General features: G+C 41.7%; 1 protein-coding gene across 3 annotated transcripts; it reads left to right on the forward strand.

The window, feature by feature from the left end:
- Positions 1 to 7,833: 7,833 nt before the first annotated feature.
- Positions 7,834 to 39,052, forward strand: PPM1A (protein phosphatase, Mg2+/Mn2+ dependent 1A). 3 transcript variants are annotated; one of them, XR_013922146.1, is made up of 7 exons: positions 7,834 to 8,255; positions 22,654 to 23,505; positions 25,276 to 25,393; positions 30,394 to 30,502; positions 33,064 to 33,121; positions 35,253 to 35,403; positions 36,415 to 39,052. XR_013922146.1 is itself a non-coding variant. In XM_080344726.1 (6 exons), the coding sequence occupies exons 2-6, from the start codon at positions 22,672 to 22,674 to the stop codon at positions 35,280 to 35,282; spliced, it is 1,149 nt and encodes a 382-aa protein (XP_080200852.1). In that variant the 5' UTR covers positions 7,834 to 8,255; positions 22,654 to 22,671; the 3' UTR covers positions 35,283 to 39,052. The 3 variants fall into 3 exon arrangements, 2 of the variants coding, with proteins under 2 accessions (XP_080200852.1, XP_080200853.1); XM_080344726.1 differs by having other exon boundaries at positions 35,253 to 39,052; XM_080344727.1 differs by lacking the exon at positions 30,394 to 30,502 and having other exon boundaries at positions 35,253 to 39,052.
- The last annotated feature ends 33,037 nt before the right edge of the window (positions 39,053 to 72,089 follow it).

The following is a 72,089-nucleotide window of genomic DNA, read 5'->3' on the forward strand; positions in this document are numbered from 1 at the left end:
CATCAGCACCTACGTAATGAAACTAAATTTAAACTTCAGTTATGTTGTCAACTAAAAAAAGGTGTAAGTGGCAAAATGGACTGGACTCTTCAGAATCCTTAGTACTGTGTAAAACCTGTTTTGCAAAATAATAAGCAATGTTCAGATTTCAAACATCTCCCCTTGGCTATTTGACTGTGACATGTGGCTTTTAGTTTAATTTAACTATTTAATTGCACTATTTTGGGCTTGTGTGGCAAGGTTTTGGAGGCAGAGGGGCTACAGGGGTGGCTTCTATGGCTACTAGAAGCTTCCCATATGTCTGATAGAGCCAGTGCCACCAGCTCCAAGACTAATGGCCAAGGATGAACCCATCAGCGATGGTGGTAGCACCTCTGGGATAACATAGTTAGAGAGGGGGGAAAAAAACTGCGCAACTGCAGCCGAGAAGAGGAATGAGAATATGTGAGAGAAACAACTCTGCAGACACCATGGCCAGTGAAGAAGGAGGGAGAGGAGATGCTCCAGGTGCCAGAGCAAAGGTTCCCCTGCAGCCCATGGTGAGGCCAGCTGTGCCCCTGCACCCATGGAGGTTCATGGTGGAGCAGAGATCCACCTGCTGCCCAGGGAGGACCCCATGCTGGAGCAGGTGGATGCCTGAAGGAGGTTGTGACCCCGTAGGAAGCCCAAGCTGGAACAGGCTCCTGGCAGGACCTGTGGTCCCGTGGACAGGGGGGTTTGCTGGCAGGACTTGCGATCTTGTGGGGACCCAGGCTGGAGCAGTCTGCTCCTGAAGGACTGAACCCTGTGGAAGGGACCCACATTGGAGCATTCATGAAGAACTGCAGCCCATGGGAAGGACACACATTGGAGAAGGTCATGGAGGACTGTGTCCTGTGGAAGGGACTCCATGCTGAAGCAAAAGAAGAGGGTGAAGCATCCTCCCTGTGAGGAGGAAGGAGCAGCAGAGACAACGTGTGATGAACTGACCACAAGCCCCATTCCCCATCCCCCTGCACTGCTCAGCGGGAGGAGTTTGAAAATTCCAGAGTAAAGTTAAGCCTGGGAAGAAGGGAAAGGTGTTTTAACATTTAGTTTTCACTTCTCATTACCCTACTCTGTTACGACTAGCAATAAATTAAACTAATTTCCCCAAGTTAAGTGTGTTTTGCTTGTGATGGCAATTGCTGATTGACCTCTCTCTGTCCTTATCTTGACCCATGAGACTTTCATCCTATTTTCTCTCCCCTGTCCAGTTGATGAGGGGAGGAATAGAGTGGCTTGGTGGGCACCTGGTGTCCATCCTGGGTCAACCCACCACAGTTACACAAAAAATTATCTCCTCAGCTGTGTCCCAGCTAACGGGCTTGTTAAAAGAGCCAACTGATTGAACAGATTTCTGTGAATGAATGTAGCAAAAAGTAAATTGTGTTTGATTGTACAAATAAGGCAACTAGATATGGCTATTTAAAGAAGAAAAGGACTAGGACCACAAAAAACAGAGTTTACAGAATATAACTCTTATACTCTCAGCAGAACTAATCTCCTTCACATCTGAAGATTCCAATCCTTATTGAATTTCAGAATCTCTTGCTTGAATGTTAATAATTATAAAATTATAAGAGCATCATAAGACTCTTGATGACTCAGTATTAAGTATTCTTATGCATCAACAGCCTGACATGTAATTTCAGCTGTGATTGCTAGGCTAATTTTTAGGTTAAACAACTGACAACTGTAGGCAGGCCCATTAAAACTGGCTGGGATAACAGATGTTTTTAAACCATGCTGAAGACGAAGGGTTTGATCCTGCAATGCTGAGATCAATGGAAGCTTTGTCACTGACCGCAGTGAAGATACAGGCCCTCATGCATGGACTACTAATAGCAAGTGAAAAAGCAACTTACGTATACCCTCACATTTTTAAAACACAAGAACCATCTAGTGAATGGAATAGGCTAAAGCCTTCCTGATAAAATATTTTGGTTGTTTTCTACTGCACAGCTTGTCTTATAGCAAAAGATCTGGTCAAGAAAATTAAACTTCCAGCAATGGAACACAAAGACTTTGTAAGTATTCACCACTGACAGAGAAAGAGTCAATAATAAGTGTATCTGCTTTGGGCTGGAAAGAACCATAGAAAGGTGCTGCAGCCCTGTCCTGTGTGAATTCAACCCAGCCATTGGAATATTTCAAATCAAATTGCCTTTTCTACTAATGATGCTTTAAGCTGTTTCATGGTTTCTGTGCTGAAGAGTAATACAGGTGGTCCCAGTGAGACCATTTACATGGTACCATCACAAACCTGGTGGACAGCACAAGGGCCAAAGGGAACTGGCAGATCGTGGTACGCCATGCCAGCACTTCTTCAGACACCAAAAATGGCTGGTTTGTCCTTTTTTTATATAACAAGTTCAGGACACACTGTCTTTCTAGCAAGATTTTCCATTTCAACCACTGAGGCAGCTGAGATTCTAAAGGAAGAAGAGAAAAAAATATATAAGAACAATAGTTAAATAGTTCTCTTTTTTTTTTTCCCCTCACTGTTAATTTTCTTTAAAATGCTTAAAGACTATATTGACATTATTTTTTAATGTCCCCATCTTACATAAAAGGCAAATTTTTCTGGCCAGTAGGTCTTTGATGACATTTTGCTACAGATAGAAGGAACCATGTGAAATAAAGGTGATTTGCAGGTGAGCTCTGAAAACCTTGACAAACTGCATTTATCTTCCCCAGCTGCCTGAATTTTTACCATCTTTTGTGTAAACTTTGGACTTTTGGAGAAATTGGGAGGTGCCATGCTTTTCCCATCTTCCACATGCAAAAAAAGTAAAATAAAAATGGCAGGACAAAAATAATAACAATATTATATAACAAAGCTTTATCTTGATTCCCAGAATAAAAATGATTTTTTTCCCTTTATTGATATTTAGGTCTTTATTGTACTTTGCTTTTGTTGATTTTCCTGAATTGCAGTTTTCTTCCATCAGCAAATTCTCACAGGAAAAATAAAACTCACGACTGAACATTGCTGTTTCTTACGGCTATAATAAGAAAACCACATTGTGATGCCCTAATAATTTTGTAGATTGAAAGTTACTAGCATTTGTTTTTAATAAATGTCCTAACTGTTTGAATGTTGTTTTAAAAAGCTATCAGGAGAGAATAAATCTCATCTCAGAGGAGCTGAAGTGTGGCAGTTTGCGTAGCGCTTTTCAAGACTTGAGCAGAAAGCAAATATTATCAGAGCTGCTGCATTTCCAGAATGAGGGATGTTGGCATAACATGTTCTTCAAAAGTCCAGAGTCTTTGTGACATCTTTCAGATAAATTCAGTTTGGAGACAAGATCCACCCTAGGTGTGCGCTTTTGATGATTTAAACACCATGTGATTATTATTCACAGCTACAGTCCTGGCATTTTGTAGAGTTCCTGATGGCACAGCTGCCTGAGCGGATCCCCACAGACGTCATCGCACCAGGGTGTTGCAGGAATAGGACCGAGAAGACGTGAAGCCTGCAGCACAGTCATCCAGCCGGCTTTTAGATGCCAAAAATAGGCACAGCCCACTGGAGGAGACAGGGCAGGGCATCAGCACTTCACAAGCCACAGATAAAGTCCTTGACAAGTTCAAGATCACACTATTACAGGCCACAGGTGTGATTAATCCAAATATTTCTATTAGATAACCTCTAAGCACCACAGGGAATTATTTCATTTTAGCCACGCTAAAATTAAGGGTCTAGTCTAGGTGGTCATCTGGGCTTCTTCTATAGCCACAGAAACTACAGGAGGGAAGACTTCACCTTCAGATGGCATGTCACCCAACCTGCTTGGGACACCAACATGGGAGTAACCATCATCTGAAGATGCCGGTCTCTCTCCACTCAACCAAGACAGCCTGGACAGAGCTTGATTATACATTAAACATTTAAATGAGTATTATCAGGTGATACAAATCCTATTCCAAACAAAACAAAACCCCATAGTCTGCCAGCTTTTTAGGCTGCAGGGAAACTCCAAATACATTATTTCCCACCTAGATCAAATGTTTGTGGTAGACAGTAAGAGAAATGGGGACAGTAAGTAAGGGAAGCTGAAACCAAAATGATCTGCTTTTTCTGACCTTTTGAATAAACCACACGTGAGACACTGAAAGAAGGATGGCTTTTTCCCTTGGGGATCAAGAAATCCAAATGATGCAACACAACAGCTGATATTTGTCTCTTTAAAGAATACACAGCCAAAATTCCCTTGCTTCATGACATACCTGGTAATAAAAGAAGTTTAACCACCTGGTCTTAAAACTGAAAGAGCTAAAAGGAGCACTAGGCGACAAGAACACAGATTATAGCAGATTCACACAGAATGCGGCCCTTACAATGGAAACTGGTTCCAAAGTACAGTTAAATTGCCATGTGATCCCTGTAGCAACTCTTTTTATGGGAAATGATGTCACTGGGAACACTGGACAAAGTGTGGAATTTTCTAAATTGATGGTTTCAATGAATACATTGGACAAAATCATCCTCCTGCCTGCAATAACCAAGTGCGCATAAGCGGTAAACATCTATTTAAATACATAGATTTTTTTTTTAGAAATACTCTTGGCAAATACCATCCATCTAAAGACTTTCTATTTTAAGTTTTAACAGGAAGCAGAAAAAAATCCCCTAAAAAATAATATTATCTAAAAATATCCTGTGGAACAGCACATCATTCTAAATATGCTTTATTATGCTAGTAGGAACTTCTTTTTCCAAACAGTGAAAGATGATTCTCGTCAATAATTCAGTCATGGTTTATGATGCAGTGTTGAAAGAGTTTTGCAATGGTTCTTGTTCATGTCTCCTTGACTGTCCCCATCAGCTATACCCCATGTTGATCTACAGCTAAAGGGAAAATAAAGAGTTGTATGCCGGGAGATGTAGTCACATCAGCTACAAATATCCATAGCAGAGACATATGTTCCACACAGCTGTTTCATCCTAATTAGATGTGATGTTTGAATTTCTTGTAAGTTTTTATCACCATTGTCAGTACAACAGGCCAGGCAACACTAGGAAACTAAGTAAAAGTTACACTTTAAGAAAACACTGTGGTAATTTGACTCCATCCAATCTCCCAAGAAAAACATATAAATAGAAAATGACAGCAGCAAACTCTCTGCTGTCATTACATTCCTGCAGCTTAAAACTAGGGCATCACAAAAAAAAAAAATAGAAATAAAAAAAAAAGGCAAAAAGCTGGGCCATGTTTTCATTCACATTTATTAAAAAGAAAACACACACAAAACTACAGCTGTAGGTGACATACAATCTAAATGAAATCTACAGCTGTATATAATTCGAAGTGTTAGGAGAGATTTATTGAAGCGGAAAAGGAGGGTGAAAAATTAAATTTATGTATGTATAGAGGTTAAAGCAGCATGACACATACAGGAACAATTCCGTGTAATCTCTACCTTGCCTGTACATTGCGGATGCTTTTTTGGGGAAAAAAAAAATGCAGTTTTAAAAATCTGAACTGCATCAAGATTGTAACTAATTGTCTTTGGATACCAAGGGGAAATTCTAAATTGCATTGAGGAAGATTATGGGAATTACTCCAATTACTTCCAAAACCTCCCTTTCATTGTGGAACATGCTGCATATCGAATCATTTTGGTTGGAAGAGCCCCTCAAGATCATCAAGTCAAATCATATATTCAGCTTCCCCCCACCCCCCAACATATTTTCTGAACATTTTACATTTAAATCCCCTAAAAGTTTATTTCCACGAACAGATTTGGCTGTATCTAAATACAGTTCAAAGGCCTGAAACAGTTAATACACACCCAGCACCACTGATGGTGTTCAGTGTCATGCTAACAAACACGATTAGGGTGAACACAGCGAGATCGGCTCCAAACATACCATTCAAACACAGTCAGCACTGAAACTGGAGATTTTGTAATCACAGTGAAACACAGCCGAGTTTATCTATGATGGGAAAGCCCTACAACAAGGGTTTTGTTGTATTTTTTACAGCTCTTTTAGCTATCTCTGGATAGGGCTTTTCTGGTTTTGTAGGTCTTATCTGTGCAAGAGTCCTCAATTAAGTGCCCTGGGTCGTTGGCACCCTTGGGTTGGGGCTGCACCAATTGTTTTCTGCAATGGCTGGGGGAACACAACCAGCAATTTGAGCACCTGATGAACATTGACTTTAGGGAAACCTTAACATATGGGTGCTTGCTCTGATTGCTGTTTAAGATGGAAACTGTCTAAAGTCGACAACCTTCCCGATTCTTTAGCTAAGTACCCACTTCACCTCTCCCCAGCTCTCTTCAGTATATCTCCCTCTGTGGTCAATTCTTCACCCAGAGGGTGCTGGACACTGGAACAGGCTCCCCAGGGAGGTGTCACAGCCCCAAGCCTGACAGTGTTCAAGAAGAGATTGGACAACACCCATAGACACAGAGTGTAAACTTTGGGGTTGTCCTGTGCAGGGACAGGAGTTGGACTCAATGATCCTTGTGGGTCCCTTCCAACTCAGGACATTCTATGGTTCTATGAATTCCTTCTTCACAGCCTCTCAACTACCATGCATCCCCCAAGCCTCTAAAAGCACTCCTTATCGCATCCACCCCACCTTCAAAAAAATCCCAAAGCTCCACTGATGTAACCGTGGTTTGCTGGAATTGGCCGCACAGTGTGTCCACCCTCCCAGCCCCAGGTCACCTTCTCCCAGCCAGGCCCCGCTCTCACCACGGCCTCCTTCAGCATCTTGTTAGAATCATAGAACGGTTTGGGTTGGAAGGGACCTTCAAAGCCCATCCAGTCCAATCTCTGCCATGAGCAGGGACATCTTCACCAGCTCACGTTGCTCAGAGCCCCGTCCAGCCTGGCCTGGGATGTCTCCAGGGATGGGGCATCCACCACCTCTGGGCAAACAAAGCTTGCGCCCTAAATTTGTTCCCTGAAGACTGGGGGGGAGTCACTCCCCAAACATGCTCCCATTCCTTTTGTCGACAGACCATCCTTCATCAAAGGGCAGCTGAAAATCATGGGATTACTAAACCTATTACGCGCTCATTGCCTCAACTCGCAGCGGATTTTGCCAGCAGTTGTGCTTTCAGCAGGGAAGCCCGCGGGGCTCAGGCCGAGGCGGCTCGGGGGTGATCCCAGCGCGTCCCTTGGGCCCTGCCCGCCGCTTTGGGGACGGGACACGAGCGGGGCGGCTCCTCCTCAGCCTGTCCCCGCCGAGGCGGCCTCCGGAGGGACACGGGACCCGCTGCTGAACCCCCTGCGCTGGGACAGCTCCCCGCCCCCCCGCTTCTCCCCTCAGCGAAGGGGGCGGGGCCGATGACGTCTTCGCTCCCCGCCCGAGCTCGTGCTTCTCCCACGCGCTCTGCTCATGCTCAGTGCGGTCCGGGGTGGTGGTGGGGTGTGTGTGACGACAGAACGGAGGATGATGTAATACCTGTAACGGCCTCGTGCCGGGCCTCCCCGCTCCCGTCTTTAGAGCCCCCCCCCCCCCCCCCCCCAACATCCGGGTACCCCGCCCGTTACGCCAGGGGCGGGTTTTTGTCCTAAAAAGCGGCGTTTGGTGTTGTGATTCCTTTTTAACCGGGGGGGGGGAAGGGTGGCCGGCGCGTGCGCACGCGCTGCCGGCGCGGGCGGGGGAGGGAACGGGCGAGGGAGCGCGCGCCGCGCTCGCTCCCGCCTCTCCTCCTGCGGCGCGCGCGCGGTGGCCCCGGCGGAGGGAGAGGGAGGGGGAGGGGGAGGGTAGCGGCGGCGGCAGCAGCAGCAGCGGCAGCAGCAGCAGCAGGCGCGCGCGGCGGCGCCTCACGTGCGCCTGCGCAGAGGGGAGGAGGCGGCGGCGCAGTGCGCGCGTGTGTGACTGCGCGAGCGGCGGGGGCGCGGACGACGCTCCGCGGGGCTGCGCGAGTGGGCGCGGAGCTCGGGCGGGCGGGAGGGGGCCGGGGAGGGGGGGACCGGCGGCGGCCGAGCGGCGAGCGAGGAGGGGGGGAGAGCGGCGGGGGCGAGATGAGCGCTGGGCTCCCCCTGGGCAGAGAGCCGCCCTCCGCAGCCGCCGCCTGTGAATGAACTGAGGCGAGGCCGCCAGCCGGGTGCCCCCCTCCTCCTTCCCCTTGTCCCCGGGCCGGCCTGCCCGCCGCCAGTCCCACCGCGGACGTCCTCGCCTGCCCCCGGCCTCCCTGCCCCCACGCACCTTCGGCAGCGCGGAGCGCGGCCCTGCCCGCCACAACCGGCTCCGTCCGCCGCGGCCGGGGCGGTAAGTGGCGCAGCGCGGTGCGGGGCCTCCGGCGGGCCGGGCCCGGGCGGGTGAGGGGGCGGCGGTGGCGGGCCCAGGCTGCGCTGGAGCGCCGCGTCCGCAACGCCTGGGCCCCGGGGCCTGTAAACAAGCGGGGGCGGCCTGCGCGGGGGCCGCTCTCCCTGTGGGCTCCGCGAGAGGGTGGCGGGGAGGCCGTTCCTCCCTCCCGGCTGAGGAGCGAGGCGCCATCCCCAGCGGCAGCAGCTGGTGCCGGGGCGGCGGGAGGGAGGGAAATGGGAAAGGGGGTGCGATCTCGCCTGGGATGCTGCTCCTGGGAGCCCCTTCCCCTCCCCGGGGCTGGGGGTGGCCCCGCTGCGCAGCCCCTGCATTGCGGGGTGGGGGTGGCATGGCAGCCCCCGGGCTGGGCATGGGGGCAGAAGGGGAGGAGGAGGAGGGTGAGTTGAGGGTTTGGGGCCTGGCTCAGGTAACAGCAGCTTTCCCTTTCCCTCTTCGCCCTCACCCCCCCCTTCCTTGGCCTATTCAGAGTTCATTTAATAATGGCTATAAACAGCCTCCTCTCCCATCGCCACCCAAACGCTTGGGGCACGGCACTGAGAAAAAAAAATATCTATTTATATCTGTTTATAAAGCACCCCACCCTGGCGAGGGTCGGAGCATCAAGCACTCCCCACATAGTGACATTATTATGCAGCGGGTGATTTTCCCTTGCCAACGCCTTTCGGGTGTTTAAAGTTTTGAGGGAGATCTCGCTGCCTTTGAAAACAATGTCGTGAGCAAAGGTTACGCCAGTGATCTGTCATAGCATGCGTGTTAGAAGTAGGCAGAAGAAAATGCTCTCCCCGATTACAGAGGTAGCCAGTGATGTACTGGATAATCGATTTGGACTTGCATGTTAAATGCCAGAGGTTCTGAGCATAAATCTAACCTTTTTATTACATTAGCTTGTATTATAGGAGATGTAATACAGCTTTAAGACTGGCTGCACATTAATAGTTTCAGAAGAAGTGATTTTGTGTGAATGTGTATATATTTATTTAGCACAATTAAAATATTTTAGTGTTGCCATGTATATGGCAAAATTTTGTTGGTTGCAAAACTAATGTTTAAGTTTACAGTAGTACTTGAGAAGAACTAATTTTCTTGGAGTGGTACTTTTTGTCAAATGAGAAAGTGCTGGTCACTCTGATGGCCTGTGTTGTAACCTTAACATTTGGGGTCCTTTATGTCCTACAAAGGAATTTATTTTTATTTAAGTAGAAGGCAGTTTTAGATCCTGAGAGCAGTAGGTTTGAAGATAGGTTATATGTTTTCCTGAGGTTGTGATGTTTAGCATCACAGCAAGTAGAATCATTTTATAAAGTAGAAGTTCTAACTCTTGTGATTTGAAGAAATTACTTTCCCAATGTGAGCCACTGTAGCATTTTCCTGAGCCTGTACGTGTGCTGTTTCAGAGGCTTGGTGGCTGAAGCAGGATTTGTGAAGGACTAGTGAAACTGAAGCGAGACGGCTGCTGTTACTCAGAACCCTGTGTGAATTGCCAAATGACCAAGAATTGTGCAAGTTCTACCCGCGTTTCTTCTCTGATAGCTTCCCTTCTGTTACTTTTCATAGTTTTTCTATGAATAACGTAAGAGGTGGGGGGTGGAAAAGCACGTGTTAGGACAGTTTCACATTTTACCTATCGAATCAGAGTAAGAGTCAAAGGGAAGGTGTTGAAGGAGAGCACTTTGATGGGGGCATCAGCATTTTCCCTGGGGAAGGGACAGCTGTTCCAAAGCTTTCTCTTCCAGGCATTTCTGGGTCTACCTTTTGTATGAGGGACTGGGCTAAGAGTAAGAGACTTGCTGATGCATCATGCCACTTATTAATGTTTTCCTCGCAGACATAGATACCTGATAAAACCCTCTGATAAATGTAGCTTGTACTGGAGAGACCTGGTCTGTACTCTCACGCGTTTCTGGCATATTCATGTTTTTCTTCTATAGAGACAAGGCCTAATTCTGGTTTATAGGTTTACTCCTTTGGTTGGCGATTGTCTGGTAAATCTCTCCCCTTGAGGTACAGTAGAAAACGATACCAGTTTTCCAAGTATTTATTTAACTGTCTATGGGTGAGCTTGAGATACTTTTGTTGAAACTGAGGAAGAGAGATGGAAATGCCAAATGACTGGTGAAGCTTGCAGGTCTAAACAAGCAGAACTCACTTAGTGCAATTTGAATTAAAGCAGAATACAAAAAAAGGTTTTTTTCTGTAAAATCAAGCTAGTTGCTTCTTATCTGGAGTGCAGCTTATGCAGTGAAGTTGAGTCACTCTTGCTGAGATAGCATTTTAAGAACCGTCGTTAAAATGCTTAGATATTTAACTCTGACACAGTATAATTTGCAAACTTATGTAACTGGTATGTTTTTGAATGCAGCTGTCAATAAGAGATCTTACTGCACTTTTCCTTTCTAGTTAAAGTAGGAAATACAAAGCAGCTGCTTTCACAAGATGACCTAAAGTCTTTTAACAGTCATGTATTTCTTACTAAAATATTGACATTACTATTGACCTAATTTTTACGTGTTCAGGTGTATTCTGATGTAAATATACTTTTTTTACCCAATTGGCTAAGCAGAACTGCATTGCAATTAAGTGATTGAATAATGCAGATTGTGCTATTAAATAAGCAAGTTTTGGAATGGGAAGTACTGTAAAATAATTGTGTTCATTTCATCTCTGAAAACCTGCAACTCATTTTAAAGGCCAGAATAGTAACAGTGTTTGAAGTTAATAATGGCTTAGCATAGTTATACCTAAGCCAGACAACATTTATTCTTACTATTGCATGTGGCCTTTCTTAATTTTTGCTCTTTTCTCAGAAATCATACATCACTTTTACTTTTTTGAAACATTGATGCATCATCTGTAACTGTTTTTAGATGATGCAACCTGTAGTCTCATTTGTTCTTTCAAAAATTAAGCCCTGTTTGGATACTACTTTGTTGCTGAATGCTTCGTGATCTCTCTAGTTTTTGTCAGGTGATCCAAATTTCAGTTAAAAATACTAGGATAAGAAATAAACTTATGTAAAATTTAAACATGCTTAACTACAATGATCTTCATTGAAAGAATGGCAAATTGCAAAGTATGAAGTCCCTGTAAATGATACATAATCCCTGAAAAAATGCTGTTATTCTTAGGCTATTTAAAAGATCAAGGGGATATACAGAATATGTGATTTTTATGTCATTTTATGTATATTCCATTAGCCAATGTGTGTGAGCCATGATGTGGTGTGGATCACAGTGAAGATAGCTTCTTTAGATTTCTTCTGTTCTCTGTCTGTGAAGGAACAATTCAGGATTTATTAAGATTTAATATTGCTAGAGTAAATAATTTAAATCTTAAGACTAGGGAGAACGTTTAGACCAAGGAGATTGTAATCAGGGCAGGGGAAGCAAGCCAGTGTGATACCATGGGAGTGAGTAAACTTTTTTGGTGGTTGTTGGTGTTTTTGTTTTTTCCTTGATAGGGGTATTAAACTATCCAGCTGACTGTTACTGGTGTTAAACCAAGGCTGTAAAGTCTGTTTATCTATATTTCTATCTGCTAGACTCTGCTCTGTGTTAAACCATATACTAAGTTACACGTCTGTTATGTCTACATATTTTTCTTTTTTTCTTTCTTTATTTTTCTTTAATTTCTCTGTGTTTATACTGAACAGGCCTTTGTTTTACTGTGTGTTTGTTTGATTTTTTCTTTGCTTTCATGTACCCATAAAAGTAACTAATGGATATTTCAGCTTGCTACTGAAGTCTGAAAAATAGTGTATTTATAAATATGTGAAACAGTTGCTCAGATTTTTTTTAACATCTCATCTGAAAAGGTGTTTCTGTGTGACTAAAACAACAGAATAAAACTTTCTTCACCTACAGATATTTCCAATGAAGTACACTTCTGCTGTTTGGAGTGTAAATCTCCTGGCAGTATACTGGCAAAAGAGCATCTAAGAGCGATACAAAGGAAAAAACACAACTTGCTAATCATGTTTCAAATTGAAATGTAGAGAAATGCTAGGAGTTTACCCATAGAAGATAAAGTACAGTAGCCTCTTTATTGCTAACATCTTAGTTCTCAGTTCAGGTAAGAATATTTTAATAGATAAAATGGTCTCTGAAGTCTTCTAAGAAGACAGTTTACAAACCCAATAAGCTCAGGTGTAGCATGACTTGTGTTCTGATAGCTGGAGTTTCAATAAAGCAAAGCACCTAAATGTACCTATACTGATAGGCCACGTGCAGCTGAGTTGTGTGGGGCTGCTGTGGGGTGATGTTGCTCTCCTGTTTAAACCTCTTGCTGGATTGTGACCTAGAGGATGAAACATGCTTTTGTGTTTGGGTCTCAGCTGTAACTTGAAGGGATTTGCTCTATCTATACATACAATTAATTTTAATTGCCAACTCTACTTTTGTTCTGGAATTTGGATAGTAGCCTGTGTTCTTCTTGACCATATATCATTGCTATTTGTGCATAAAATTGCGCTGGTTTTTTTTGCTTGTGAACTACTCTAAAATGCAATAGCCACAAGAACTGTGTAAACTGCCTAAGGAATTCTCCAGCTGTGCGCTAAGTTAAGTAAAACCCAGTTTTTGGAAAGGTGTGCAGAATGTGGAAAAATGTGGGCAGGTAGAGGGTTAGTACCAAATTGTACTAACTAATTTGATGAAGAAGGAATCAGTTTCTATCAGTAAATAATTTTCTGGTTGCTCCAATCAATTATATTAAGTATTTGGACAGACGCTACATAAAAATCTTGTGCTGTTTCTCTCTGTAAAGAACCATTCTGAGGCTGCACATTGAGGCCTTGTGAGTTTAGGAGATGCTGGCATTAGCACTGCCTGGATTTTGAAGAACAGGTGAACACGATGGTGTCCTCAAGTTTGGACTCAGCACCGTCCTGCCTCGTTCCTCATAGGCAAACCTGTCAGCTCTGCACTGATAGTGAACTTGGTAACCAGCGTGACCCTTAGAAGAAAGCCTTCTGTCCTCAAAGTTATTGTCTGCATAAAAGTCTAAAACAATAGGGGCTTTCCTTTAGTTTCTTTTTTTTTAATTTATTTTCTATTTTTATGTAGTCTTGGGGGAAGAATCTGCTTTATAGCAGCAGTCATTCTCTATCCTTGTTCTTTTAATAAGATAGGAATGCCGAGGATGTGAGGGCAAAATAGCTTTGTAAATTAAAGCTCTGTGTGTGTACCAATGACCGAACTTGGGCTTTTCCTAAGCTTTGAGGATTTGACTTCCAGGTCTTAATGTGCTTCTGGCATAGTTTTGATGTCATTTCCTTGCAAGCAAAGCCAGGTTATAGCTGTACACTTCAGGACATTTCCTATTTTATTCCAAATTTATTCCCATGTGTAGTCATGAGGTTTGAAGTCTCCTCTATTCTGCTTTTCCTATATCCTCACCAGAATAGTGGTAATGTTGCTGAGGTTAGAACCCACAAATATTTTCATGTAAAATGAAGGGTCTGGAAAATTGCTTATGTACTTACATGGAATTATTTCATAATATTGAGTACTTGACTAAACAGGAAATTTTGGGGTCTTCGTGCAAATATCATGTAATCATTGGGCACATGCATACTGGCTGTGTTTTCTCTAAACAGTTTATTTTATTCTCAGACACTATCTATATAAACTTTATTTTCACTTGGATTTTTTAATTTCCATATTGATAAATAAATTGCTCATGAGACAAATCAGAAATAGGTAGGTGATGCTTATTGTTGAAGTTAGGAAGATGTGAAGTTTGAAAGCTTTAAATAATTACTTTAAAAAAAGAGCAGTGTCCTTGGTGAGCACTTGGAGAAACGATGACTAAAAATTGAAGAGGGTATAGTGTGATGATTCCTGTGTTCAGTTTTCTTTAAGGTATGAGAGACTGCGTTAACTTGGATTTCAAGATGTTTGTGGTGAGGTTATCGGTGAAACAGTATGACAGAAGGATAGTGGGATTCTACAGGAATTTGTACACACTACCACAGGCGACAATACCAAATTATGTTAACTGTAAAAATGTAGCAGTTTCCTGAGCTTCATAACCGCAGATGAGAGTGTGTGTGTGTGTGAGTGTAATTTTTTTGCTATATTTCAGGAATGGTTCAATTATTGCACTTGGTGTTCTGTTGTTTTTTAAATTATTGTTATTCAGGCCTCCCTTTGTTTTTGGAGTCTCAGTGAATAATCCCATTGGGACCTCTTTCCATTTAACATCTTTTTCCTCGTTTAACTAGGAAACAGTTTAACACTGACAAAGCTGAGTTGGCAGTAGCTTCACTTCAGTCTAGTGGCTTTTGAACCACCTGAACAGTCCTGGTCATTCCAATAAGTCATTCTGGTCTAGAAGCTTTTTACCCAATAACTTCTCTTTCCTCTTCTGAGTAGTGGCAGGACAGGCTAGGACTCCAATTCTGTCTTGATTTTTCTGAATAGGTTTAGCTGAACTTGGAAAAAAGGCAAATGCTTTTTGTTTTTTGGTCATGTAGTTGGTTGGTTGGTTTGTTTTTCTTACACAGAAATAGCAGTGGAATAGTGTGGTTCTTTGACTAAAGAAAACATCCATCTAGGAGTCTTCATCTCTCTTTTTATGGCAGGTATTGTTTGATTGATAATACTAGCAGTGAACAAAGATGTTGAGGCTTCAAGCTGCAAATAAGAGATAAAAAAAATTAAAGAACAGGATTTTTAAGCTATTACTTGAAGCATTTGATATGTTCAGATCTGTTCAATTCTTGGACTTTCAGTGGCTTCTACTCAAGTAAGAATTGTGAATTGGGGTCATGATGTCTAGGAGCAGGGTGATATTCTGTTAGATGGTAGATGAAAGTGGCAGGGCACTCTTGGTATTACAAATACTGGAGAAAATGGTAATTCAGCTTTATGACTTACTCTAGTCTTCTGTGTTGTCTTTTTTCAGTTTCTTTTTTTCCCATATTTTCTTTTTGGTGATACTATTGCTGTGCGTAGTTCGGCTGGAATAGCTGCATAGCACTGTGTACTCTTTCTGACATGAGCACTTTGGATGGAATTCTTATTTTCACTTGTTTGCCTTGCTCTTTCAAAAAAATTGGATCTCACTGCATCTCATTGATATAGAAAATGAAGCAAGGCCTTTCTTTCTCCGACTTCTGTCTGCATAGACTGCAGCTTCCTTGGATCTTCCAGCTCCTTTTTACAGAGCTTGCTTCAATGGGGCTTTGAATTTTGGCTGGAGTCGGCAGGAATTTGTGTGCTGTTAACAAAGCAGTTGTCTAATCTCTTTGTCTAAAATGGGTGTCTTTTTGTTTCTCTTCCAACACTTTTAAGTAAGAAATCTTTGGAAAATGAAGTATAACCAGAAAGGTGCTGAACTGAACACCAGCATGGGCATGTTTTCTGCTTATTAATGCTTACAAGCAAGGACCTTGGCTTTTTCATTCTCATACTGTTCAGACAGCAACATATGAATTTATGCAGAGCTACCTCATTGATTTTCATAGTACTTGTTAATCCCATCTTGGTTGTCTACACAGTTTTATGTGGTGATTGGGCTGCTTGTACTTTGATATTCCTGCCTGGTGTGTTGTTTTTTTTTTTTTTCTTATTCTTTCCCATCTCTAATTTGTAGTACAAATATTTAGAAAGAAGCAAGAATTCTCTTTGGGCCAAGAAGTATTACCTTAATTGTGTTCTGAGAGTGCCAGTCATGTTAGGATCCTGATGAGTGACTGCTGATTGTGGATGCCGGTCGTATCTCCTGTTAAAATCAATGTAGTGATTTTTTCTATTTGCAGCAGTGGTCCTAGCGATTCTGGAAAGAAGTTACTTCTTCAGTAACTGACCATAGAACAAAATGAAAACAACTCCATAAAGAAATCTTGAAACTATATCACCACCTTTCAAATTTCTGCAGGAGCAATTTGTTACAGAGATGAATTATCTTTCTTCAATGTCCAGGGCTTTTTCAAAAATCAGATTACATACATCTCCTTTGGAGGGAGTTTGAACCTCAGCCAGCATATATTCAGATCGAGAATAGCAGCTCCTAGTTTAACCTTGGAACAGGTTTTCTTGTCTGCAGCAAAGGTAGGCAGGAGCAGAAAAAGGTGTTTTAAGAAAAAGATGAAACATGTTGTTGGAGGGAGGGTGTTAACTTAGAACTGGTTACCTTCTGTGTTCCAGGAGACTTTTGGAGGCTTTAGCAATCCTCACCTGAATCCTCTCCACCCCACCATACACACACATGAAAAAGAAATTGACATAGGAAGACAAGTAGGATAAAATATTTTGCTGCTTATTACAGAAAGACATTCAGAAAGGCTGTTAGCTCCTGAGAATGAGAAAGAATTTTAAGCAGATGTTTTAAAAAACCAACCAAACAAACAAAAACCCCTTGCAAAACAATCTAACTCAGTGAAATGGCAGTGCCTGTGGCCCAGCGATCAACAGGTCAGAGCTCATGGGTGTCTGTATCAGGGGTGCAGTGGTTTAGGGCTTTCTGCTGTGCTATGAAGTTGTAATCACTGTTACGTATTACAGGGAGAGTGGGAGGGTGTGTGGGGAAAGGTTAAACAATTCATACTTTCCCTTGTACATACAGAGTCATTAACTTGCTTACGTTTGGGGTTCCTTTGCCCCTTGTCTCACTTGCGCCGATGTGTAGATATTCTTGCCTGTCTGAAGGCCTGTTTCTTAGGACTTTGATATTTCTCTCTTTATTCTCTTTAAACTAACCCTTCCAACTGTCTGCCTATTCCCTTTATCTGCCACAGGCCATAGCTCCTACATCTGTCCTAAAACAACTGGTTAATGTTATAATAAAATTTCTTACCCTTATGGGTGGTTTCTTCTTATGTTCTTCTATTTGCAATTGTTGTAATGAAATATAACACAGATTACAGTAACATGTCTGAGAAGTGAAGTGTTCTGGTGGGGAAATTGGGTATTAGTCCATGCTTATTAAAATAGCCCCATTTCTGTATTTTATTTCTTTTACTTATTTTTTGTGGGCAATTTGCGTTTCCTAGTTGGCCATGTAATCCTGTGTCTACATCAACTGTAATTTTCAATACTTCATTGATGTCATTGAACCGTGAGTGCCAGAACTCAATCCTATAGCCTCCAATAGTTTCAAAATAGTTTCATTGGCAAGGAGCTTTTTCATGACTTCATTCAGCCCATGACTGTGGTGTAATTATGTCTCCTCGTCTGCATGTTCTGTTTTATTTTAGTCATTCTTCCGATCCCTGGGATGATCTCTGACATGTTGTTTGTTTACGTTAATTGATTTGGGGCATCCAGTATGTACTGTCAGTTTTTCATTCAACAGGCACTAACTTCTGAAAATGTTTCCACGTTTGCACCGTTGCATGTAGACTGGTTACTTAAAGCTGGGGAAAAGTACCATGGATCAGATTGAAGTGATCAAATGTCCTTTTTCTATTCAGTAGCAGTCTGTATAATTTGGTGAGTTACTCTGTGTCCTGTAGTTCAAGTAAAGGTTGTAATCTCTCTTTATGGTGCTCATTACAACACACAGGGCATAATGTCACTTGGAGAATTGTTCCAGGAAATTAGAATATGGGGACATTTCTCGGCTTAGTTTGAATAAGTGCCTGTGACTTCAGTGTGGTTCATATAAGCAGCTTATCCTAGTGTAAGGAATACAACCCGAACATTGTTTGAAAAAGAATTATTAAATTACGTATTGCTGAAGTACGAGTTTCAGATGGGGATGGTTGGTTTTTTTGGAAAATGCAACCAAATCCTTGTCTGAATTCCCTGGAAAAATAAATTGTCTTTTTACACGGATATGTGGAGTTACATTAGCTGTCCTTTGTGAACCTTCATTTGAACCTTCAAGCAAATGAATAGGCAAATAGCAAAACAGTAAAATTTATTTTCCTGTGTATCAGAAGGCAATATAGTTGTACTGTCTGGATAGCACAATTTGAGGGCCAAATGAAGGGGCAAAGTGATTTCATGCATTCCAGTGATGTATCTGTGGTTGTCCATGGTTGTCCATGGTCCGGGATACTAATTAACCTCCTTTTCTTTGCCCCTCTGTTCTCTAGTTGCGTCTATTTTCAAGGAGTTCAGCTACTGACTCTTTGGCATGCCCCATTCATTATTTCAGTTTTGTTTCTAATGCTGCAGTCCTTTGAATTTTGGTCTCTTGTGTTTTATCCAAGATCTTGTTACTTGTGTTGTGTTTAATTTTATTTTTTTTTTTAATAGGCTTTGTACAGTATTCTTGCTTTTCTGTCTGCAAACTGCAACTTGAGTTTTTTGTGCACTTGCTGTAGAGGCTGTCCTTCAGTTTGACCTGCGCTAAATCCACATTTCAGAAGTAATGGTTTAGATGCACTCGTAGATGCATAGTTGTGTCCCCTGCATATTCATTTTTGTGCATAGGGATCCATTTTCACTTTTAGTTTTGTTCAGAAGCCTCTCTATTCTCCAGAGCCAAAACCCGGAAACTTTGGCTGCAGAAAATTCTTCTCTTTTAGGAGAAACTAATGGAAGTCATGGATATGGAGATGGTGAATCCAGAATCATCTTAGGCTAAAATGGAAGTTTGCTTGACTAATCACGGCAGTTGCAGTGTCAAATGATATTTTAGAGTTACCGTTTCTGAAGAAAATGTTCCACCTCTGATCTTTTTTACAGGGCACCGCTGCTATAGAACTGTTCAGAATTTGTCCTTCATTAAGAAAAAAATAGGGAGTGGTGTACATTTGCCACTAAATTTCAAAGTGTGTTTTCTCTTACTTTGGCTTTAATAGGAATAATGTCTGTATCCTTCAGTACACATGTGCATTGTTGAAGCATCCTGAAAGTGGAGGCTTCCAGAGTAGAGGGGCTAGTTCTGTCTGCTGCTATGAGACTCCAGTTTTCTAACATGATTGCAGAAATGTGTGGCTGGTTTGAGAAGGGCAAGGGGAAGGGTAGTAAAATTACTTCGAGAATGAGGGTTCTGAGGTGAGGACTGCTGTTTAGGAAGATGACTCAAAAATATAAGAGAGGATTAAGTTAAACTGTATTTAGAATCTGTTGCTTTATTGCAGATCATGCACACAGACTGTTGTGGGTCTGACTTATCTCTGTAGTGTTATTACATAACAAAGTCATGCTGTAACTTGGATGTTTGCACTGCTATAGGTTAATCTGATTTGCATACAGAGTTATATGCTTAACTAAAGGTGTCATTCCAACTTAGTACAGTGCACAAACCACCTCCTGAAAGAATGAATACTCAGCAATACTCGTGATTGAGGTAGACACTGATGTGTGAAAGGTGTTTCTGTTGTTACGGACTCAAAAACAGGTTTAGAAGATCTTTTTAGTAGGAAGTAGGCACATGCTTATGTCAGCCTTTTTGTGTGTGTATCCCTTCTTTTAAAACCAAGACTGTTATTCTTTTTTTTATAACTAAGACTCTTTAAATTTCTCAGGTATTTCTCAGGTTTTAGCCACACATAAAGGTGTGGGGGGAGAAGTAGCAGGTAGCCTCTGATTCATAAGAATTCACAGATTAGTAATATGCACATTTTTTTTTAAGCAAGAATTGAAATTCTGGAAAGACTAAAGGCTTGGCATATTCATCCTATCCCCAAGTAAACTATGCCTTCCGTTCAGCTACAGCGAGGATTTGGAAAACCTAGCCTACTCTTCTGCAGGTTTAGGCTGGCGTTCTGGTGGAAGAATCATTAGCTGGAGTGTTGCAAGGAAGGCAACTGCTGTCTGTTGTTGCAGTTTTCAGGAGGTGACTACTTTGTGCTATGGGCTGTGAGTAATTTCCTAAGCAGAAGTTACGTGACCGCATTGTGGTTTTCCTTCTGCCTGGTTGTATTCGCATCTACGGTGGGGTAACTCGCACCCTTGAAGAATGTGTCAACATCTCACCTACAAGGCTTAATTTAGAATAGCAGCAGCTTTCGGTTTACCTTCTGGGGAGGGATGAGGCAACTCAGTTTTAAATGGAGAGTGGATTTGTTAATTTTTGAAGTATGCTATCAGTTGGTTATGAGTTGCTAGAACTGCACATGACCTGTCTGTATGTATTTTTAATCATGGTTTACATAGCAAGCTACTGAGAAGGAAGAACCGCTTACAAAGCACAACTCTGCATATTGTGTACCTCATAATGTGAGAGGTTAGAAGGAAAACGGCCTTTTTCAGTCCAAAATGACGGTGCTTGTGGTCAGTTTAACTGTGTCTTGTTCTTAATGGTTTTTTTTTGACCACAGTAATACTGTAAAATACTTCACAAAAATGTGGTATTTGCCAGGGCAGTTTCTGCTTTTTGAGCTCTAAATTAAGGTGAAATAACTGAATATCTGCATTCTATTTTGTGATCTCTTCCACAATAAAAAAGTGTTAGGCATTAGCTTAAATTCTACTGCTATAATGGAATGAATAAAAAGCCTGTTCTGCAAAATAATTCCCTGTTTGATTTATGGCAGCATTCTGTAATTATTTTGATCACTCTGACTTCACTAGAGTTGCATGTGAAGATAAAAAAGTCTAAGTCGTATTTTTTTCCTAGCAACTGCAGTAATGTGAACCTCATGCATGTACTTATGATACAAGACCAAGTGTATACTATACTTTGTTGACTAGTTACAGTTTGTGTGGGCATCAATATTTTGGTTTTGCTTGAGAGGAGACAGAACTGGAGAGCAGGGGTTGGGGTGAGAGGAAGCAGAGGTGTGCGCGCTGCCGCTGGTATCTCTCTCCATACAGCTGAAGTATGTGTGGCTTTTGGTTTTGTTAACAAAGCATGTGAGCCAAGGAGTGTATATCCAGTCCCCGTGCCTCACATTGAATCACTGTTGTGGTGGAGATCAAATATAAACATTTCTTGACTGTTTATTCTAACACATACAGATGTTTTAGAAAGGTTGATAGTGGCTGGAAGAGACAGTGTGAAATGTTTTGTTGTCACTTATAGCTAGAGCTGTATTGCAATAAATGCCTGTTATCAAAAAGTGATATCATCACTTAGAAAACTGCTAAAATATATTCCACATATAAGTTTAAATCTTCAAAAATCCCTAGTATACTAACTTTTCTTTTAGTGCAGCTGCTTAGTTGGGGCCACAGGTAAAATCTGTTTCAGTGACTCATCTCACAGTTAATTTTTACCCACTTTCTTCAAATAAAAAAGCTTGTAGTCTTGTTCCATTACCTTGTATAACAGTGATTTGCACACTCTTTGATGATTCCCAGGGAGAATTTGCAAGTATGTAAAATGTGTGACCTATTTTGTATGAATTTTTAATAATGAATGCACAAATAAACTGATGTGGATTAGAAGGGTGGGTTGGGTGGTTAGGGTGTGAAAGCCATGAAGATAAACCAGTCAGTTTACACTGCCCGCCAATATCATTCTTATTCTCTTAAGCATTAATATTTGCTGCATCACGTCCCAATGGTGGGGGGTGGAGAAGAGTAGGATGTGCAGTGTATTGTCTGGCTTGAATAAGGAAGCATGAATTTACAGTACTTGTGATTTTATTTCCAAAGAGATTTCCTTAGACTTGTCATGGACAGTTGCCTTTCAGTGAAGCATGAATACATTAAGGTTTTAAGTAAATCTGCAGCGCAGACATATGAAGGAGCTTGCTGCGTAATTTAACTGAAAATCAAAGGATGAGCTTTCACAAGATGGCTGAGCCAAACTAATGGCTTGTGCTGCCTAAAGGGACAGCTGCTCCGTTCCGAGTCCTGCTCCTACTTACCCAGCGTTATGTCTTCCTTTACACAGCCTCTGGCATTCATCTTGCTCATTCAGACCGCTTTATCTGTTGTTTTTTAGTTTGTTGTTGTTTTTTTTGTTTGTTTTTTTAAGAAAAAAAGCCAACCAAACAAAAATCCTCCTCCCCACAAAGGAAACTTAATCAGTTTGCTTTCATTTCTCCACCACTGTCCGAAAAGCAGAATGTGAGCAGGACTTTGTGGCCAGCAGGTAGGGATGCCACTGTCCTGGAAACACTGAACTGTTTCATTGGCCCAGGAATCACAGGGAGCGTCGCTATTCAAATGTGTGTCAGTTAACAAGTCCTCTTTCAAACTAATATTATACATGCTTGTACTAGAGGCTTTTGTCAGAATCATGAATGATAGTGGCATGTAAGTTCTTCAAGTAAAGCAGCTGAAAATACAGGCATGTGAAAAGTGCAGTTCAGCTAGTAGCAACGTCCTTGTTTAAATGAGATGAAAGCAATGCAAATCTCACTTGAGAGAGTCACAGAAGAGTCAGCTTCGTATCTTTGTCATCTTACCATTATTTTGGCAGTTATTTAATGGTTTCCAATATGATGTTTAAACGAGATGTTGAAGAAATACCTTAATAATCCTTTCTTTCTTTTTAGAACTGAAGGAAAGTCATCATGGGAGCATTTTTAGACAAGCCAAAGATGGAGAAGCATAATGCCCAGGGGCAAGGGAATGGGCTTCGTTATGGTCTGAGTAGTATGCAAGGCTGGCGAGTTGAAATGGAGGATGCACATACGGCTGTGATCGGTTTGCCAAATGGACTTGACGGATGGTCGTTTTTTGCTGTATATGATGGGCACGCTGGATCACAGGTTGCCAAGTACTGCTGTGAGCATTTATTAGATCACATCACGAGCAACCAGGATTTTAAAGGGCCAGATGGGCCACCATCTGTGGAAAGTGTAAAGAGCGGCATCAGAACAGGTTTTCTGCAAATTGATGAACACATGAGAGTCATCTCCGAGAAGAAACATGGTGCAGACAGAAGTGGGTCAACAGCTGTGGGTGTAATGATTTCTCCCCAACATACATACTTCATCAACTGTGGAGACTCGAGAGGTTTACTTTGTAGAAACAGGAAGGTTCACTTCTTCACGCAGGATCACAAACCAAGTAATCCACTGGAGAAAGAGCGTATACAGAACGCCGGTGGCTCTGTAATGATTCAGCGTGTGAATGGCTCTCTTGCTGTTTCAAGGGCACTTGGGGACTTTGATTACAAATGTGTCCATGGGAAGGGTCCTACAGAACAGCTAGTCTCACCCGAGCCTGAAGTTTATGAAATTGAGAGATCAGAAGAAGATGATCAGTTCATCATACTGGCTTGTGATGGTATCTGGGATGTTATGGGAAACGAAGAGCTGTGTGACTTTGTAAGATCCAGACTTGAAGTCACTGATGACCTTGAGAAAGTTTGCAATGAGATAGTTGACACCTGCTTGTACAAGGTAGCCAGATTTGAGAGAAGAAGTTTATTGTTTTTTCACTGTTAGAAGGTTATGAACAAGTTAAGAATAAGTTTTGATTCCAGTCTATAAGTACCTATTGGTTTCCATTAACGAGACTTTGACAGTAATTACCATGATTCTCACAAAAATGGTGATGGAGGGGGAATGAACATGCAACAGAAACAGTATGGCTTTCTGGGTGGTTTTGGTTAATGAGGAGTTTAAAATCGCATACAGATGCATTGTGATCCCTGGGAAAGTAGAAGCTGATGGCAATTTATAGGCAAGCGAAGGACAGAAACTTATCTCTTCTGTTACACAATATACCTTACAAAACTTCAACTCCTAAGACTTAAATCAGGCTAGAGAATATTCTTTACCTTCCTAATCTTTCTCTCCTTTCCTGGGCATATAATACTGACATTACTGTTATAATTGCACCAAGATATATGCAGAATGATTGAACCTTGACTTCGTATTTTGCAGTTTAAATTTTCTTCTTGACTGTATGAAGATCTGACTTCCTAAGTTCGTTTTTATTCTTGTCTAATCACTATATTTCTTATTCAGCGTTTTGCAATATAGCTCTGAAACTAGCTCAAGTAAAAGATGGGACTGTTTTGTATAACAGATCTGTGTAATTTTGTCTGCAGTAACTTCTACTTTGTATTAGTAAGTTGCAGGATGATACAGTTATGGAAGAGATTTGAAATATTTAGTTTGATAACTTGACACTTCCTTTTCCAGAAGCAAGCTGTAAGTCATAATTTAAAAAAGCCAACTTTTTTGGTACGAAAGAGACAAGACAACATGACTAACAAGGTCGTTGTTTCCCTTTCGGAAAAATGGAATTGTTTTCAAACACTTTGGCAGATTCATAATGCGTATATTTTTGTTTACGATTTTTGTCCGGTAATCCCAAAAACAAATGCCAGGGAAAGAACAGTGGCTGTTGGATGCTGGAAGCTTTGCAGTAGCTGACTGTCAGCACCTCCCCATACGCCCATACTCTCGTTTTAAACACTGGCTTGTTCTTGATCTTGCTGACTTCAGTGGATTTAATTGGTGTTAAAAATCGAGTGTATGGATGCGTGTTTGCAGACCAAAGCAAAGAGTGTTGAAAGTAAACTAAGCAGTTACTTTTCATAAGCAAAGTGTTTGTATTTTTACCTGTTCAAGTATTAGAGTTCTGTTTAGTTTTTAAATGTTTCCATTTCAAATAATACTTCTGTAAAGGCCTGGGACCCTTCCAGCTCATCTTTTAAGATTCTCGCGCTTGTAACTTTCCTTGTTTTAAAAGAAAAGAGGAAAAATACCCTAATAGCTGTGATTTTAGGTGCAAGCAGTGTCTGAATTCAGTACCTCCCTACTTAGTGCTTTCAGGCAGTAATGGTTTTGTTTACCCATCTAATACCTGTTTTCCCAAAACGCTTGGGTAGTATTTAAAATAAGATGGAACGCTGCTTTGTAATTACACGTCACTCATTAGTTATGTTGGTTTCTGGAAGACAATGGGCTGTCTGTAAATGCCTCCATGTAGTCTTCAGACCAGAAAAGAGTAAAGAACAAAATTGCTTAAAAGGTTGTACTGCAGACTTCTGGAATTCTGTAAGGGGGCGGGGGAACATTAAGACTAATGATAATATTAATCCATAGTAGAAGTTATGTTCTAATATTGTATGATTTGTGAATTTCTGTGTGTAAAATGCTTTGATGTGTATTTAGCCTGGTGTAGTATACATTCTCAAATAATTTTTTCTTTTCCACCAGGGAAGTCGAGACAACATGAGTGTGATATTGATCTGTTTTCCGAATGCACCAAAGGTATCGCCAGAGGCGGTGAAAAGAGAGGCAGAGTTGGACAAGTACCTGGAAAGCAGAGTAGAAGGTGGATCATTTAAAAAAAAATAAGTAACTTTGTTTCTAAACAGACCCCCCTGGCCCCTTTCCCCTTCCAACAACTAAACTGTTAACACATACTGGCTTTTTAATAGACCTTCAAGTGCCATTGGCCATCTAGTGTACATCTTTGAAAAAGGCACTCGTATAGTCCTGCTGCATGTCCTGAAAACATTCTGCTATGAAAGTGCAGCAGCCTATAGCCTTGAAAATCAGTCAGGATGGCAGAGAAAGAGTTCATTTGTGCTCAGTGTTCTTCATGAGTCCATTGCCACTGCTGACTTCCAACCAGTAAATCCTGGTTCCTGTGTTATGGCGTTAAATGAAGTGAGCACAGTATCTCACAGAGTGTCTTGAAGATGGTAATTTGAGTGCCATTTCTCCATATAGTTATGTACAAATTAGCCATAATATTTTATTATTGAATTATTATAGGGTTACAGCTTGATTACTGTCCTCTTAAAGGCACCTGCTAACATATTTACTTGAAAGAACTTCAGAAATTTGTCAAAGATAATCTTTAAGCATTCATGATGAACAAAAGCTGGGGGTTCATCTTACTCTGATAGTAACTTCAAAATTTTGTGTTAAATTTGTATTTCGGGAGTTCTTAAACTTTAAACCGAAACTGCATGTCTTAGGGGTTTTGGATCACCTAACTAAAAATGATATTTGAAGTCGATTTGATTTAAAAGATTTCTCATTAAAACTAAATTTACAGTGCCTTTTGGTATTTAAATACAAATGCAGCTTGGAGTTTGTTTCTGAAATATAAGACATGCTGTATGCATTATTTGCATAGGTTAAGTCTATTTTTGAAGTGGACTCCTCTAGACCTATATGTTACAAGCCTAGTTACGTGCATGTACTCCAGGGATCCTTAATAGTACACAGGGCACGATACACAGAGTTCTTCACAACTGTGGTGTCAGTGATTAGTAAGTCAGAGGAACATATTGTGCACTTTTTTCTTCCTTAACTTGCACAAATATAACAGTGCAGCTTGAGAAGCTTCACAGAGTACTTGCCTACGTGGGAATTCTGGGTTCAGACAAATAAATGTGCCATTTCAAAGCACTTACTGCCTCTGTAGGTGCTCCTTCAGAAAATACCATCTTTTTCAAAGGCCTCATTTGCAGGGTCTTGGCAAACTGCATCTGTTCTGTCCCCAAACAAACATTCAGACGGGCATTTCTGTGTTTTAATCTAACACTTGCCTAATAGGAGAAGTTGGTGCATAGTAAGCAGTAGTGTGAATCTTTTTGACAGCGTAGCAGGAATATCCAAGTGCACGAGTTAAGTGTCAGATGGCTTCTCCATTTCAGAGCAGCGAGCAGTTTTGCACCAGGCATTTGAAGAGCTTACTACATATGCCCACTCACAGTGGCATTGGTGAAGAACAAGTATGCTGTAAATTCACACATTAATTCGCAGCATGCTAACTCTCCTAATTTGGGCAAGTATTGCCTTGTATCTTTTTGTCTGAGTTCAGACAAGCCCATGACCTAGAATATGAAAATATGTTCAAGTTAAGGCTGCATCTTCAGCTGGCCTCATCGTACCCTGGGAATATTACCATGAGGAAAGCTGACACTTTTGTACGAACGTTTTGTAAATGAAGAACCTAAACACTGGAACTGCATGTGATTATGGTACATACAGTGAATTTGGCTGCCAGTTCTTTGCGTTTATACAAACGCAAAATTTCAGGAATGAGCAAAGTGTGACAGTTGTGTAGAGGCAGAAGGATTCTGTATGTAGTTACAAAGCACTTTAATACTAACTTAATGGGATGATGTCTGAACAACTTGAGGAAATACATTGTACTTCCCCTCAAGAGTCTTTCCGTCTTTTTTAGAGTTGTCTTCAATATTTTTGTCTACTGTTGCACAAAGATATTATTTAACTTATTAATATGTAGTAAACACTATTCAACCCAGCAGTGATTTGTATCAGCTGTGTGCAGAATTTGGCCTTTTAGGTCTTACATATGGGGGAAGTTGAGAGGCTGAACTAAAGCAGAACGTCAAGAACAGGTGCCAATTAACTTTGTTAAATTTAACTTCATAATTTTTGTGCAGTTAAGTTGTTTCCTGGTATAAATGGATAAAGCAGTGTTGGCTAGTAAGGTAGGACTGCTACAGCATCTAAAACTTTCAACACTACAGTGAATAATCTTGCTGTTATCCTAGCATACCTTAAGAATGGCAGTGCTTAACTTTAAAAGCCTAATCTTCAGCTGAAAGAACTAGAAAATATAAGGAGTACTTTTAGAATTATTTTACTAATATGTAATACCAACTAAAAGTTAAAATTCAGTAAAATGGGAACTTGGTCAAAATGCATATTATGTGTTTTTATGCACTTCAGTACTCAGTGTAACAAGTAATGAGATTTGATGCTGACTAATGTGCATTTTTGATGGTTGAACTTTTATTCCCATAGCCCACAATATATCTTTACAGTGTTAAGAAGTAGCGCAGATTTTAAGACCAAATAGGGTTTAGTACAATGGTCATCTGGAATAAGGAGAGGCGATTCCAATTTTTAAAAACTTAGAAAGTTTTCTACTTACCATTCCATCTAGAACTCTCCTTTTACTAATATTTATGTGCTTGTGGTCCAGATTCACAGCTACAATAAATAGTAATGGAAGAAGCAGCAAGTGTGGAGAATCACCTTTGTGCCATTACTTGCAATAGATCAGTGTTACTCCCAAAATACTTTGTGAACTTCATGGTAGAAGTAATCAGTCATTCCAAAATGTGTTGCTATTATTTGCACTAATATGTGTTATTGATGTGTTGACTCTCAAAAGAAACTTGTCTAAGCTTTTTTCCTGTTCTCAATTTTTTTACATAAAAACATTCCGTAATAGATAATCTTTGCAATATTCATACCTATCTAGAGATAAATCATTTTAAGTTAGCTGTTATATGTTCTTTCCCATATTTTCACAAAATCAAAGCTCTGGCTTTTTCTTAAACTTTGTGTGGAATTCTCATTCAGAATCTGAAAAAGCAGATATGTTTTGAATCCTTTATTTTAGGGTTGTAAGTACATTTTTCCAGTACTTGATGCCATGAAAATGTGTAGAAGGTTTAAAAGTAAATGAAAGGTTGGGGGGAGGATTGTAAGATGTATCGAAAGAAGAGAATTCCAATAAATTAAACACAGATAGCAGACCGACTCCATTTGTTATGTCTTCAGTGTTCATTCAGTCTGTATCTATAGTTTGATCAAAATACAAATGTATTCATTTAGTGGAGACTGTATGTTAAATGTACTGCAGTTACAGGTTGTGAAACTGTGTAGCATAGGTAAACTATAAATTCCTTATTTTTGTACAGCAGAACTTTAGCACTAGCACAATGTAGAATAAACTAGCTGTTCAAAATTGCACAATAAAGGAACTTGGCAAACCAAATCCGAGATCTTTGCTTCTTATTCAGATTTAAGAGTGGTAGCTTTGCTATTTACTAAACACTAGATGGTAACATGAATTTTTGGCTATAGATTTTGAGGAAATGGCAAGCTTTTGAGGTGTCTGTGGTGTGTGGTGTCATGCATTTAAAACGTAGGTTTGGAAGTAAACAGCTTAAAGCTTTTGTGTTGCAGAGTTTGGCACTGGTTGAGGGTTAGACTGTTTCCACCATCCCTTGCAAATAATTTACACAGCCTGACTGCAAGATACAGCTGATGCTTTCTGTAAACACACACAGCCCTGAAAAACTGTTACACACACCAAAAGTAATTCACAATTGATGTTTTTAATATTTTTAACTGAAAAGGACTGGATACTTGTTCGTTTTAAAAGCTTTTATTGTGCCTTATTTCACTAATTAATTATAAAATGGAAACTTGGTATGCGTTTCTGGAATTATCACGTAGGGCAAAAACGGAATGCTAGAGTGTTTTCCAAAAGTGATGCTGGTGAATTCCAACTACTCTTCAAGCTGTGTAAATGCTTTATTACGTGAAGAATAGTGTGTGTGTACATACGTGCATGTATATATATGTATGTACACATTGTGTGTGCTGCAGTATTCACTTGAAGACCAACAGCAACGAGATTTAATAATTCGTATCTCTTATAATTTCTAAGAGCTCATGCTTACAGAGAAACTGCTGAGATGCATGTTAACAATGTGCTTGTTCTTTAAATTTCATAAAATCCCTAATTAAAGGGCAACTCTTCAGGGGTGGTATGGTCTGAAATCTCTACAGTTCAAATAAAATTGTGTGCTTCTGACTTGCAAAAAAACCCAACCCAAACCAAACAAAAAACAGGCCTAAGAATAAAGTTAAAGAATTAATTTCTTAGGAAACGTGACACACCATACAAATTCTCTTCATCCAGAAGTTGGAGTGGATCAGCTTTAAATAACTGCCCAATATTCACATATCCCCTAAGTGAGTTGAGGATGGACCTGTGTCTTAGATGTGATGTCCCTGGCTTTTAATTTGTATGGAATAGTTCTGAAAATTTGCATGGTGCTGTGATGCAGTGAGGTAAAAGTGTTGCTTAATATACATACATCCATGGGAGTTTTTTATGTGTTTAACCTTTTATTTCTTGAAATTATTATGTTTTCCGTGATGATTATAATATTTTATCTTCTGTTGCAGCGATAAGGCTGGTGTTAATATCTGCCTCATGCCCAGGGCATTTTGTTGGAAAGATATTGCATCTTCTATCATATTTAATGTATAGCAGGAAAGCCATTAAAGATTTTTTTCCCACTTTTATTAGATAGCTGTGCATTTCTAAAACCAGTGTGCATGTTAACAGTTTGTCAAATCTGTTACAGGTTCTTTTCCGTATGGAACCAAAGTTAACAATTACCATGTTGAATATGGTCGGTCGTATTTTATATATGTATATAAATGTTAACAGAAGTTAAGCTGCCTTTTTATAAAACTGAGTGTTTCAATCTTTTGAAGTTAAATTTGGACTGCACTTACAAAAAAAGTACTTCTGATTCCCAGAGATCATAAAGAAGCAGGGTGAAGGAGTCCCAGACTTAGTCCACGTGATGCGCACGTTAGCAACTGAGAGCATCCCAAACCTCCCGCCGGGGGGTGAATTGGCGAGCAAGTGAGTGCACATCGATGTCAATGTGGTTTTTGCTTTAAATCAAAATTTAACTGTAAGGCCACTCTTAAAAGGGGGTTGAGGGGAAAGAAGGGTCCAGGACAAAAGGTGATGATCTGTTCTCCAGTATTTATTACTCAGTTGTTCTGAGCAAAAAGCTCAAGCAGAAGACCATAGTTAACTATGAATCACTACTAAAATTAATGTCAAATGCAGCTTTTGGGGAAGGGCTGAGGGGTTTTTTTTTAAGGGTGGCCTGAGTGTATCTGTTTCTTGTAATTAACTGTGTTTTCTTGGTGGGAGAGTCCATCTGAAGATGCAAAAATAATGCACTGACTTTAATAGTTACTTGGATGTCTAGTTCTACACCTTGACAAGAAGTGATATTGTATGTTTGCTTGGCAGCTTTCTTTCCTTGTCTGCAGCTAAAGCAATATTGTAGTTGCTTACAAATCTGCTTTTGTATCTCTCTGCTTGTGACAAATTTGAAAACTAGTTAGAAATCTATCAGAAAAGTGGGAAGTTGAATTTACAGCTTTCTATACAGGCTGGATTTGTCCTTGAAGAGTTCAGTGTTGTCGCTCTGCAGCTTTTCAAATTGATGTTGAGTCTTCAAGGGAGCAATGGGTTTAGCTCATTTGGACCCCAAACTAAGTGCTTTTAGCTTTGAAAGATTGTTCATGAACCTGCACTAGCTTAAAATGGACTGGGCACATATGGTCCAGGCTATATTTTTAACCCTTCAGACTATGATTTTTGTATTGTTACACCAAAAGGTGAAGACGCTAGGTATGTAATTGAATAAATGCTAACTGAACTGTAGAGATGACTTCTACAAAATAAAATTGCTCTTATATGAACTGTTTGAATAGGAAGAGCAGAGATGGCATTTTTATATATAACAGCGTATATTTAGGATGTGTTGCTGTAGTCTCGAGTATCAATGAGTCAGTTTACACATGAAATATGGCACATACATTGATTTTTTGCAGTCTCCTTTGGCTCGCAGTAGCATCATGTTAGTGAGGAAGTGCTGAAGTGACCGACTTCTGTGGGATTTTGTGTCTTAGTGATGATTGTGGTTTGATTAGGGAGTGGTAGAGGGATGGATTTAATTGGACGTTAGCATAACTCAAAGCACTGTTGCCAATTGTAACGGAAGAATAATGGTTTTCAAGAAACCTCCCTTTATTTGGAATCAAATATACCAATTTCTTGAACGATCAGGGAAGCTTTACCATTCATACATGCAGTGTACTTCGGGTGTAATTGCGTGTTTTTATCACTTTAAATTCAGCCTCTTCTTCCATGCCCTGTAATCATTCACTAGATTCACTGTGACATTTATACTGCTGCATGGTAGTTCTGACTTTTCGGTGTGATGAGATGATTATAAAGCCCATCGTCTGCTATTTTTTCTTCTAATACACTCCTTTGTGATTGCTCTGCATGCATCCATCAGCAGCTAAAAGGTTGTTCTTTGAAGTTTGTTCTGTTTCACTGTTGTAGTCTGATACTCTGTCATACTGAGTTCTGCAGCAAAGGGGTCTGGAAGAAAGTTGCTTCTTTAAGTCTGATCTATAATTCTTGTCTTGAACTCACCTCTTTCCTTCCTACTCCCCATCCAAAGTTGTTTCCTTACTTGTTGGGTAAGGCAAAGGCTTCCTCTTCCTTCAGCCTCACTTGATTTTTTGAGTATCACTATTGGAGCAAACCTTTTCACACAAAAAAAAGCAGTTTGCTCGTTTACATGTTGTTTGCAATTTTTCTTATAATATTTTATCAACACATTTCCTATCAATAGCAGAAAAAGACAAGAATCACATAGATGAAAGTTACTTACAAGCTATCTTAAATATGCTAAGCAAATATTTTTCTTCTTTAAAGGAGGAAACTGTCAAGATGCTTGGATTAATTTTTTAATACTTTTTGCCAACAAAATTTGTAGTCTGAAGATACTATACATAGAACTTCGTTTTGCAGTTATATTTTTTTTGAGAAAGGTTGATGGAGAGTATTGGACATATTATTGTTAAAGAGTATTTTACAAAGTAAAAGAAGTAATTTACAAAAGAGTAGAAATTTTTCCAGGCTTGCACATGACAAGTCCATTTCAGGATGCAACACAAACAAAAATGTACTTCAGAATACAGTTCTTGTGCATCTGTAAAATAAAAGAACACTATTCCCTTACTAAAGTGCCATAGAACTGCGGAGCCTCATCAGACACACAAATGACCAGGGTGTTAAACGTCCATCGAGTTTTCTGATGCATTTTTCCAAAATCAAGAGACTTTTCACCAAACCAAACAGCGTCACAGCCTCATCTGTGTGTCAGGTTGAGCTCTGAGCGGTATCCTGCTTTTTCCTTGACCCTAAAGATGTTAAAGAAAACAGTAACTGCGTTCAGTGTTTAATGACATTGCTAACTTAATCTTGGCTCTGCGAATTTAAAACTTTTTAATTTTAAAATTAAATTTAAATTTTAATTTAAAATTGTACTTAGGGAATTTGACTTAAAAAAAAGGCACAGCCTTAAAATCTTGTTTCTTTTTTTGCTCTAGACGGAGTGTGATTGAAGCCGTTTATAACAGACTGAACCCCTACAGGAATGATGATACTGTAAGTATCCTTTCTCTTACGTTATCTTTCCCCCTACCTGATTAATTTTAGCTGTTTTGTAAAGAAACATATTGCCAGTACTTGTTAAGTCTCCTTCCCAAAAAAAGCAATAGCAGTGTTGTGCTCTTTGGGCTATGTTTTGTAATAGTTTTCTGCCATCTTCTGCTGATTGTGTTGTCAAAACTCTGGTATGTTTCGTTATTTGTCCTCCATAATTTCATCATTTGAATTCTGCCTGGGCTTCCAAATGCATTCCTGCCAAATGATGCAGAGAGTCAGGTATATATATCTTTTTTTCCCCTCTTATGGGAGACATTTTTCCCTAAATATAAAGAAGAAAAAAGCTATACTTGTAGGTTAAACAGATTTGTGACTCTCAGCTTTAAGGATATATTAATGGTCCAAATGGACTGTAAGCACTTCCATTCTTAAGCATAGAGCATCTTACAGCAAACATGCTCTTTAAGTTCATATATGTCTCTGATCAGGGTGACAAGAATCCACTGAAAAACACCCAAACAAACAAACCCACCACCAACAAAATAAACCACAACAAAGTCTAAAATATGAACAGGGATCCCAGTTGCACTTAGATCACTGGAAACAACGTTCTGTCACCAAAAGTGCTGTATTTCCTGAAGTAGTTACATTGATCCTTACTAGCACAAATTATTTACATGCTTAGATGTCACACAGGTGGAATGCATCCAGACATAAAGAATGGTGTGTTGGCTTTAAAACTGGATGCTAGTTTATTTGGCAGTTCTCATTATATCTTTAGCATAAAATTTCCTATATAGTGGCTGAAAGAGAATTCTTTACCTTTAGAATACATCCTATAGTATGTTACTGTTCTACAGACAAGCAGTACGCGAACTCCTCTTCATGAATGTGTTGACAACTTGTATACAGACGTTTACATGCTGGATAGCTGGTGTGCAGCTCCTGTGGTTTTACTCGCTATGTTTCTATTCTTCATCCTTGCACTTGGAACAAATACAACCATTTTGGTCTTTCATAGAAAATTGTTCTCCTTTGCTACTTCTGGTCTTCGAGAAAAAACTGGAGGTGGTACTTTTGCAAAGGGTAATTTTAGTGATTTTGATCTTTTTCTTTTTTTATACTACACCTCCGTGCCAACTGTTCTTCATGGTTTGTAATGAATTCCGTGTGCAAGTTTGAATGAAGGGTGCAGAACTTTAGTGCTAAGAAATTGTCGTATGTGGCATTGCTGGAGACTTAATTAGCCTCTGTTCTTGAAGGAATAATTAAGGCAGGGCTTCTACAGAGGAGTAACATTTCTACCTCCTGCAGCCCTAGTAATGGTAGGGAAGTGTAGCTGTGGAAGCACCAGCATAGACTTTTATTAAAGCTCACTGTAGCCCCTCATTACATAGGGCAGGGTAGCAGGTAGTTCTGAAACAGCCTGAGTTGTCAGTTACACAAAATCCGCTGTTGCGTGTGGGTCTAAAGGATCAAATTTTGGGGTTACTCGGGCACTGGATGTGTGGTTGTAATGCCATGTACTGTGGCCATACGGTTATGATTTACAGCATGACACGTCTCTGGTTCCAGTTTTTTCATATATACGTTTTTGGTTGTTTTTCCTTGTGGTTTTATTACCATTCAAAATTAGGGTTTCTTGCAGTTGCCCAAACTAGATTTCTGTAACCTTAAATTATAAGTGTTAAAATTGATCTGGATTATAACAAGGTGTCCATTGACGAGCGTATCAACCTGTGCAGTGAGGGAGGGCTGAGAACACTAAAGATGGTGATGATGATGACAAATCCTGTTCTTTTTAACACACCTGTGTAGTAAGTGTATCCATTTTGTATTACTTCTAACTCCTCTGGGAATGCTTTAGAATAACGTTCCTAGGATGATATTTGTAGGAGTGATAAGGCTGTTATAAAACACTTGGTCAGATTTTGAAATGTCTTGGTACTAATGCTTCATTACTTAAGCATATGTGGTTTTTAGATGCTTTTAAAATGCTGTTTCTGAAAGGGGAGAGAAAACAGACTCCTAAAATGATTCAAGTCTTTACCCTTTTCAGTCTGGATTATCCAGAAACTGCTGTAACGATGGGCACTCCAGACTTTAAAGGGCTCCTTCTTTTTTCTTTAAGGATTCTGCCTCAACCGATGACATGTGGTAAAACTGCTCATCTGGCTGTGGAGTTCACGTTTCGTCCTTCAAATGAAAGTGCAGCCCAACCTCAGTGACCCTTCTTAAGATCCATCCTCGACCTTAATTAAAGAAGGGAGTACGATGAGTTGGTGAGAGTGACTACAGCAGTATGACATCTAGCCCAGGAACTGATCTTTTTTTGTAAAACAGACTTCTGTAAACGTGATTTCAAACCATAATTCATGTTGTAAATCAGACTCCAGCAATTTATGTTGTATGATTTTTGTTTTTGTAAAGTGCAATTGTCTTTGTACAAAATGCTCATATTTAATTATGAACCGCTTTAAATCACTATAAAGGTTAGAAGAAATGTTTGGCTTGTTTGATGCAACAATATATATCCCTTTAAATTCATGTTGTGGTTTTGGATTGCAAGGAGCAGCAGCCTAGCCAGCTAGGTGCTCAAGAGGTGCACAAAACTGTAGAGACAACTTGGTTTTATATGAAAGCTGAACTTGTGGGCGACTTCCCAGAAACTACAATGTGTAAATTTGCTTGGCAATGGAAAAATAACTTAAAGAGTAGTGCACATTCTTCAAACGTGTATATTGGTTCCTTGGACGTACTCCTGCTCTCACATTGAGTTAAAGGGAGTTCTGATTTTGACTTCAGTGGGAGTTAAATCACCCCCTATTAATAGTAAAGTGTTCATAGGCAGATGAACCCTGGGATTAGAATGCCTTGATTCTTTGCACCTCTTTTTTTCATTAACCCTTACCTGCAACTACTAATCACTGAGCACGAACAGGCAGCTTTCTACGTACGGTAGGAGTCTGCAGCATTTTTACAATCCTGACGGGCTGGGTCTGCTGCTGTTCCAAGTAAAATACTTTGAATTCCATTTTATCAATAAAGCTTGATTTAACAAACAAGACATTTATCCATAAATGTGTAATTCCTTTTTTTCCTGCCTTTTTTAAATGTCAGTGCCATTGTAAATGATATTTTACTTGTGGAAGAATATTTTTATTAATTGGTAGCCCATTTTTAAAATGGGTAGGATTTTGATTACTGCCCAAGACATAGCCATATGGTAGAGGATGATGTGGGATTAATCTGTTACCCTCTTTTTTTCTTACAAGTGTGTTTTTTTCTTTCAGGCTTTTTGTTTTGTTGGTTTCTTTCCCTCCCCACTGAAGATGTGCATTGGTTTGAATTTGCCTACTGTTTGATGAAAATACAATTGTCAAAGCCTGACAATCTTTAACATTTTATGGTGTGTGTTTTTAATTGACCCACTTACTTAGAATGAGAGACTAGTGGTTAAACAGTACTTGTGATTTGAGATATAGCATGTTGACAATATTTAACTGTTCGTTGTTTAAAAATTCTAATTTAAAATTTTATAAGATAATAAACTAATTTCATTTAAGCTTAGCTTTCTCCCATTGAGCATACAAAAATTAAGTTTTCAAGTCAGTCGTGTTTGCAAAACTGTTGTTTTGTGCACCTTGTATTGTCTTTTTGGTTGAGAATATTGTATTTATTATGTAGTTTACTCATTTAGTAGGCAGATTCCCCAAAAGGAAAATCAGTAAAACAAGTAGATTGTAACATTTATTGCAGTTAAACAGAATCAAAACTTGGTGTATAATTACTTTTTGATAGGAAAATGTAGTACAATGCATTTTGCTATATTTGTCTTTCCCTAACTTTGAAATATACATATTTGTATATATAGCCTTAAAACTAATGCAGAGTTAGGGAACACTGAACAGTGAAAAAGTAACTTATAGTGTCTTGGAACTAAGTATAGTATATACCAGCAAACTTTTCTTTTATCCCTCTTGTCTCTGTGGGGTGCTTAAACGTAACTTCATTGTATTCAGTTTGTAATCTGTTCAAGCATGAATGAAGAAAACATAAGCACTATTTGTATTTATAAATTTATAGCAATTTTTGCTTAAAGAACCAGTTCCTTACCTACCTATGAATAAATGCTTAAAATGTCTAATTTTGTTGTAGAGTGCAAAACTATCATGATGTTAAGTTATAGCTTCACAGGCACCTAATTAACGAGCATATTTAACAATACATGGCGTATTAGTGCAAAAAGCTAAACCTAATTTAGGGCGAGGCAGATGGATTGCTGTCCTTTCTCATAGAGACTGAAGTTTAGGTTTGGAAACCACAAAACCTTGGACTGGACTATGGAACCTTTGAGTTTTTTAAACGTTAAAAACCAGAAGTAAAACTGTGGTGTGCAAAGCCATACTTCCTAATCACTTAAAACTGTCTCAGCGACAAATGATGCATTTGAAGCCTCTTCTTCCGAGGTCTCCTAAAGGTTAGAAGGAAGTTAGTTCTGCTGTTGCTACAGGCGATGTCAGTAGGTTTGAGGGCAGTGCAAGAAAGTCCGTTTCAGACCTTTCTTCTCCCCCGCCTGTGTTCAGCGTTTTGATGAGGTCCGAGCACTGAGTGTATTACGTCTGCGTTAACACTGCCATTTTAGATACTGATTTTGATTACAAAATAGATGAATTAAGTATATAAAGCATCTTAGAAAAGGGGCAAGCTGTACTTTTCACTGCTCTGAAAAGAAAAAGGCACTTTTGCACCTTTGTGCATCTCCTTCTTGCACCAGAAACTTTTTTTTTTTAAATGCTAAAAACATTAGCACCTCAGGGGCAAGGCAGCAATTGTGTTAATTTTTAAGTATTGTGTCCTATTTATTTCCCTCTTAGGAAAACAAAAATCCTGTGTGACAAAACTGAAAATTGTGTGATGTTTAAAGATGTATTTTTAAATACATGTTCAAATAGGACAGTCCCAATTTGCTTGTTTTTAAAAGGAAATGACGTTTGTAAAGCTTCTGTGCTTCGTATGCCATGCAACTTTGTTTTCCTTCTTTTGACTGCTTCACTGGCTTCGGTTTCTGTGAGTTTTGTTACAGTCAGATTAAATGTTTCACTGGTTGTTCTGGGAAAATACCTGTACTGCTCTATAGACAAAACTGTTTCCAAAAAAATTCTCACTAATTCAGCATTGAAATATGTTCAAGACAGAGGCTTCTAAAATGTGCTTTAAAACCAATGTTGGATTAGCTAAATGCAGTTACGTTAAGCAGGGTCCTAGATTTGCAAGGCTTTGTAAATGTGTTGTATCCATAGAAATCTGCAGGTCCTGTGTGAATTACGAAGCTCGTACCAAGCCAGGAGTCTGCACCGCAAAAACCTCCGTGTGGGGCCGTCGTTCGTTTTAATTGTCCAGCAGGATGAATTGGAGAGAGAATTTTCCTCCATTTGTCGTTAAACTGTGCTGAGTTGCGGTAATCCTGGGTTGTGTCATTAGCGAGGTGCCTGATGAATATGAAGCGGCAAATGAGTAACGGTAGCACTTGCCATGGCAGCTCATGTGGGTGCCCAGGCCAGTAATTTTAACATGTACTTACAATAAACTGACTTCAGAGCCCGTTAAATGGTTTGTTGCAAAGCTGGTGCTGTCTCTACGTAGGTTAAAGTCTGAGCCGTTTTACTCGGTTCAAGAATTGGAAACTTCAAAAGGAGGTTTATAATAACAGGATTAGGGCAGATTAGGTAATATTTCTTCACAGAAAGGGTTGTGAAGCACTGGAACAGGCTGCCCAGGGCAGTGGTGGAGTCACCATCCCTGGAGGGGTTTAAAAGATGTATAGATGAGGTTCTTATGGACGTGGTGTAGTGCTAGTGCTGGGTTATGATTATACTTGATGATCTTGAGGGTCTCTTCCAACCAAAATAATTCTATGATTTTATAATAATTTAGGAACTAATGATTCAGATCCATGATCAACTTACATCAAGACTAAACGGTTGCCATAGCCCTACTGCCCTCTTTGTGCCAGCACTCGTGCTTGTGTGGCCGTGCAGTCAGGAGAAAGGAAAGCGATGTGTGCTCTTCAGCTGGGTAAGTCCATGTACCCACATCCCACAGCTGGATTTAGGGCAAGATGGGAGCAAAGGGATGGGTGCACCAGCCCTTCTGCCTCAATTTGGGAAATAACGCCCTAAAAGCAGATAAATGATCAACCTGTGTAGGGAGTATCAAAGCCTTTGCAGATCTTTCTCCACTCTAAAAGGCAAACGTTTTGCTTTGGTAAACACACTTCTCTTTCTTAAAACTGGAATTGTGAGGCTGGTTTTAATGTTGTCTTGTGGCTGCGTTCCACGCTGACAAACTTATTTTCTGTTCTTTCTCTAGTAGGTGTCTCTGTCCTGTGGGACAGACAGCGTGGCTGCCACAATTAGGTTAACGATACAGTTGTTACCATTCACCTTATTTTGGTGTACATCAGGATTTCATCATGCCAAGATGTTCACGTTCGTCCCTACCTGCACCTTCTTGAATTGCTTTTATGCTCAAATGGCTTGATGTATTTAAATTTCTCGATGTTTAAACTTGGCCACATCTGTACCGCACCGACCTTTAGTAAAATGTTACCCTTTTCCTCATCATTTGGCAAATAGTGTTTTAGTACTAACCTGATGGACCTCACCATAGGTTCAGAAACAGCAAAACTGTGTAGAGCTATTGAGCTGTACCTGACAATTTTCCATGGAAAATGGAGTTGTTACTTTGTGCCAAGCTTCACGAGGTGTGAAAATAATGCCTCCCAGATAACTAGTGTAGCTCCTTGTTCCTACAGCTCCCGGTGTCCGAGAGGATCGCACCCTCAGCCTTTCTATACCAGTACAGGCTCTAAAGTCTCTACTTGGCTGGAGAGATTTTTTGTAACTCTTTAAGTGGTAAAAAGAGGCTCTGTATGTGAATTTCTAGGACGCTGTAGTGCATGGAATGAACACGATTCCTGCTACAAGCTGTAAAAACTAAGATATAAAAGTCACAATCTGGTGCTGAGTACTTTTGACTGACCTGTCTGTGAAATATTGATCAGAGAATCTGATGTTTTGAGATGTCTCTGGAGCGTTTGCGTGGTCTGCAGGTCTGTACAGACCCAGGTGTGCACCTTCTGAAATACTCTGGAGCCTTATTTTGCTTAATTATTTTAATGAGGTAGCAGGCAGCTGGGCCGTGGCATTTGTTCACAGAAGTTCAAGAAACTGTAGGAGAACATAAAGCTTTTATTTATTCTCATGGACCACTAAATCCTTTCCATTAAAAAGTAAATATACAGGGTGCTACGTGTTGAGTTTACATCATCTCCCACTGAACACTTGATTCCAGAAAAATCTACAAATATTTCTACTGTTAATACATGAAAAAAAAAATGTCTGGAGCTGTTATCTTCTGATTGTGCTTAAGTTATTGATCTATAGAGACTTAGGTCCTATGCATATTCCTTGCTTTATCTGTGTTTTCATTGGATGTTCCTTTTGAGTAGCAGTAAAACAAAACTGGTTTTATTATTTTATGGGTTTTTTCCCTTCATGTAGATACTCCTGTACAGTCACTGTGCTTCCAAGCTAAGAGAACAGGAGCGATAATGGTGTCTTAGGAGGGGGCTTTGGGGGAGACTTGCTTTAAATGCAACAACAACACCCCTATCCTTTGCAACCACAAAATTTGGGAAAGTGGGCCTAACGTTACAAATGCCTTTTCTAGAGTTAATGGAATAGCTCTATTCTGAAAGCATCAAAACTTCCTTAGAGGTGGGATGACAGGTCAGGTTTCTCGAGTATATATTGGTTTATGCCTAGCTATATTTTTACATGTACTGACTCCTGGCCAAATGCTTCTTAAAATACCACTCAACACCTTTTGCTCTTTTTTTCCTCCCCCAAAAAGAAAAAATAAACCAAATGATGCTTACGACTGTGTAACCAGCCATTTATTTGCGAGGGGGAGCGCTGTGTCGGACGGCACCGTTTTCCTTGAGCGCTACGTCTGCGCTTCTCGGCTCATTCAATATCATCGAGCCAACGCTGAAATGCATTTTTCTTCCATTAACCGTGTGGCTCTGAAGAACGGGTGGGAGCGCAGGGTTTTACACACTGTGAGTAAACCCCCAGGGTTGAAGGAGGTGCCATTTGTTGTATTTTCTGAGCAATATCTTTGAGAAGAAAATGAGAAAACTGAGACTGGCAGGTCATAAAACGTTACGTACTCCTACTTCAGTCAATGCCTACAGACTGAGGTCCAGAGTTTAACTTTGCCTGAATTACTGAGTTCAACCTGGTCTGAGCAATGGAAATATGGAGTAGCCGATTTGTTTTCACTGTTGGGATTTCAGGCTGAAGCGCAGTATTTTTGTTCAAACTACAGGCGAAAATCAAATTAATACAGACTTGGGAAAATCAGGCACATCCTTAACTTTACGTCCTGCTGACGTTGATGGAGCTTCACTCACAACATCCAGAGTTTGCACATGTATCATTAAAGCCTTAACTGTCCCACTTTTGGAATGAAAAAGAAATGTAATCTTTATTCAGTTTGGGATTTGAAAAAGCTTTTCAAACCCAAAGGGAAGAAGGCGGCAAAGTAACATGTTAGATTAATTGGAGAGAACTACTTCATAAGTCTTTAAACATGTACGTTGGCATTTTTTTTCTTCTAAAACCTCAGAAGGGCGCAGTTTAGGAGGTTCAGACTTTGATGTAGCACTTTTAGCTGTGAAGATTAAATAAAAGGATGAAAACCAAACTGAGTTACCCAGGATGGAAAAACAATGAGACGCTAAAAATCTAGGAATAAATGTGCTGAATTTAACACAGCGTGATTTCCACGTCTGGTCGTGGAGCTACCGAAAGGATCTTTGCCGGTGTTTTTAGGGGAATGTTTTATTGTTGCGAGTGATGCTGGACTGCCAGACTCTTAAACTGGAAATGGGACATAACAAAGAGTCCCATACATGACATGTGGCAGAACCTGTTGCCACACATTGATGCTTGTGCAGCCATTTGATGCTGGAAATTGGGATTTCCCAGTGTTATTGCTGATGGTGTGATTCACAGTGACCTTGAGTACCAAGAGTTAAGTTGTATTTGTTAACTGGATCTAACTCTTTGGTGCCAGGAATCTAGTTGTTTTGGAATAAGTGCTGAATTAGGCAAATGTTCTTGACAAATCGCGCTGGGTAGTTCAGTACTCGGAAAACCGAATGACTAGTGGGTTAATATGAGACAAAACCTAGGTCCTCCTAGCCAGGGAATACTGGGTATATGAAAAGTGTAAGGTTTGATCGCCAGAACTGGCTCTAAATCTTTCCAAGCAGAGATTTTGGTTTCTAGCATCTGTCTTGTTACTAAGCCCACGTACAAACATGCTGAATTAGAGAGTTTTCACCTGTCTGCTCACAGAATTGACTCCACATCGTATCCTCAGAGTCTGGTTTGTAGTGACATGCTGTGCCTGTCTTTTTAGAACATTCATGACCTCTTTATATCTATTTTGTGGAAAGTGTAACCTTTTTCATTGATGACCTGTATAAATGTGTGTTATGAATGGAGAGATTTAAGCTTGAAAAGCACGTTTGCAGATTACACGGCTTCATTATGGAATTTATAAATTTAACAGAGTAATATACAAGAGCATAACTATTTTCCTTAAGTAGAATGTATAACAATAAATAATAAATTATTCTCCACATAGTTCACCCACTATTTACAGTTTTACACAATTCAGACTGTGTGTTTACAGAAAGTTCAATAAATGTATATTTTGTACTATGTACAGATTCCTGGTCCCAAAGAAAATGTGTGAACTTAGTTTCTAACTTAACTTTTGAGATTGTACTTTTTCCTTTTCTCTTTCTTTCTTCTTGGTTCTGGTTTGGAATCAGTTGAACAAACCGCGTTACGCCTGTCAATGGTGGAGCCTTGCATTGGAATAAATGGGAGTTGGAAATATTTCTAATCTACAACAGTGATTCCACTAAATAAAACAGGCAATTACATCATGTGTGTGTATTTGAGTGATGTGCTGTAAACCGCTTTCACATCTCTTCTGTTGGTACAAATTTACAAGCTTATCAGGCCTCCTTCAGTTTTCTAGTTGTATTAAAATGGAATATCGGAGTGCTCGTTTGCATCATGTTTAGTTATAGTAATAAAAATCCCCCTTTTCACTCTTTTTCCCCTTACATATGGAAATTCTGAGATAAAGCCACAGTGTTCCCCAAAGGCCACCGGTCTGGGGCTTTTGGGAGAGCTGGGGGTCAGTTAAGATGCCCAACTTTTGGAAAATCAAGTCACGCAGGAGCAAAATCTCTTTGCATCTTCTACCCTGATTCAGTACTGGACTTTTGTAACGTAATTCGTAAGAGTTCAAGGATGCTAAAGGATAAAACAAGTCTTTGCACTGGATTCAGCCTGTGTGATGTGCAGGGAAATGCCTGTATGTTGTTGGTTCACGTTTATCTTCCCTGGAAATGTCGATTTACCGGAGAGCTGGTGAGATCCTGACAGGGACTGTACAAATTAAAGCGAGTGTTGATCTGCCGGCCCTGTGGCCTGGAGCCGAGTTCTCCTAGAGATTCGGCCCCAGCCTTTTAAGGATGAAAAATCAGAACTACGGAGTTGTCTGGCAAAATGAGGGAATATTTTCCATGCATTACAGACCGAAATTGCTGCAATATGACCATTTGCCTTGGTCCATATTAATGGAGCAAGCGTGGGAGACAAAGCATATCCCTTTGTTTTCTAGCTCAAAGTGTATAAAAAGAATGCTTTATCCCATCTAATTGGAAATTTACATTTTAGTGTCTTTTTCCTCAAAGCCAAAGAATAATATACCTGTGAATAGCATTGTTGGTTGATTTAATTTTTTTTATTGACATGTAATAATAAATTTGAATGTCATTGAAGGTATTTAGATAGAAATCTTAAGGTGTTAATTGTGGCTGAATTTAATCAGCATGTACCTGGGCTGATGGAAAAGAGGGAGAACACTGAAGCCCAGCTGAATCATTTTAACCAATATTTAAACTGTAGGTTTCAGCAATTTTTAAGAATGTAAGAGTTTATTCTAATGCAATGTAGTTCTGAAGGAATGAAGGTGAATTTGGCAGAGGGTAGCAACAATAATTGTTTACAGTTACTGATACAAATAACAAGACAATTTTCCCTCCAAATACGCATATACATTTCTTTGGGAGCTGAGTTGAATGTGGTCTGTGCTCTCATTGATGAGCCTGCAGGAGTGGAATTCATCAGTATAACTACAATTCCTATATTGATTAAGTTAATGTGTAGTTACCAATTTTATTGTGAACTCTCCAATATTTTTACTGAAAGTAGGAGAACCTCCCATTATCTGCAGCCTCTCCAAGATCCTACTTAGGAGCTAGAGCTGTGAGACGGATGCATTGTTGTCCTGGTGGATACGGGATGACCATGAGCCAGCACTGTGCCCTTGTGGCCAGGAAGGCCAATGGCATCCTGGGGTGTATTACAAGGGGGGTGGTTAGTAGGTTGAGAGAGGTTGTTCTTCCCCTCTACTCCACCCTGGTGAGACCACATCTGGAATATTGTGTCCAGTTCTGGGCCCCTCAGTTCCAGCAGGACAGGGAACTGCTGGAGAGAGTCCAGCGCAGAGCAATAAATATGATTAAGGGAGTGGAGCATCTCCCTTATGAGGAAAGGCTGAGGGCGCTGGGGCTCTTTAGCTTGGAGAAGAGGAGACTGAGGGGTGACCTCATTAATGTTTACAAATATATAAAGGGTGAGTGTCAGGAGGATGGAGCCAGGCTCTTCTCAGTGACAACCAATGATAGGACAAGTGGCAATGGGTACAAACTGGAACACAAAAGGTTCCACTTAAATTTGAGAAGAAACTTCTTCACAGTGAGAGTGCCAGAGCCTGGCCCAGGCTGCCCAGGGGGGTTGTGGAGTCTCCTTCTGTGCAGACATTCAAACCTGCCTGGACGCCTTCCTGTGTAACCTCATCTGGGTGTTCCTGCCCGGGTGGGGAGATTGCACTGGATGAGCTTTTGAGGTCACTTCCAATCCCTGACATTCTGTGATTCTGTGTGATTCATTTTCTTTCCCAATTAGCAACTTAGACTTGTCTTGAATTAAAAGTTTGCTGAATAAGCTTTTAAGCCCATGAGTTTATTTGTACGGTAGAGCAAATATGAAGTAAATACAAGTAGCTACATGAATGTTCTTGTCTTTACCTCTCCAGTAGTAGAAGTGTTGGTGACACTACTCGGTGTCCCGCTGAACCTCTTTAGGAAGCATCATCTTGCCGAAGCTGCTTGGTGGCTCTTCCCCTTTACACCAAGCAGTCCAACGCAGTTTGCTGCCAGCTCATGAATCGCAAGTATAACGTGGTGACAACAGTCACCTTCCTTTGAAACTTGAATCCTGCCCTGTACACTATAAAAAGGTACAGGATAAGGCAGCTATGTGTAATTGACTTCAACACAATAATTCAAGGTATGTTACAAGCATGAATGAAAAAAAAAAAAAGGCATTTAAGGAAACAAAATCTTTTTTGGTCTGCTTATAAAATAATCTGCGATGTCCTTAGACTAAGCTCTGGAGAGCAATAACAGGGTATTTGGACATGGGTGGCCCCAGATCTTTTGCAACTCTGCTTTTTTTTTCTTCTCTTTTTCTTTCTCCATTTCCTACTAATCCAAATTACCTTTTCCAAAAGGCCACAAGCCTTTCAGAAGTATTTCTTTAGAACAGTAGTTTATTGGGTTTGTTTTGTTCACACCTATCATGGATATAGTGGGACTCTGTTACCTGAAGAATATGGAGTGACACAATCAATTTATGTCAATCTTAATCCTAATGTTTTACTTTATATTAGAAGTGTCCTTAAGTACGTGCTTCAGATATTTTTTTCCCATTGTTGCAATGTTTTGTTTATTTGAGAGATTTCAATGGTCACCTTTGACTGTCTTTGAAGACTGCACGCAATTGGAATAAGAAAGTAAATGATGTCTCCATCCAGTTGTTGTTCTTTTGTTGTTGGCACCCAGCACTGAACTGGAGACTGGCAGGATATCAGGAATCAGCTTTGGAGGGGATAAAAAGGCCGATTTCAGAAGACTTTTACTGCAAATAGTAGCAATGAAATGTACGCAATAGATTGAAATAACGTATTTATTTACAGAAGTATATTAGCTTAATATTTTTACACTCTTAAAGCTTAGAGGACTTCCAATATCAAAACCTTCTTGTTCTGTGGAGCACCATTAGCAGGTGACCTGCCTCATAGGGCTGAATCTTGCCCCGGTTTTGGGTTCTGAGGGTGAGGGACTCAGTTTACCTGTGTCTGAACGCTTTGGCGTGGGCATGAGTTCAGTGCTAGAAGGAAACTGCTCAGGCCACAGCCCAGCTTTTATCATCTAGTAGCTAATACAAAGCTTTCATATTGAAATTTGATCAGGGGCTTATCACCTTGTTTCTAGGTAGACTGCAACCTTTAGCCTAATTTTTATATTCCCTGTGTACACAAATCAGTTGTGTCTTGTTCTGTGGCTGGTTCTTGCTTTGTGTGCAGTGAACCACATTCCTTCTGCCACCCCTCGCGTACACCCAATCCCTTTGATTTTTTTCATCCTAAGCCATCTATATTTTTTTTTGGCTGGAAGCTTCCAGAGCATTCTGTAAAAGTCTATATTCCCTCTTGCATCTTCTGTGTGCATTTCCTAAATTTTTATCCTATTAGGATCAGCATGCACTTGGTTTCTTCAACACGTGGTCTAATGCGGTTTGAGGCTCTTGGCTGCTAAAAAGTTGAACTCTTTCAACGGCCTGTTGTGCCAGCTGTGTTGGGAGGCCAAGTCCACCGGATCAATTGAGCCCAGGTGTTTGAGGCCACAGTGCGGCCGTCTGCACCAAGGTCCATGTTTGACAAGGTGTGGATCGCTGGAGGGGTGGCCAGGGACACCACATAGTGACCAATGGCAGAACTCAAGGGAATGGCAGGAAGATGTGCCACAGGAGGTTCAGGCTGGACATGAGGAAAAGGTTCTTCACCCAGAGGGTGCTGGACACTGGAACAGGCTCCCCAGGGAGGTGTCACGGCCCCAAGCCTGACAGTGTTCAAGAAGAGGCTGGAGAACACCCTCAGACACATGGTGTGAACTGTGGGGTTGTCCTGTGCAGGGACAGGAGCTGGACTCGATGATCCTGGTGGGTCCATTCCAACTCAGGACATTCTATGATTCTGTGCCCTCTACAGGCACCTAATTAATACAAATACCTTGTCTCAGCTTACCTGACTGTGTGTAGAGATCTAGTGTATTTCCACTGGGTATGTCCTGCCTTGACAGCATCTGCTGAACGTTCCATCCCAGATGAAGCCAGTGAGCTCCTTGCGTGCTTAAAGCTAAGCCCGTTCAGATGGTTTTTTGCGGCGCTGAACCCACAATTCATTTCCTCTACCGTTGCTATGGGTTTTTCTGAAAGAAGAAAGAGAAACAAAGGAAGACACAATTGCACGCTCTACATTAGCAAAGGCAGAGAAAATTAATGGAGCTACTTTTGAGCTTTTTTTTTTACTTCAATATTGCTTAACTTCAAAAGGTCTTTGTACCATTGCCTGGAAAATGTGTTTAGTCTAGTGAACTGGTGCTGGTGTATTGTGTTCTTCACATTTTAAGAGTGTATGCTTTTAAGCAATGTAATTTCTCTGCTCCAATTTATGGGGTATTTTAGAAGCAGCGGTCTCCAAACTTCTTCCCAATTCCTTCATCTTTATCATTTTTAAAATACTTTATATGTTTAGCATAAATAGCTTCTGTGCCTTAAGCACTGAATGAGAGAGCAGACTCCATGCATGTCAGCGAACCAAGAACTTTACTAGTTCTCCTGCTCTAATAAGGATGATGGAAGAGGAGATGATTGGAAGAGGAGTTTCTCCTGAGTAGTAACACAATAAGGCTCATTTTATATTGTGACTCTTAATATTGACACTTCTTTGCTACCCAAATCGCAGTCAATGGTTCCCTCCTGTGTGTGAATGCTCTGCTCATTGGGAGCAAAACCCCTTCCTTCTTGAGCATCGGTCATGGTTTATGCCATCTGAGCAGAACAGCTTTAACTTTACAAATCCTGAAGGACATGAGCTTAAGTGCAAGAAGTGAGACACTGGCAATTGGATGTACCACATAAAACTGACCCTGTGAGTTTTAGTCCTGATTCCTAGTTAGGGAAAACCTTAAGACAAAGACACTGGGCAGCCCAGGCCTTCAGGCCAGCTGTCTCTTTTGACATATATTTCATTAGGCAGTTGCAGTTCCTGAATTACACACATTCTTTGTCTAGTGCATCGTGACCCCTAGCACAGCTGGTGATGGGTCGGTTTTTATTTTGCAGGGGAGGAGGAAAACCGGGGTTTGTCTATTCTGATCTCATGGAAATCAAATCTTTATGAAAAGAAAGCAGATGTTTTCCTTTCCTGCTCTGAAGAAGAAGAGCTGGGAGAGGCTGTTCCATAGGTCCCTTTCGCTCACCACCAGGAGGATCTCGGGCCGGGAACCCTGGTACGTATTAGCTCAGAGAAGATGTAGCTGTTTTCCTTTTGCCGTGCATGGGCAGGGTCATTGACTCCATTCAGCTGAAGGCCTTCTCTAATCGATTTTCAAAACAGTCTGAGGTCGTTGCGTACTGTGCCCTACGGCAACCCAAGGATTTGTATATTGTGTGCTTTGACCTGATTCTTTGCCCACCCTACTCCCAGCATCCTGAGGTAGATCTGCCACGCTTTGTTGTCCCTCACAAGCATCTGGGGAGGGGTAGGAGGAGAGATTTGATATGATTTTTCAATGAATGCCTGGCAATCTACACGTAGCATCAGCTTTGGCTTTTTGGCCCAGCCTTTGGTGTCATTGTTACAGCCCTAATGGGGCCTCTGCATGATGCGTTCAAAGTGTTGGGACCTATTCTGGCAGCACATTCACAAAAATGTTTATGAAGCCACGAGATCAGATCACAGGTCTCTAAGATGCGAAGGAAATACACATTTTGAGTCGTGGTCCTTATTTCTTTGCAAGAGACAGAGATAAAGGCATCACTTTGTGTAGATCTGTTCAAAGCCATTTAACTTCACATTCAAGAGCTTTCTTATTCGTTAGACTCAGCTCAGGATGTTTTGTTTTAACTTGATACCTGCACGAGTTAAAATGTTTATACGGATCTGTCCATGCGTTTGGCTGGTGCTTTCCAGTCAAACATAAACAGAAGATACTAACAGAGTGCTTCTCACAGTAGAAATTTAGAAACAAATTCACACAGATAAAGAGTAAGGAAAGCTTGCAGTGAACAGAACTTTAGAACAGGAAAAGGTGTTATATCTCTAGATTAAATGTTAATTATTTGCACATATTGCATACTTACATATAATATTTGATGGAAGTATGAAAATAAGATAACTCATTTTTAATATATAGTTTGGTAAACCAGCTTATTCCTGTATGAATGTAAAATATGATCTGTGTTTAAAGGGCTTCACCCTGCTGTCAAAAACAGACGTAAAAAGTCTCAAGGAAGTACCCGAGCAAATACATGCCTACATTCCAGTCTCATTTAGGAGCACAATCTCTAATTGCAAAAGTGCTTTTGAAACTGTATTAGGAATTTTCTCCAGCAGCAAATCAGCTATTTTCTTTGCAGGAGCGAACAATGGAGAACTGACCTAAATACACACAATTATGCAGGAAATTTTGCTTTGAGGCACAAAATGGAATTGTAGGCCAAGTATGAAAGTTAATTTGAATTTCAGACTGTGTCCCAACTGTTGCAGAAGGGAGAGTCAAAGGAAGCTACATTTGAGGGATTTTTCCAGGCAGTGTGAACACTGAGTTTTCCTGCAGTAATCTCCTTTTTATAACTGGGACTTGTAAATGCTTGTAAAATAGGCTGTCACTGCTGAAGTTTTCTCACCCTCTTTCCTCCTGCGCTCCAAATAATTGTCTGCCTGTTCTCAGGGAGACGTCCTGGAATAGGGTGGCCTTGTTCTCCTGGTTAGTGGCGAATGCTGGACCTGGGCTGGTGCCACCAAGTCTGGCTGCTCCAGAACTGCACAGTAGAAAATGAGGCCCATGTGAAGACAAGGTCCCAACATCTCCGCAGTCAAACTTTGAGGGTGAAAAATGCTGCACTTGCCTTCTCTTTATAGACTGGGTGTGCTTTCCAGAACAAAAAGCAGCAGAGAGAGAAACAAGTGAATGGAAAACAAAACAATCCCACGTAACAAATGGGAAGAGGCCAGAACTGTCTATTCATCTCAACTGATTATAATGCCAAATGATGAAACAAAAATAGAAATCAAATAGAAATAGAAAATCAATATAGAAAGATTATTAGAAAGTGTATAGAAAATCAAATAGAATTAATAAAAAGTTAACAGAGAATCAAATAGAATTAATAGAAAATCAAAAGCTGCTGTTCTCTTATTTATATACAGGCTAAATCTGTAGTATCTGATAAAACACTTGCATTTGCAATGTGCTCCAAAAATAAGGATGTTGCGATGTGGTAAACTTACCCCAGTGGTCTGCAATGCTCCTCACTGAGCCGAAGCCTTCGCCTGGGGGTGTCAAAGCTTTTCCACAGGAGGATGTCTCTCATTCTGCTCTTTGGCTGTAAACCAGCAATTCCTCTCCCGGGACAGCCAGGCGGTGAGAGGTGGTGGGGTGGGACAGACAGACATGCTGCTGTCATGTCTGGGACCCAAGGGAATCCAACAACTCCAAGAATGGTGCGGCGCAACCTCTTAACCTTTTCTCTCCTTTTCAACAGCTGAGGAAAACCTCTTGTATATTGTATAGGACCTGTATCCCACTGGTGGGCCCATTTCCTACAGTGCTTGGGTTCAAGTCCAATTTGGAGATAGCCAAGTTTTAGTACTTTTTTATGCTATTCCTTTCCAATTTAAAATGACTTGTCCATGGGAGAAATACCTACTGCATCCAACGGCAAGGCTGAGACTTATTTCAAATGCCATAGAAGAGAAGTGTCCCTCAAGAAAATTCCAGTCCTCCTGGTTTTAACTCACTAGCAGCAGTCTCAGTGAGTGCACAGATGGTCCTGGGCATGGCCAGGTGTCCTGGGAGCTCTACAGGCTTTTAGGGAGAAGGTGGAGGTGATAGGAAAGAGGGAAGTCAAACATCTCCCAGATTGCAAGCTCCACCTTGGGGCTGCGCATGTGCCTTGCTCGCGCTTTAATTTCTTTAGGAATAATCATGCCTGGCCCCACTTATGTCTTACAGTTCGTACAGATGGAGGATATAAAAGCCCAGTGATGTAATGTCTCCATTTGAAACATCTGCCCGCTTCCTCCTCCAGCCTATGGGTCAGAGGAACCCATGAAAATAAAACTCAAGGACATTCCTCCTGCCTCTGTCTGATTTCTGCCTTGGTAGGACTCAGACCAATGTTGCTTCAATTAATTTGTTTTCTTTTAAAGCACATGTTTTGGAGCACTTCAAAAGCTGGATTCCCTAATCTTTGGTAGATCAGCGTGAGTCAGAAGCATCTGCGGGAAGAGCAGGAGGGTGCCTCGGTGGCGTTTCACAGCAAGGATCAGGCTCGCTGTTGCTTTTCAGAGCAAGCAACTTCTGCACAGCTGCCCTCCCTTGAATATTCTTTGTGCATTTGGAAATGGATTAGAAAGCTAAAATTATAAAAAATGAATTTTATATGTACAGGAGCGCACCCGACCCTTCATCTCCCCACTGGGGATCTCTGCTGCCTGTAACTTCTGGCTGAATGGCCGTACAGCGGGGAGTTCCCATGGCAGATGTCAGCAGGGCTGAGGTTTTGTGGTGGGACAGCAAGTCTTCAGGCATCTATGACAGCAAATCTGTGCAAGGTGTATGGCAGCAGAACCGAGAGCACCCTGCTGGGGCAGGGTCTCTGCTGCACAGCTCCCAGCGAGCCTGCCTGCCCAAGACACATTTCCCTCTACTCTGATGGGGTTTTCATGGGTGGCACCACCCTTGACCTGCTGGCGATGCTCTGCCCAAGGCAGCCTAGGAGGTCCCTTCCAATCCAAACTACTCTATAATTCTATGATATCTCCATGCACAAAAGTCCACACAGTCTGAATCAAGCAGCAATGGGGCAATCTCTATTAGAAGCCAGGAAGGGAGGGGGCGAATGTTGGCCTCTGTGCCATGAGGACACGTCCCTGGCCCGTGTGCAACTTGGTGTCCAACAGGACTCGCAGGTACTTCTGTGCGAAGCTGCTTTCCAACTGGTCAGCCCCAGCCTGTGCTGGTGCACGGGGTTGTTTCTCTCCTGCATAGGACCTTACATTTTGCTTTGCTGAACTTCATGAGATTGCTGTTGACTTGCTTCTCCGTCCTGTTGGGGTCGCTCTGAATGGCAGCACAACCCTCTGGTGTATCAACCACTCCTCCAAACTTTATACCATTTTTGAACTTGCTGAGGGTGCATCCTTTCCTGTCAACAGGTCAGTAATTAACAGGTTAAACAGTGTTGGCCCCTATATTGACCTCCAGGATACACCACTTTTTTGGGTGTGACATGTGAGTCATGGTGTGACCCTTCCCCGGTCCACGTTTCTCTGGCCTCCAGGTTAGAGACCGGACTAGGAGCAGTGGGCTGCCACTTTTAAAGGGGCAAATTTGGGGCAGGATCACAGGAAAACATGGCCAGAGTATACAACATGTTCTCTGGAAAACAGAATTGCTTCTGAAAAGAAGTGACCGGGGCTCCCACTGGCTCCTCTCTAGGTCTGGATGAGACAGCAGCAGCTGGGGATGCAGGCTGAAGTTGAACAAGCAGGAATTTCTCGCCTCCAGCATCCAGGACTCGTTTAGCTCACTGCACACGCTTTTCAGGGAAGGGAAGCGATGAGAAGTGATGGGAGAGACAGTGATTACCTGGCATCATAGTCTCAGTACTTTTATTTGCATCTCTGCGTGGTCTCTGACCTTGGGATTTTTCTGGGAGGGAAAGACAGGAGACACCTTTGATTTAGATGGATGAAAAGGGATTGTGCTTGCAAGTAGCCTCGTTCAGTGGCATGTGTGCTACACGGCCAGGGCTAAGGCAGGAGCACTCAGAATCCCTTCGCCCCCCGTTCATCCCTGCCAGGACTTGCTACATCAAACCGAAATCACCCCACTCCTCACTTTCCCCTCATTACAGTTATCGTTGTTTGTTTTACAGCAGTGCCCAGGGGCATCTGTCAGGGATGCAACAGGCAAATTCCAGGAGCTTCAGTGAAACAAAGAGGCAGCATCAGGGGTGCCATGGGAGCGGAGTTTTCACAGTGTTTGTTACCCTACCTGATCCTGAATGCAGCCACCAGCAAAGTCTAGGGCAATGGCAGGACAAGGGGTGATGGTTTTAAACTAAAGGAGGGGAGATTCAGGCTGGACATGAGGAAGAAATTTTTGACGCTGATGGTGGTGAGAGTCTGTCCCAGTTTGGCCAGAGAGGTGGTGGATGAACCATCCCTGGAGACATCCCAGGCCAGGCTGGACGGGGCTCTGAGCAACCTGAGCTGGTGAAGATGTCCCTGCTCATGGCAGGGGTGGCACTGGGTGAGCTTTGGAGGTCACTTCCAACCCAAACTATTCTATAATTCTATGATATCTCCATGCACAAAAGTCCACACAGTCTGAATCAAGCAGCGATGGGGCAATCTCTATTAGAAGCCAGGAAGGGAGGGGGCGAATGCTGCTTGAGTTGAACGCCTTCCATCAGCACCGAGGACCCTGCCAGCTACAATCTTTTCATTAATTTAAACTTTAAATAGCACCAACAGAGTTTACCCGAAGTTAACAGCACAAAGCAGCGTGGTTGCGTGTGTCCGTGGGCTGCTGCAGGTGTAGCTGCCAGCGCTGCTGCCACGCTGATGGATTTTATATGACCCCAAGGCTTCTGTCACCAGAGACCCTGCAGTCAGCTCTGTACAGTCACCTGGGGTTAGAGGCAGGGAGCACTAATACCCTTTGTTCGCCGGGTAAATTCTATTTCCCTTTCCATTGTGCCGCGCGGGTTGTCAATGTAACATTACACCCGGGGTAGGAGACTTGGACAAAGAAACTTCAGTGCAGGCTGGCAAATTACAATCCTTTACTTGTGAATGGGGACGTCATCAGAGATGGGCTGGAGCAATGCACCTGGTGTAAATAATTACATGCTTGAAATGGGGGGAAAGGGCTGAAGGCAAGCTAAATGCCAGGTGATTGTTTTGGATGGCAAAGGAAGGAGTTTTCATGCAGGAAGAACAAATGCCCTGCTCGGGAGTCTGCTGGTGATGGAACGATTAATCTTTTCTCTTTTCCTTCTCATTCTTTTCTTGACTTTTGGCGAGTTTTGTTCATCATCCACTACCTCCCCCTTTTGTTCTCACTCCCAGAGCAACACCTGGAGGTAGGGGCTGCCTTAGGAAAGGAACCCCACAGTGGCTTATTCCAACCAAGATTGTATTTCAAATAACCCAAGTTTTCGTTTTTTCTAAGACCCCTTTGATCTACAAACTACCCTTTAAAGGACTGAAACAGGAATCTGAACGCCAGTGACTTTGCCTTACCAGCCATCTGAGCTGGATTTCTTAGACCTGCAGCAACTATCCTGTGCTCAACTGGAGTTATAAGCGATGGTGGTGGTCCTTGAGCTTACCATGATCAGAGATCTTTTTTTGGCAATTCTCTGTGCCTTCTGCCACTGCAAGAATCAAACAAGCCCATATGGGTGAAATATCAAATACAGAAACATCCTTTCTTGAGAGAGTAATGCTGTATTCTTTTTCTTGAGAAGTAAAGGAGGATTTTTAGGGGTTTCTGCATAAACTCTGGCTCTCAGTAATGTGTGTGCACCGGCAAACACTCATCTCAGTTCCATCCCTCATCCTCACACTGGTGGGAAGAATGATGTAGCTGTACTCAGTGTTTCTAGGTTCCTGGCTTTGTGCTGCAGTGAGCTACACCCTTTCTCTCCAACTGGGAACTGGGGCTGTTTAACCTGGAGAACAGGAGGCTGAGGGGAGACCTTATCGCTGTCTACAACTACCTGAAAGGAGGTTGTAGCATGGAGGTTGTTGGTCTCTTCTCCCAGGTAGCAAGTGATAGGATAAGAGGAAATGACCTCAAGCTGCACCAGGGAGGTTTACATTGGATATTACGAAAAAATTCTTCCCAGAAAGGGTTGTCAGGCATTGGAACGGGCTGCCCAGGGAAGTGGTGCAGTCACCATCCCTGGAGGCGTTTAAAAGATGTTTAGACAAGATTCTTAGGGACATGGTTTAGTGCTAGAGTTAGGTTAGGTTACAGTTGGACTCGATGAACCTGAGGGTCTCTTCCAACCAAAATGATTCTATGATTCTAAATGCTGATTTCTATTATACCAGTTGCCTCTGGACTGATACAGAAGCTGTTGGTCCGTGGACAACTCCAGCCTGTCTTGCAAGCCTGTATCCCCAGAACAGATCACAAAGAGTTGCCACGACGCTTCCATCTCACCTCTGGACACGGTAAGACAGAGGAGAACACCCTGAGGCCAAATGCACAAGGCTTTGCTTGACTTCCCAGCCCAGGAATAGTGGAAGGGCTGGTTAACAAGTCTCCCTGCTTGGGTTTGGGGAAATCTGCCATGTGTTGCTGCTTTTCCAGATGAATATTTTAACCCTGAAATGAACAACATGATAGAACAGGCATCATGGAGATAAGATTAATGATGGGAGGTAACTCAGCCCATTAGCAAGGATTATTTATAACCCCTTAAACCAGAGAAATGAAAATTCTCTTGTCTTCTTTTTCTCATGTGCCTTGCTTTTCAAACTTTAATATAGAACACCAGAACAACAGTCATTGTGCGTTTTTCCCACTTTGTGATTTTTTTAACTCATCTATTTCTATATTACCGTGCTTCCCTCTCCCTCCCTCTTTCCCCTCTCCCCCAGTAATCACCATAACTCAAGGGGAAAGAGTCAGGATTCTGGCAAAACCTGTTTCCAACTAAACAAGTAAAATCCTGCCCCCACTGACACGTTTGGATTGCCTTCATTTTGGGCCAGAGTTTTACCAAATACAGAATTTAAACTTTATTAAGTGGACATCAGTGAAAAAATAAATCGGAGGAAAAGAAAACATTCAATTAAGAGGGACCCGTTGCCCCAGAGCAGGTGTAAGAGCACGCACAGGCTAAGGACTGGCCCCAGTTGAATAGTAGTGGATCAGCTGCTTTACCACCCCAAATCTGAAGCCACTTGAAAGAGCCAACGTAGGGTTCTTGTCTGATCCTTAACATGATGGTTGCCATCATTCAATGTCTACATTTGCAAAGCATGCTTCAAAAAAAGAAAAGAGTGGTTTCAAAAGAAAAATAAGCCCCCTTTAAAAGTGTTTTATTGCTTTTCATCTTCAAAAGGTCTGGGCAAACAGAGAGGCTGGGGAAACCTGGACATTTCCACACTCACCATATTATTTAGCTCTTGTCATGCTCTGTTTCTTCGTGTAGCCATTACAAGTGACTAATGCAGGGACACAAGGCTGAGCGCAGCTCTCCCTGGGGCTGGGGATCTCATGTCAGGAGGGTATGATCCAATTCACGTTGAGATGGATACATTAAATCTTTTTACTCGATGCATTGTCAAGAAAAGCCGATCTGCCTGCTATCAAATGCACGGAGAGCGCCCCAGCCCATGAAAGCAGTTTTATGTGCTCATTGATACAGAATAGATTGTCACTAAACCTTTCAGGCGTTGTTGTCAAGGTCAATAATACTGATCTATTTTAGCACAACAGGGGGGTAAAAAATGGAATCCTGTCAAGATATGACCTTTAAAAGACCTCATCTGTGGAGAAGCAAAATTAAAAAAAAAGTGGAAAGGATGTTATTTTGTTACTTTTGGGCTTATCTGAACTGGCAGTAATTATACTTGTTAGAAAGGAAATAGCTCAAGAGATTATTGGGTTAGTAGGGAGATGTTACAACCAATAAAGCAAACAGTGCACTAATTTGGTGAGTTCACATGAATATCTTTAAAATTCGCTTTTCCAGCTGTGATTTTTAGCAATATTCAACTAACTTTCCCTTCATGGGGCAGAGACATCGCACACCCACCTGCACTCACCCTTCCCTCCCATTCCCCTTACCCTCCGCTTCTTTTCTGTTGGTTCCAAACCAACCGGTTGGTTTTCCCAGCCAGGACTGCGCCTGGCTCTGCACAGCCCTTGGGTCTCAGGTGGGGTCTTTGGGCACCCTGGTGTCATGTAGCATTCGGTGGGCGACACACGTGTGTCTACATGTTGGACAAAGTCTTCAGCCATGGAGAAGGCAAAGCAGAGGCAATGGCAGAGGTCCTACCAGACTCACTGTGTATACTGAAAGCAGTTTAGTTGTTTTAATCTCAGTCTCAACTCACTGCTGGGCCAGGTCCTGATATTGGTACAAACACAAGAACTTTGTTCTTTGTCTTCTTCTATAAAATCTTTCTCAGGTCCCTGAGGTTGGACATTAGGGCAAACAGTTTTCTCCAGTTTTCTGTTGAATGTAAGCAGAAATCATGGTGCTATTTTGCAATTTAATGCTGCTAAATATGGATCAGAACATGACCTTACAACCTTTCTTTAGGTACACAATTATTTCATCACTGCTTTTCCTCCCTTTATCAGAATGAGGATGATTGGGGATGGAGTTACATGTCCTAACCCACTGCCAAGTGCTTTAACTCACATGTATTACATTAGCCAGCATCTACAGACATTATTGTGTCTAATAAAAAGATCTGATATGCAAAATCACCAGGCTAGTTAACCTTACTTGGGAAGAGCTATAGGTAGAAGAAGAACAAGTGTATAGAACAAGCAGTTTTTCCAGCCAGCATAAATAAGTCATTGCCTACTTTGCTCCAGGGAGCTAATTTTTCATGTGCCACCAACACTGGCTTTTTCGCTTGACTTGATCTGTATTGTGGCATATGCAGCAAGCCGTTCTCCCTTCCTCTGTGTTACATTTATTTTAGACCGGTATAAATACATCTCTGGAAATCTGGAGAGAAGAGAGTCTAAAGGTCCTTCATCCATTCTCTTAAAAAGCTGGTTTTACACGTTCTGCTCAGAGCTGCCACCCTGTAGTCCGCAAGCAAGATCCCACCTGTTTCTGAGATCTAGTGTCTCCCTTAATAGGAGTCCATCCCACTGGCCTTGGACGTTCTCTTCAAGGTCTCATCCTCAGCAGTAGTAGGGACAACCATAGGTCTTACATCACTAGCGACCAAACGGGGGATTAAGGTGGCTGTTGCCAGAGGTTCATCTATAAAAGGTTTCTCAAAGAGATAACACGTAATACTTTCAACATGCTTTAAATGAGAGTAGTGTTTGGGCTTCAGAAGAACTGCAGGATCCAGTTAACGAGTGAACAAAGTTCCTTTTGTCTGGGGCCCAGACAGGCAGGACAAAGTTACTGGGAACATCTGTGTCTGTAGGAAATCTTCTGCAGTCAAACCAAGGAAGAGTTGTCTGAACAGGTCTTCTCATTCTGACTGTCCTGAGGCCTCCATCAAATCTAATGTTAGATGGGGGACAACTGAGCATGGGACTCACTAGGACTGTGGAAGTTTAACCATGTAAAAAGTGAGCTTTGACCATTATTTTACCTGAAAGTTACTGATTTCCTACCAGTTCTGGCAAAGAACAGGGACTGCAACTATTTGATTCTTGCTTGGATGGGAGGACCTTTGGGAGACCAAAGACAGAGGGGATCTTCCCTGTTATACAAGGAGCAAAGCTATCCTGTGCCAGCGATTTCTGGACTGGAGAATTCCCTCCCACTTCCCCATCTTTTGGTATAAATGCAAGATACTGGATATTGTGACTCTGTCTTTTGAAGGAATGTATGTTATGGCATCTGTATTTTGCAATTAAGCAGTATTCTATTATTAGCAGCTTTTGGCAAGAAGCTGGCTCAGAGGTACTATCCCCGAACCTGAGGCTGAAATTAATTTCTATAGCAAGTCCTTTGCTCTTCATCTCTTAAACATCTCTGGGAGAAGCCGGATTCAAACCAATTGCTACTGGTGCTCTTCAGGTCTTCAACTTGGCCTTATTCCAGCAGCAAAATCCCTGGTCTGGGATTGTCCCATGCCCAGTTTAATTCCAGACTGTATTGTGGAATTCCTCTCTCTTACCTTTTGGAGCAGGGCAATGACAGCGTTCAATTGGAAAGTATTTCTTGGGTCGCTGAGCTAAACTTTCCACCACAGGGAACTGAGTCTTGTAATCCTGTTGATAGACAAAGGCATACACAAGAAGTGAAATGGCCATTAGTCTTGTTGGATTATCTCCTAGCGTATAAATGGACAGACATATAAATGGATGACTAATTCAGAGTAGCGAGTAATCACAAGATAGCAATATTTCCATGGCTTGGGAAAGTCTAGACTATGTGTGCTGTTTGGTGTCAGCTGAGATGAAAAATGGTGGGTTTAGTAGGTCAGCGAAGACATATCTACACAAAAACGTGGCTTTTCATAAAACTAGCAAGCACATGCTGTGCTGCCTAACAGAAATATTCCATAAACCCCGTGCATTATACTTTCAAAAGAGAGAGCATATGTACAATTACATGATAAAGTTTAACAGAATCTGTGAGCTCTGCCAGTGTTCTGAACCATGAAAGCTGCAGATATTCATAAATGTCAGCAGGATCTCCAGTGAAACCGTAACATTGGTATTTACTTCAGGACTTCATTACTATTTATTAATGTATAAGATCACAGATTTGAAAGTATAAATAGATGGAGGAATTTTCTGTGGACAGCAAAAGCATGATTTGGAATATATGCGTCTGGGAGGCAAGTGGAATATCTGATGCATAGGAAACATTAAGCAAAGGCTTTTTCTAGGAAATCTTTTTATATGCTCTAGTTCAGTTTATATTTCCACCATCACAAGCAGGGCCCGAGCACAGACAAGGAGGAATTACATAACTTTTGTTTATATTTCCATTATTTTATATTAGTTGATGTATTTAGAACAGCTTGATAAATTAATCATGACTCATGGTCCAATTCACAAAAGTTTGTCGGCCAATTTGCATTCCTGCATTTGTAGAACTTAAAACGTGATGCACTTAATCTTGGGACACTGGGAAAATTGTCTCTCCATTGAACCTAACGTGTGCCAAGCGCTTTCTGCCCTCTAACGCCTGCTCACAAACCACAAATTCAATGTCTGCAGCATGGTTCCTGTGGCAAAGGAGATAATTACGTTAGGTTTATGCAAGATGAAAGATTTGCCTTGTCAGGGGAGCTGCTGGCTGACTGCTGTCTCCCTCCTCCCCCATATACGCTAAAAAAAATCCAGGGTGACCACCGTGTCATTGAGAGGATTACACTTCAGATCTGCTCACGCATGAATACATTTGGTTGTGTTGTTGTTGGGGTTTTGTTTTTTTGTTTGTTTGTGTTACTGTTGTTGGTTGGTTGGTTGTTTTTTACCAATTAGTGTTCTTCTGCATATTTCTTTAAACAAAATGAAAATTTCTAGTAGTTTTGATTTTCGATCCAAAATTATCCTTGCCCCCTTTTCCTCTGCTACTCATTACCCACATTTTTCTTGGTTCCCCTGAATTTCTAATGTACCCACTAATTTATATCAGGTCTTCAGATCATCTGTCCTCAGAAGTAAATAAGGTTCAGCTTCAAAAAGTGCAAAAGAACTTGTCATTTTCTCTCCAGGTTTCCAGCTGCTTTAGCTCCTCCATATTATCTCCCTGACCTCACTGTCAGTTCTCATGTATTCTCCACGGCCCTACGAGCAGTAGCAGCTCATGACATTGCAGCGCAGTGTCACAGCTCGCTCTGACTTTGAGGCTGCTCCCTGCCCCCATACCAGATGCTCCTGGCCATCCTATTCCACGATGCACATTACAGAAGGCTCCTTGTGCAGTGGAAAAGCGATGAGCAGCTGGGGACTGCCACACCACAGGTCTCTGTGTGGTCCTGATGGTCCTGCCCAACTCTTAGAATCATAGAATAGAGTAGTTTGGGTTGGAAGGGACCTTCCAAGCTCCCCCAGTGCCACCCCTGCCATGAGCAGGGACATCTTCACCAGCTCAGGTTGCTCAGAGCCCTGTCCAGGCTGGCCTGGGATGTCTCCAGGGATGGTTCATCCACCACCTCTCTGGCCAACCTGGGCCAGTATTTTACCACACTCATTGTAAAAAATTTCTTCCTCATGTCCAGCCTGAATCTCCCCTCCTTTAGTTTAAAACCATCACCCCTTGTTCTGTCATAAAAGGCCCTGCTAAAAAGTCTGTCCCCACCTTTTTCTAGGCCCCCTTTTAAACACTGAAAGGCCGCTTGCTTCAGGCTGCAAGAAGGTTGCCCCATGGCTGCATAGGGCATGCCAAGCCCTTAGCCCTCTTCTTCCTCTTCATATCACATGGCGTAGTGTGCTGTGACGGATGGGGTTGGCTCCTGATTATCTTCACACCTCAAAAGGGGCAGAAAAATTGTACATAAAGCTCCTCTTAGTTTGCTGTGGACAGTAGGTTTCAGCACCTTGTTCTTCAGCACCACGTTCTTAAGCCAAAAGTTCTCGATTTACAGGCACCAGAGACAACCCTCAGCCATCAAATTCTTATTGACCAACCAAACCAACACCTTTGCTGGAGGATTTTAGGAAATCTCCAGCAAAAGAGGGACGTGGACCTGTTGAAGTCCAGAGGAGGGCGATGAAGATGACCAGAGGGCTGGAGCTCTTCTCCTGTGAAGACAGGGTGAGTTGGGGTTGTTCAGTCTGGATAAGAAAAGGCTCCATGGAGACCTTATAGCACCCATCTAGTACCTGAAGGGGACCTACAAGAAAGCTGGAGAGGAACTTTTTGCAAGGGGAGGTAGTGATAGGGCAAATGGTATTGGCACTAAGCTGAAAGAGGGTAGATTTAGATTAGATATAGACATGAAATTCTTTGCCATGAGGGTGCTGAGGCACTGGAACAGGCTGCCCAGAGAAGTTGTGGGTGCCTCATCCCTGGAGGTGTTCAAGTCCAGGCTGGATGGGGCTTTGAGCAACTTGTTCTAGTGGAAGGTGTCCCTGCCTATGTCAGGAAAGTTGGAACTAGATGATCTATAAGGTCCCTTCCAACCCAAACCTTTCTATGATTTCTATGATTTCTATAAGGAAGATGTTAAATATGTATACAGAAACGGTCCAGCAGCAGTGGGCACTCTTGAGATCGTGATGTGTTAAACGCAGGGTACCAAGCAAAACAAAGTCAAATAATTAAGGAGCAGATGCCACCTTCACAGGCAAACTGGTGTCTGAGGAGCAGGAAGACAATACAAGGGATGCGTTAAGAACAGCACACAGGACACACATCTCTGAGCCCCAGAGCTCAGCAGGGTCCCTAGGTGAAACAAGGATAAATATTTAGCTGCAAAATCTCTCAGCCAAGACAAACGTCAAATAAATAAACAAATAATCACTATTTCAGCTATTTAAGAAAGCTGTAAATTGCATAGATTTAATTAAGCTCTTCATAAAAAGCCACTTTGCCATTACCAAAACCAAGCGTTTCCATTTCTGTGAGAATTTCCCATTTTAAGTTTCCTTAATTTTAAGGAAAATGTTGTCAAGGAACTCTGAAGCACCAAAAGTTTGCATTTCAAGTTAACCACAAGAATTACCTAAAACTACAAATGCAATTTATAGGTTATAGGAACCGTAACTCCTTCTATAAGTGCAAGCTGTGATCTCAATGGATGGGGGGGTTGGGAAGAGGATCAGGCCCTTATGGTCTTATTCTTCCCTTGGCCAACACCAGCAGCTCAGGGGCTGAGCAGGAGTAGCCCCATCAGCTTCTCACAAGGCAGCCGTGGAGCACCCAGCCCATCCTGGTAGAACCTGGTCCATACAGGTGATGAAGCCAACCCACAGTTTGAGAAGGTGAAGGTGGTGGAGTGAGATATTCTGGAGGTGGGTGGGCAGCAGCAGAAGGAACGATGGACACTTTAATCTGGATGTAGAAGGAGAGGCTGGATTTCAAAAGATGGTTGAAGAAGAAAGCGCTGCAGAGGTCAAGTGAGTAGCAGACTGTAATCATTTAATGGTCTACATTATTATCACATCCACCATCTGTGTTTCTTACAGCATGTGCATGATTTAGTTGGGAGAAAGACGTGTGCTCAACCAGGGCATAATACCACACATCCACCATGGGTTACGGTGCTCTACATCTGTTAATATGTAAGTTTATTAATGTTTGCTTTTTTTGCATTATGAATGGGTAATAAACCATGTTCTTTACTCTAATGACTACAAAGACAAGCGTTAGCTGTTTTCTGAGACCAGTAGTGTTTCTACAAGTGACAGGTGACTTTGTGCTGACCTTGGGCTTGGGACAAATGTTCTGTTTCAAAAGATGCATCCAAGAGGTAAACGATGAGGATGCTGCTGCAAAGCTTGTTCACAGCTGTCAGGTTTCCACCAGGGACGAAGTTTCTATGTATCCTTTTTAAATTTTTAAAAAGAAAATAGATGGAAAAGTACTGTAATCTGGGCACGTTGGCTTGTCTCAGATTGTATTGAGTGCAAATATCTTAAATATAGGGTTGTAAATAGAGCCATGGCACACAGTAAAGAGACTGTGGAGTGTTTAACATGCTACTTTATTCAAATCAGCAAGCCCCATTACAGTACATTACCGTAATATCTTCTGTCAGAGCCTTCCTCGTTAGACCTCTCAGACACACAGCTGCTGTTTGCATGAGGTATTAGGAACTCTCTCTCAGTGAAAGGTACTATCGGCATCAATTATTTCCATTTCAGCTGCGCCGGGGTGAAAGTCCGCAACTGCACGCTGTTGTTCCATCCCTGGTCCTCTGCAATCCAGACAGTAAAAGCTGAAATACCTGCAAGTAATCCCTTCCAGTTGTTGTTCCTTCAGGCCTGAAACATAAAATATAATTCTGTCTGTAGGTGTTGTGCTTAACCACAAGCAGAGGAAATGCATCGCTTGCTGAAGATGCTTTTGTGTCAGATTATAGTCGTGATCTTTGACATATGATGAGAACCAGGAAGCAAAATGAAGAAAGATCAAACATGACCTTCACCTGTGCTGAATATATCTACATTGACAACCAAATGTAGACAATTTTTTTTAAGTGATTGACGCTTTGGGGCATTTTTATTAATGTTTGGGTTTTTTCGCTTTTCAAAAGAACAAGTGGAGGTATTTTTAAAAGGCCTGAATTTTGAGAGGGTGTCTCAGCAGTTCATAAAAAGCCATGTGCCTGTATTGTCTTACAAGCTGGGAGGCTGGAAAGTTCTAGTTGCTCAGAGAATCTTGGTCCACAGCTTAGATTCTTTCTTTTACACAGGGAACACATGGTCTTGGGTTGTACATACAGATAGGGGCGATGGCAACGTGCAGTGAAAGGCACAACATTTAATAGAATCATAGAATACGAGGTTGGAAGGGATGTCAAGGATCACCTGGTCCAACCTTTCTTGGCAAAAGCACAGTCTAGACAAGATGGCCCAGCACCCTGTCCAGATGCATCTTAGAAGTGTCCAGTGTTGGGGAATCCACCAATTCCCCGGGGACATTATTCTGAAGGCTGATTGTTCTCATAATGAAAAATTCCCCTCTTGTGTCCAACCAGAATCTCCCCAGGAATAACTTGTACCCACTACCTCTCGTCTTTTCCATGAGACTCCTTGTAAAAAGGGAGTTTCCATCTTTGTAGCCACCCTTTAAATATGTTTGCATCTTAAGGACTTAAGAGCACAGGTAACAATTATTTCAGGTTGTCTTAAATGTAGTCTGCAAGACAAACAATTTTAAGTGTCTTTGACTAGATTTTTCTTATAGCAACTTATATCAGAAGGGGATTACAGCAAATAAAAATCTCTCCCCACACACAAACTTAAGGCAAATATAATCCTAGGTTTTCCCCAACTTTGAAAATGTGACACAATTGTGGTTGCAGAAATAATAGTTTCTCAAAATAAGATACTGATACTTGTATTTAAAGTGGTTTCAACATCAGCTTTTACCACCAAGCTGATATTACTAAAAGAGGCAGAAAAGTATAATTTAGAATAGAATCATTAAAAATAACACCAAATTTACATCAGTTTCAAATAATCCTGGGAATTCTCATCAATTAAGATGTTGCTGCTTCCATATTGTGTGTACTGCTTTACCATAGCCACATACTGAAAGGTCTCAGGTTTACGGAAACTCACTTTGAGTTTCCACTCAGAGGAAATCAATCATTTTGCAGGTGTGAAAAGAGATTGATTTATTCCATGCAGCTTTGAAATTCAAGTGAAATTCAATGCCTATAGTCATCATTGACCTTTCTAATATCTGCTTCCTATGTAGTTTGCATGCATTTTACCCTATTAATTAAACTGCAGTGATTAAAAAGACACCTTTTTCAGCAGCTGAGATTAGGGTAGGCTGGCTTTATAGCATAGAATGTTTTTATTTATCTTTTTATGATTAAGTCTGTGGCTTTCAAAGCTGAAACCTATTTCAGAGTGTCACTGTATGTAATGTCACTGCTAATGCAAAGACAAGCAGAGCAGACAGGTTCCTATTTATAGTGGCTTGTCCACAGCATCCAGGTGAAGCTGGGGTGGCTTAATCTGAAGGGATTTCTGAAGGGATTGTTGCAGCTTCGAAACTCAACACAAGAGGGCTCCAGTTCCTTTTTGTCAGGAAATAAGATTCGAGCTGATGAAAAGAGCACAGCAAGGCTGAGAGGAGCAGGTCCCTCCTGGTAGAGTGCTGGAGCACGGTGACAACGAGCAGCACGTAACTGCTGGCAGAAGGTGTCTTGTCTGTGCCTGGGTCGTCACTCCCCAGGGGATGGAAACAGAAAAAGCCTGGAATAATCATAGCGTGAATGTTTCTGTAAAAATGAATGAAAACACGTGGCGTATGAAAGCCTGAGGTTTTGTGCTTGAACATCGGTAGGTTAGGGAAAGGTCAAGAGGAGTTCACCGTGGTTGCTCCAGCTCTTGCAATCTGCAGGCTGACTCAGGCTCTTCTCCTCCCCAGACGCCAGCCCTGAGCCAGGCAGGCCAGCGGTGTGTGCTGCCTTTAGGGTCATGGAATTGTGGAATGTCCTGAGTTGGAAGGGACCCACAAGGATTATTGAGTCCAGCTCCTGTCCCTGCACAGGACAACCCCACAGTTCACACCATGTGTCTAAGAACCTTGTCCAGTCTCTTCTTGAATACTGTGAGGCTTGGGGCTGTGACACCTCCCTGGGGAGCCTGTTCCAGTGTCCAGCACCCTCTGGGTGAAGAACCTTTTCCTAATGTCCAACCTAAACCTCCCCTGCACATCTTCCTGCCATTCCCTCGTGTTCTGTCATTGGTCACTAAAGAGAAGAGATTGGCGCCTGCCCCACCTCCTCCCCTTGTGAGGAAGCTGTAACCACCATGAGGTTGTAACCTCCCCTCAGTCTCCTCTTGTTCTTGTCCATGCGTAGGAGACCAGGTGGCTTTGAGGCACCTGGCACCAGGTTCTCAGCTTAGGAGGACACAGCATCCCATCTGATCTGAGGGAAGGCTGGACTAACAAGTTGTGCCGCCACACTGTTTTCCTCAAGCCATCCTGTAGCTGCATACCAGCTACCTTCTCTGTTTTGCAATCCCTGCCCTCCTAGGTTGGGCTCCACAAGCTGAAGGAGAAGACCTGTCAAAAAAGTACTTAAATCAGAGGCTTCCTAAACATGGATATCAAGCTTGCTATGATATATCTTGGCTTTCCATCAGCAAACAGTATAATAGTAGTTTTACCATCTTCTCTAATTCCTGTTGGGGAGAAGAACTAGTGCAGCCTAGAGGCTGAAACCATGACTGGGGAACACAAGTGCCTTTTCTTCCATTCTCGGTTGTATGATGACCTCCTAAACGACCAGGGGACTGATCATTTCTGCCTGTGAAAAGGAGATAGTGGTGCTGCCATCATAAAGGGCTTTGAGATCTGCTGGTGAGAAGAGTGCTGTGTAAAAGCAACACTTTACTGTTGTTAGCATACGTGGAAATCACTGCTGGAGCATCTTGTGGGAAGCTGGCCATGCTGGAACCTGTTTTGCCCCAGCAGGGTCTCCAGGGCTGTGCGCAGCTGATCCTTTTTCTCAGGCTGCTTTGGGAAGGCTGCTTCAGTGAAAAATAGTTGTGCAAACACACCGCTGCCTCCATATGCACAGAAAGCAGCTGCTCCACAGGGTCTGTGCACTTGTAATAGTGATAGAGGAGGAAGGAAACAAAAAAGTGGACTTCAGAGCAAGTAAGAAGGAAAGACATTGTCAGTCGTCTCTGAAAATAGCCCACAATGCAAGGAAGGAAATGGATGTCAGTCATTTCTGATGCTCATCTCTCATTTCCCCTTGGAAAATTTTATTCCCAAATCACTACAAGGCAAATCTGCTTTCTGGGGAAGACATTTAGAGCCTGCCACTGCTTTTCTGTGCTGTCAAGCATTTGAATTAAATGTTTTGATTGATACTAGTAATTAAATTATTTCCCTTGTGATACGTTTCTAGACTGTGTGTCCAGCACAAGAGGCATCCCATGGAAGTATTGCGTTTCAGATAGGCAACTTGCTGCACCCAGGATGCATTGGAGGGTGCGGGGGAAAAATCACTTCTCTGCAGTTACTGGCAACTGGCAGTTGGTTTGTTTGAGCTGAAAGCTGTAGTGAGCTGGAATGAAACCATGCAGTGCTGTATGTATGGACCATGAGAGCATGATGGATGTGAGTAATGAGGCTAGTAATAACAAGAAGAAAGAAGAAGATGGAGAAGAAGAGCAAGAAGGGTAGAAAGACTAATAATACCTAATAGAATTGGGTATTAACTATTAATTTGAAGCACTGCATGAAATATGGCCATAGTACTCAAAAGGACCCATAGCTGGACCTCAACAAAACTCTCAGTGCATTTGTAGCCACACTGATTGTAAATACATTCTGAATGTTTTCAACCCTGGACAGGTAACATGAGGAGAAAAGCCCCACTGGCACTTGTACTTAAATGAGCTCTCTAAGTTGTCTTAGTTATCACCCATCTCTGTTCAGTGGTTTGTCTCATTAAGGTCCCTAGTCTGCACCGCCTCAGCACCAGAACTTGTCCCTGGAAGGTGGATGCTCTGCCACCTTCTGCTGTCTCTGCTGCAGGAATCACCTTTCTGCATTTAACTGAGCTTTTCAAATTTCTTTCTGCTGCTCTGACCCTTTTGTACACTAGCAAATATGGACAAGGGGTGGAGAGGGCTCTTGCTGAAGTAAGGGGATCTTATCCAACATGTATCCCCCCTTGTATGATTCGAGGTACGAACGAGTGTTGGCACAAAGCAGTGTATATTCTCAGGATTTCAACATGCTTTTTACAAGGATGTAACTCCCATGTCTCTGATGGGAGGGATTATGTGCACTTAGCAAGCTGCTGGTATTATGACATGGACATGTGCACATGAAGCTTGCATGGCTGAGTGTGTTATGTCACAGGCCATATCCCTAACTGTGTGACTGCAGAGCCACTTCACATCAGACCCATTAGCACTTCATTCCTTAAGAGCTTAATCTTGCAATCCTTCCTGCTGCTAGTAGCCCTTACTCATGTGAGTAAGCACTTCAGCCCTTGTAGCCCATAAGCTGCTCCCTGTTCCTAGAAAATCCTCAGTGCTGGGAGGCTTTCCAGCCTGAGCATTGCTGCCATCGTGTTCTTTGCAACCATAATATTCACTAAAAGCTACCTCATTGACTCCGACCTGGCTTTTGAATGAAAATGGTGGCAAAGACCCTGCTGGCTTTGGTTCTGCAGGCTCAGAGGCCTCATCTAAGGAGCTGCATTGAGCACTGTCATCAGGTCCAGGCAAAGGCCAAAGCGTGGGCCAAAAGGTTAATCACACCAAGTGACTCTGCTGCCACTCTCTGAACATCACTCCCATGCCAAATTCCTGCAGAGAGCTCGGTGCTACCCAGGGTTTAGCTCTGGCAGTCAATGATTTGCAGGGTTTCATGCCACAAGTTATTAAGCTTTCCTATTTAGTAGTTCTGTGCATCCCCAGTCCCTTAAATATCACTTCTGTATAAACCACATGCTCTGATCCTCTGAAAATGCAGATTCTCAATGTAACTCAGGTTTAGAAAATGCAGGTGTTGCAACACCTGTTTTACTCCGACAGCACGTTCATGCAGTTAGCTTCCCAAAGCCCTACTGTATGGGGAGAAATGCATGTGGGAGCTCCAGGCATCGCTGTAAGCAACAAGTGTCTCTTTTCTTTCTGGTGTCAGAATTAGGAGACAAAAACTTTCATGGGTGGTCCACAGGGAAGGGAGAAATCTTTTCCATTCCTTTTCTTTTCTCTTCTTTGCAAACTAGCAGTAAGCAATACATTGCTTTCAGTGGGCAGAATGTCCCTATTGCTTTTAATTGCACCTTTCAGCAAATTTACTAACTCGTCTTTTGCCATTTATTAGCCAGGAGCAGGAGTGTGAAAGGTGGTTATCTGAAGTCAGTCTTATCCAGCCCTGGGGCTTGTTTGATTACATTCATGTCCAGTCTAAGAGGTATGTTTTTGATCTGAAGTAAAAATAAAGCCAGAAAGCTACATGACTTTTAGTTTTCTGGGTTCTTTTCTTAGAGAAAGCAGCTGCCCACATTTGGTTGGATTCGATTTGAATTGCGTGTTTTGTTTTGCCTGTATTACGCCATCACAGGTTTCACAAGTCTTCAAGTTTAACTAATGTCCTCCCATCCCCATGCCGTATCTCCGGGCAGGTATCAGTGGTGTTACCCAGATCACATCAGTTTAATTCCCAGTCCTCAGACTCTCCAGCTGTCCCCTAGAGCTGGATGCCCATTTAACCACGCCACTTTACAACCTGAGGACCGTGGGAAAAGACTTTTCCGCACTCCGATATTTCCGAGTGTTCCCATGAACAGTGAAAGTCTGTGTCCAAGCCCAGGCAGATTTTCCCTCTATGTGAGGGGAGGAGCAGCTGGCCTGGTGGTCAACCAGTGATGCTGTGTGGTTGGCACAGCTGTGGGTTGTGAACAGAGATGGAGTTTGAAGAAGCTGGCTCACTCCTTGGCTTTGCTACAGGCTCCCTTTGGGGTTTTGCCCATGGCACACAGATACCTCCGCTGTCACAGAATCACAGAATCACAGAGTGAATGGGGTTGGAAAGGACCTCTGGAGATCATCCAGTCCAACCCACCTGCTAATGCAGGGTCGCCAGAGCAGATCACACAGGAATGTGTCCAGGTGGCTCTGAATATCTCCAGAGAAGGAGACTCCACAGCCTCTCTGGGCAGCCTGGGCCAGGCTCTATCACCTCAAAGTAAAGAAGTTTCTCCTCATATTCAGATGGAACCTCCTGTGCTTCAGTCTGTGCCCATTGCCCCTCATCCTGTCACTGGGCACCACTGAAAGAGTCTGGTCCATCCTCTTGACACCCACTCTGGAGATATTTATAAACATTTATGAGGTCCCCTCTCAGCTTCTCTTCTCCAGACTCAACAGACCCAGCTCTCTCAACCTTTCCTCATAAGAAATATGCTCCATACACCTCACCATCTTGGTAGCCACCACACTTGCCTTGCTCGTAGCCCTCAGAGGAAGAACGTTCTGCCATATTCAGAGCTGCACAGACATAACATTCGAGCCTGTAAATTCAGCCCCATGGAAGCAGAATGTGTTCACGTGGGTAGCTAAAGACATCAGCTGCCTTTGGAGCCCTGTGGGTTCTCTGAGAATTCGTCCCTTGTTGCAGAATTAAGTTCAAAAAATGCCTTTTTCTTCTTCAAGGATCTTTCCAAACCTCTGGTGTTAAGAAGGTAACCCTAAATACATGAAGCAAGAATAACCTGACAAATGGTTGTCCATGGAGATCTTGGAAACGATAGTTCTGTGGTATGAATTATCCAGTTATTATTAATAGACTGTTTTGAAACCTGAAGACAGTCCAGAATTGGTTATCAGATAAAGTGCTGTGGCTGAGCATTTTAGTTGGAGCACAGACTGGGGGAGTTTCTTTGAGTGCTAACTGGTGGTTGTTCTTTTGCCAAAACCCCTGTTTCCTCCTGGCAACTAAACGTATACTTGGCTTGAAAAATTCATGTTTGCAACACTGGCTGTCATGACAAAGCACTGTAAAATGAATTTATTAAGCTGTTTAGATCTTTCTACAGATGGAACAAGTTGCCATTAACTTTGCAATAATTTTGAAGAGGAATTTGTTGTTTGTTGGATTAGGAACATCCTCAGGACTTGGACTCTTAGATTGAATAGGACTGGAACCACACCTATAAAGAGTTGAACTGATTTCTTTTACAGCCAGATCAGATGGTTATTAGTGTTGAAAATGTTTTCAGATGTGCATTTCTTTCTGGTAAAGCAAAGCACGTCCAAGTGTGACTTCAGCATCACTGACCAGAGATCCAATATATATTGAGTGCTGAGTAATGGCTTTGGGGGGACTACAGAGCCCAGACCAATATTATAGCACTAGGACCGAGTGTGTGCGTCTCTGCTAGAGATCAGCCCACAACACAGGGCAGACAAGGGGTGCTCTGGCAATCTACCCTCCTTTTGGAGCATCGTTACCTTTACCTGAGACAGAATGCAGAAAACTGCTTAAAAATGCTTCCCTGTCTTTTTTTCACATTCCTCCAAAGTTACAAAATACAGCTTCCCTGACCAAATTTTTGTATAGGCTGCAATTCCATTTAAAAAAAAAATAAAATAAAATAAAAAGGTAAATGTATAACATGTATAAATACATGCTAATATTTTATACAGAGCTAGTTTTTAGTATTTCGGTGCAATTTTTTTCTATTTCGTCTGTCCTGCATGTGTGTCCAAATGTGTCATTTCCTCCCGAGGACTGTAATTTTTGCACTGTGGGTAAAGAAGCCTCAAAAGAATAAGATT

This window comes from Nesoenas mayeri (assembly GCF_963082525.1).
Source record: "Nesoenas mayeri genome assembly, chromosome: 5".
NCBI classification, from domain to species: Eukaryota; Metazoa; Chordata; class Aves; order Columbiformes; family Columbidae; genus Nesoenas; species Nesoenas mayeri.

What these genes read in the sequence shown, in the direction of transcription:
- PPM1A (XM_080344726.1), top strand. Translation starts at nt 22,672, where the DNA reads ATGGGAGCATTTTTAGACAAGCCAAAGATGGAGAAGCATAATGCCCAG. An exon ending in TTGACACCTGCTTGTACAAG is followed by an intron (nt 23,506 to 25,275) that starts GTAGCCAGATTT and finishes CTTTTCCACCAG; the next exon opens with GGAAGTCGAGACAACATGAG. An exon ending in CCTACAGGAATGATGATACT is followed by an intron (nt 33,122 to 35,252) that starts GTAAGTATCCTT and finishes TTTTTCTTTAAG; the next exon opens with GATTCTGCCTCAACCGATGA.